This window comes from Cornus florida, unplaced genomic scaffold (assembly GCF_030987335.1).
Source record: "Cornus florida cultivar Cherokee Brave unplaced genomic scaffold, ASM3098733v1 CherokeeBrave_3.0.0_Hap2_Chr05, whole genome shotgun sequence".
Classification (NCBI taxonomy): domain Eukaryota; kingdom Viridiplantae; phylum Streptophyta; class Magnoliopsida; order Cornales; family Cornaceae; genus Cornus; species Cornus florida.
In genome coordinates, this window is record NW_026775575.1 from 3,913,946 (window position 1) to 3,986,034 (window position 72,089).

The 72,089-nt window shown below is 35.7% G+C and overlaps 2 protein-coding genes across 5 annotated transcripts; one reads left to right on the plus strand and one right to left on the minus strand.

The window, feature by feature from the left end:
* Positions 1-26,738: 26,738 nt before the first annotated feature.
* LOC132306075 (probable pre-mRNA-splicing factor ATP-dependent RNA helicase DEAH2) lies at positions 26,739-34,443 on the plus strand. 4 transcript variants are annotated; one of them, XM_059803278.1, is made up of 7 exons: positions 26,754-27,294; positions 30,678-30,880; positions 31,061-32,145; positions 32,687-32,812; positions 32,924-33,162; positions 33,284-33,402; positions 34,095-34,443. In XM_059803278.1, exons 1-7 carry the CDS (start codon positions 26,992-26,994, stop codon positions 34,219-34,221), a joined length of 2,202 nt encoding a protein of 733 aa, XP_059659261.1. In that variant the 5' UTR covers positions 26,754-26,991; the 3' UTR covers positions 34,222-34,443. The 4 variants fall into 4 exon arrangements, 1 of the variants encoding a protein (XP_059659261.1); XR_009481809.1 differs by lacking the exons at positions 33,284-33,402; positions 34,095-34,443 and having other exon boundaries at positions 26,739-27,294; positions 32,593-32,812; positions 32,924-32,947; XR_009481808.1 differs by lacking the exons at positions 33,284-33,402; positions 34,095-34,443 and having other exon boundaries at positions 26,739-27,294; positions 32,606-32,812; positions 32,924-32,947.
* Positions 34,444-48,462: 14,019 nt separating this feature from the next.
* LOC132306076 (pentatricopeptide repeat-containing protein At4g02750-like) lies at positions 48,463-50,679 on the minus strand. Its single transcript, XM_059803279.1, has one exon. The coding sequence runs from the start codon at positions 50,424-50,426 to the stop codon at positions 48,792-48,794; it is 1,635 nt and encodes a 544-aa protein (XP_059659262.1). The 5' UTR covers positions 50,427-50,679; the 3' UTR covers positions 48,463-48,791.
* Between the last annotated feature and the right edge of the window lie 21,410 nt (positions 50,680-72,089).

Here is a 72,089-nt window from a genome sequence, read left to right on the forward strand (position 1 = left end):
AGACTTATGGTGTTGATTATGATGAAATTTTTTCCCCTGTTGCAAAGATCTCTTCTATACGGGCCAATCGTAACTGGCCGTTGTTTCAATTAGATGTGAAAAATGCTTTCTTACATGGCGACTTAGTTGAAGAGGTTTATATGGAGCAACCACCTGGGTTTGTTGCTCAGGGGGAGTATCGTCATACCGTTTGTCGTCTTCGGAAGGCCTTGTATGGATTAAAGCAATCTCCAAGGGCTTGGTTTGGAAAGTTCTCTGTGATAACATTAGCATTTGGTCTTAAGAGATGTCAGACAGACCATTCGGTGTTTCACTAGCACACTAAAGCTGGTTTCATTTTCCTTGTAGTATATGTGGATGACATTGTGATCACAGGTGATGATTCTGAAGGTATTGTTAAATTGAAATTGTTTCTACAAAATCAGTTTCACACTAAAGACCTGGGTCAACTTAGATATTTCTTGGGTATTGAAGTTGCTAGATCCAAGGAAGGTATATGTTTATCTCAAAGGAAATATATGTTGGATTTATTAGAAGAAACAAGTATGTTAGGTGGTCGTCCTATTGATACTCCTATGGATCCAAATACAAAACTCTTGTCAGATGAGGGTGATCTATTTGATGATCCTGGCAGATATCGACGGCTTGTTGGGAAATTAATTTATCTCACTCTCACTCGACCGGATATCTCATATGCAGTTAGTGTTGTAAGTCAATTCATGGGATCTCCTAGGATGTCACATTGGAATGCAGTTCTTTGGATTATCAGATACCTCAAGCAAGCTCCTAGCTTTGGGTTGCTATATAAACCAAATGGACATCTTAGGGTAGAAGGTTTCACTGATGTAGACTGGGCTGGTTCTCCCTCAGATATGAGATCTACTATAGGCTACTGCACATTTGTTGGTGGAAATCTTGTTACATGGAAAAGTAAAAAGCAAACAGTGGTAGCACGGTCTAGCGCTGAAGCAGAGTACAGGGTGATGGCTTATACCTCTAGTGAGTTAATGTGGATACAACACTTTCTTGAGGAACTTGAGTTAATAGTCAAGACTCTTATTCCATTGTTCTGTGATAACCAAGCAGCTATTCATATTGCATCCTATCCAGTATTTCATGAAAGAACCAAGCATATTGAAGTTGACTGTCACTTCACCCGCGAAAAAATATTGAGCTGGAACATCTCTACACCATTTGTGAAGTCTGAAGATCAATTAGCTGATGTGTTTACTAAGGCTCTTAGTCATAATCGGTTAAAAGCAATTTGTTCCAAGCTAGGATTATATGATATATATTCTCCAGCTTGAGGGGGAGTGTTAGAATAGTTATATGTAAATAGGTATTTATGTTGGGATCATATTATAATTAGACATAGGATTTGTGGCTATTGTGTAAATAGGCCTTTCTTGTATTGTATATATATATGTTGTACTATGTGTAAGGGTTTGATATATATGAAAAAAAAAAAAGTGAGGGCTGCGCCTCTTTCATCCTCTCTCTCTCTCTCTCAGCCATCCCCTCTCTCTCTCTCTAATCTATAAAACTGACAAAGGCCACATGAATTAAATATTTACTCAAGAAAAATATTAAATAAAATCTTTATTACTTGTCCAAAAATTCTCAATTTAATATATGTCAATGACCATATCAAGGGGTAATATAATTCCATGCCACATGTTTAAACTAAGCTATAATCAACCGGGAAAATCAAATCCTTCACAAGAAAAATAAATAATAAAATCTCTAGATTTGTTACCAAAGCATGTACATAAGTTGCATAAACATCACTAGCATGCAATATAACAAGAATAATAACCTATAACACCCCCTACCTCAATTTGAGATGAAAACCTCAAATCCCCACCGAAAAAAAAGTATTCCGAATCTGCCGAAACTCCGAGGTTTTGTCGGGGACAACACGATCTACATGAATACCCAAGAAGCCCCATGAAAATCACAACTTGACCTCAAACCCAAACTCAAGAAATGGTCAGAAATGAATTCTAATAAGGGGGAATGGTAGAGCACGTCGAGGGGAATAAATGTAAAGGCCGAAGAATTTCTACTAAGGAAATCAAGTGGAGGAGAAAGAGAAAGGGTGGCAGTCAAGGAGCTCCTATGGCTGCCGGCCAAGAGAGTGGAGAAGATGAAGAAAATCTGAATTTTCTTCTTTAAGTCCCCTATTTATAGTAAGTCTTAAAAAGTGCCCCGAAAGGGCCTCGCCGGGTCCGGAAAAGTGGATTTTGAGCAAACGCGCTCAAACGGCAAAACTCCATGAATAAAAAAGATTCAAAATGAGAAAATATGAATAACAGAAGAAACAGCGTTGAAAACTGAGTTCCGAGCAGAAAGATATGCCCCGAACAAGTTCGGCGGTAACCGAGTCCAAAAACTCTGAAACTGGAGAAAAATGACCAGAAAGAAATTTCAAGAGTCAACGACTCACAAAAATGTGAAAATGAATCCCATATGAGGATCCAGGCTCTAGACAAGACATTTTGCAATAACTTTCGTTAATTGCACAATGGCCCCTACAAAAAAGGTTAACTACGAAATTGCCCCCAAAATGAAAAATGTCTTCCAAAAGATATTTTCTTAAATATCCCTGAAATAAAATATCTTCAAAAGATATTTATGAAAAACACCCCAAGAACAGAAAAAGATTCTGAGGAATTGTGCATCCATGCCCCTATGGACACCGGGAGCAACCAGAGTACTTTCTTGCAAAAGTAAAGATACGTATTTCGAGGAAACTACTCAAGATGAAGGCACGTGAAGTCAAAACTAACTCCTAGCATGAAAAGTGAGGTTTTTCCAGACAAGTGACAAACGGGGAAAAGACTAAATAGGGAAAAAAACGAAACAGGGAAAAGGACGAAAGGCGCATAGTGTCAAAAAACGAAAAATGCGAAAATGACTCGGTCCTCAAAGGAAGTTGTCAATCCACGGAAAAGAGTCTTGGAAACCAATTCTGAGCACTCGAGATGACACTAAGCGACAAGAAATAGAGCTCAGAAAGGAAAATTAAACGGAAAAAATTTATTCGCAAAAATTTCAAGAAAAAGGAAATGAAGGTAAATGACCGGGTCGTTACATGCCACCTAACGTCTAAGTCAAAGGTTAGTATCAGGGAGCATCCTAAGCTACTCATGCGATTGAAATGAGATACATGACATACATGCATACCGGTTACAAGTGTACTAAATGAAGATGAAAACATACGAGGTAAGTATACAAAAACACAGGTATACTAACAAGATTGGAAACACACAAGGCAAGTATACAAGACACGAGTATGCTAAATGGAATCTAGATACAAGAAGCAAGAGTACAGTTTCAAGTATACCGAATGAAGTCTAAATACATGAAGTGAGCATAATGTCTATGCAATTAAATAGGGTAGGAAATTCTCCGCATATCACGACAAGGTTTTTAGATCTTCAAGAGATAACACTTGAAATCTAAAGGTTTAGAGATTTTGCATGTTGATATAAATCATTAAATGTGATCCATGCCACCTAGAATCTAAGTCAAGTTACATGTATAGGATCATTCCAAAGTCACGATAGCATAATGTAACATGAAACGAGATAATTAGGAAATTTAACAAGGTTGAAACAATTCAATTAACACGACAAGTTTAATACATGAAATCAAGAATAAGGCATAATATCTATGCAAGTAAACAAGATTGAAACATTCCAATTAACACGGTAGGGATAATATATGAAATCAAGAACAAGGCATAATATTTATGCAAACAAACAAGGATGGAACATTCCATATAACACGAAGAGGTCTTAAATCTTCAAGGAACACAACACTTGAAATTTAAGGAGTGAAATCACGAATGAAGTATAAAATCTATGCAATGAAACAAGATCGGAGCATTTCACATAACACGACAAGTTTAAATCTTCAAGGAATAGCAACTTGAAATTTAAAGAGTGAAATCAACCAATGTGAAAACTCAGATATTGCCCGGATTAAAACCGTACTCTTAGTATCACTTTAGGGCTACTAACCCATGGGTACCTTCCCCTAGTGCGCACTATAATTGTAATGACCTGGATTTTTCAAATAAATTTTTTCCATTATCTTTTCCCTTCTGAGTTTCGTTTCTTGTCGATTAGTGTCGTCTCGAGTGCTCTGGAGTGATTTCCGAGACTCTTTTCTGTGGATTGACAACTTCCTTTGAGGACCGAGTCAATTCCGCATTTTTCGTTTTTTGACACTATTCACTTTTTGTCTTTTCCCTATTTCGTCTTTTCCTCATTTGTCACTCTGTTTGCGTAACCACACTTCTTGTATTCAGAGTTGGTTTCTGACTTCACATATCTTCATTCTCAATGATTTCTATGAGATACGTATCTTTACTTCGTGAGAAAGTACTTTGGTTGCTCCCGGTGCCCATAGGGGCATAAATGCAAAGTTCTTTGGAAACTTTTTCTTTTCTTGGGGTGTTTTTCATAAATATCTTTTGAAAATATTTTATTTTAGGGGTATCTAAGAAAATATCTTTTGGAAGATATTTTCATTCTGGGGCAGTTTCGCAGTTTTCACTTCCTGGAGAGGCCATTGTGCAATTAATGAAAGTTATTACTCAATACCTTGTTTTGAGCCTGGATCCTCGTACGGGATTCATTTTCATATTTCATTAAGTCATGGACTCTTAGAATTTCCTCCTGGTCGATATTTTCCAATTTCAGGGTTTCTGGCCCTAGTTTGCGCCAAACTTGTTTTGGGGATAACTTTCTACTCGAGACTTGGTTTTTGACTCCGTTTCTTCTGTTATTCATATTTTCTCATTTGGAATCTTTTTCATTCACAGAGTTTTGCTATTTGAGCGCGTCTGCTCGAATATCACTTTTTCAGACCTGGTGGGGCCCGTTCGGGGCACTTTTTGAGTTTTTCTATAAATATGAGGTCTTTAAGTGAAAAATCAGATTTCACTATCTCTCTCCCCTCTCTTGGCCGGATCTCATGGCAGCCATGGCTGCCATCTTCTCTCTCTTCTTTTGAGCTTCCTCCCCTCACTAAAAAGTGGTAATGCCTTTATGTTTATTGTTCCCCTCGGCGAGGCCTTCGATTCCAACCGATTGGAATCTTGTTTTGGCCATTTATTGAGTTTAGGTTTGAAGTCAAATTGTGTTTTTGATGGGGCTTTCTTGGGATTCATTTCGTGGTGTTGTCCCCGACAAAACCTAGGAGTTTTGTCGGATTCGGAGCCAATTTATGTTGGTGGGGATTTGAGATTTCATCTCAAATGGAGGTAGGGAATGTTTTAGGATTATTTGTGTGTTGTATTGTGTGTTTGCCATGATTATATAACATATATGTATGCCTTGTATCAAATCTAGAAAGTTAGTAATTTTTATTTCTTTGTATAAGATTTAAAATTCATGATGATGTGTAACTTGGATTTGAATTGTGGCATGCTAGAAAATCTTATTTTAATGTGTTGGTTAACATATATTAAAATTGAATTAATTAAATAAGAATTGCTCTTTTAAATTAATATTTATCTTTTGTGAAAGATTAAAATTCGTGGCCGTACCTTGCATGAAATTGAGTTGTATTATGCTTCTAAATTGAGTTTTGGCATGTTTGTTAACATACATTAATTTGAGAGCATCTGGTTGAGTTTGAAAATTTAGAGACTTTAATTAAGAGAATTAATTAAAATCTATTTTTGTGGTTTCATGGGCCTAATTAAGCTTTTGTGTGAATATATGTAATGACCATGATATATCTATTAGCATATATTAAATTGGGACCAATTGGAAATGATTTGAAATCTAGAGAGTTTAATTATTTTGATGTAATTAAATTATATCTTGTTTATCCATGGATCTAATCATGTTTTAGAAGTTGTTTCTATTTTAAGAGCATGGATTTAGACTTGTGATGTATTCACTTGATTGTGTTATATGCATTGAAGAGTATTGTTGTTAAATTTATATTCATGAGAGTATGTTTCTAATATGAATATATTGTTGGCTTGTGATTTCATAACATTATGGATATGAAATGCTTATTATGCACAATTGAGAGTTATATTGCTAACTTGTTACTATGTAGTAGTAATATGTATAAGTTATGAACTTATTTGGTTTATTTTGGAGTCTTGGGACATTGTTGTTACATGTGATATGGCTAAAGTTCGGCTTTAGTACGGGAGGTATGAGTTCTCCCCAATTGAGATAGTGCGCACTTAGGGTGGTTTTCCCTGCGGGTTAGTGCCCGGAACAACCATTTTGTTCTCGACGGAAATTCGAGACGTGATGTCCAAGTCTTCCACTATTTGTTTTCACATTCAATTCCAAGTTGACAATCATGTTTACCTTGTTGACTTGTGGTTTTGGCTATTGGCAATTTTGATGTTGTTAAGTACATCCTTACTAAATTGCTATATTTAGTTGATTACACACTTTTAGATTTCTAGTTGATAACCTAGAGAATCTATGTCTTGATGTGTGATATTAGATATTCTAATTATGCTAAATTGTTATATTTAGTTGATGTTGCATTTTAGACTTTAAGTTGATAACCTTGAGAATCTATATGTTGTTGCTTTGTGTAAGCATGCTCCTATGTTGATGCTTTGTGTAAGCATGCGCCTATGTTGTTGCTTTGTATAAGCATGCTCCTATGTTGTTACCTTGTGTAAGCATGCTCCTATGTTGTTGTTTTGTGTAAGCATAACCCTATGTTGTTAAAATTGCATGAATGAGGTGATTGATGCTAGAAATGATCTTAGGTAGCTAGGATGCTCCCTGAGTCTCACCTTTGACATAGACGTTAGGTGGAATGAACCACAATAATTAAATCATGCAAACTTCATGCTTATTTCCTACGAGTAGCTTTATGTTACTCACCCCTACGATACTGGGGCATATTTCAAGTACAAGAATTAAAGTTGAGACTCTCATTATGCTTGGATGACTTGTAGACTTGAAGACTTCCATTTTTGTGAAGGTTGACTCAGAATGCCAATTATAGTCTTATTTGTCAAATGTGTATATTTGATTCTAAACTTGTAATGTGTGCCTAAGCACACTTTTGATTCTCATTTTATGTATATGACATAAGGCCAAGGGCCAAACTTCTTTTAGAATCACATTTATGTCATGGATGTTGATTTTTGCCTTTAATGAGATTATATGAAATTCATGCGTTTTAGTATACTATTTTGCACCGGAGCGTGTATTGTTATGAAATTCGTTATCTAGAATTTATTTAACATGTATGAGGTGTGGCCAAAGGCCAAACGGTATTTTGAAGTCATTTCAAGATTTTAAATTTCATGTTTTCGTTCTAAACTTTGTTTTTGGCATTTTGGCCGTTAGGGGGTCATATTTTGTATCGGTCATATTTTTGAGCTAAGGACCATTGTAGCACATCTTATTAGGTAAGTCACGTTTGCATGCGTAATCGTTTTCAAGAAAAACCTCATCCTTGGTGATTTGAGCTTCCTTCGGACTCTGTTTGCATCTTTGTTGCATAATCTTGCTTAAGGGCATTTTGAAAATTTTATTTGGGAAATAAATTCTGGTCTCCACATAGTCACTTAAAAAATGTGATTTTAAGGGGGGTTTCTTCTTTGTGTTTTTCCATAAAATGCCATATTGGTATCAGAAATCAATCGCAAAGTTCAGCTTTTTGTTTTCCATTTAGCAGCTTTTTCGACCCTTTGGACCAGATTTCTTGGGAGGGCATTTTGGGCATTTTACAGTGAGTATTTTTCGATTTTTCACAAAAGTTATATACAAAACTCAATTTTGAGGGGGGTTTCTTCTTTGTTTTTTTCCAGAAAATGCCATCTAGAGCCTCAAAATCCCATTTTTTTCGGAAAAACCCCTACTGCCAAGTTTTTGCTGAGTTGTAGTATAAGTGTACGGGTCAAGTGTACGGGTGGTGAATCTGGTAACCAGTTAGATGAGCTTGGGCAGTGAGTTGGTCACTGATTTTTGGTCTTCTAATCGATTAGAAGGATCTCCTAATCGATTAGATGGTCTTGGGTTGACTTTTTAACCGTTTTGCCCCTTCTTTTTCCGTTAGCCATATCTTCTTCATCCGGACTCTGAATCAAGTGATTCTTGAGTCTAAATTCATTAATTTTTTGTTGTCTTTCCAATGGTGTGCTCGGTGGCACCCACTTTTAAGTTAGAAATGACATTTTTTCCCCTAGGTTCATTCTTGTTCGTTTTTGAAAACGTTACTTCCGCATTTGATTCCTTTGGGTTCCGTAACCTCGTTGAGGGTCATAATGGTGTCTTAGAGCTATGTTGTATCTCTAAAGACCATTATTTTGTCTTTTGCTTCTGCATTTCGGATCCCATATCGGGTCATCTTTCGGTTCATCACTGACGTACCGAGTTGAAAAACTTGGGCCGTCACAATAATGTAGGGAGCTCTCTATCTCCCATACTAGAATCAAGTCCTAGCCATGTCAATTCTTGATTGATATCCCAAGTTTCAAAATCAACAAGTTGTGCAAGTCAAGATAATATCAAGATACAAGAAATACATTAACCACGTTTCATACACAACCAAGATTTTGGAACACACAAGTCATGCCCTAAGTTTTCAACTATAATGGCATGTGAAATGTCAAGAAATCATAGAGTACATCTACATAGACCACAAACTAGGATTTAAAATACAAGAAATCCATTGATGTGAATATACCTCAAGTATAAGATAAATGATTTAATTATTTACTAGACAACACATGAATAATTAAATCATTCCAATGTAAGGGTGCAAGTTCATTAACTACATTAATGGAACTAAGTTGCAACAAGTCATGATACATGCTAAATAGGCAAAAGCCCCATGAAATAAATGTCCAAAACATTAGAACACTAAATAGAAATTAATTAACCTAATTAATTAATTTCTCTAAATATCAAAGTTTTCTAAAAATTCTCAAAATAACTTATGTGAATGTCCATTTTACGGTGATTGCAAATATCACATCAATTTCACAAAGTAAGCAAGATATCATCATGTATAATTTAATTAATTTAAAATTAATTAAATCTCTAGATTTCAAAGGTTATTCAAATGATCCCAAATTAATATATATTAAGGATTAAATCATGGTCATGCCATATATCAAGTCAAAAATGGAAAACAAGCATGGTACAATTAAGTAGAATTTAAATCAATTTCTAGATCTTGAACAAAAACAAGCATACAAGTTGTATAAGCATCAATAACATGCAAGATAACAAGAATATAAACTATAACACCCCCTACCTAACTTTGAGATGAAAATCTTAAATCCCCACCGAAATGAAACCGCTTCGAATTCGACGAAACTCCGGGGTTTTGTCGGGGACAACACGATGAACAAGAATCCTAAGGAAGCTCCATGAAAATCACAACTTGACATCAAACCCAAACTCAAAAAATGGTCAGAAATGGGTTCTAATAAGGGGGAAAAGTAGAACACGTCGAGGCCTACAATAAATGTTAAGCCCGAAGATTTTTCACCAAGGAAAAGTGGCTTAAAGGAGGAGAGAGAAGGTGGCAGCCCCATGGTCTTCCATGGTTGCCAGCCAAAGAGAGGAAGAAGAAGAGAAAAAGTGATTTTTCACTTTATGACTTTCTATTTATAGGAAAAACCTAAAAGTGCCTCGAAAGGGTCCCGCCGGGTCCGGAAAAGTGGAATTTGAGCTGACGCCCTCAAACGGTGAAACTCCATGAATGAAAAAGATTCAAAATGAGAAAATATGAACAACGGAAGAAGCGGCGTCAAAAACTGAGTCCCGAGCAGAGAGATATGCCCCGAACAAGTTTGGTGACAACTGGGGCCAAAAACTCTGAAACTAGAGAAAAACGACCAGAATAGAATTCTAAGAATACATGACTCGACGAAATGTGAAAATAAATCCCGTACGAGGATCTAGGCTCAAAACAAGGTACTTTTGCAGTAACTTTCGTTAATTGCACAATGGCTCCTCCAAAAAGGGTTAACTGCACTAATGGCCCAGAATGAAAATATCTTCTAAAAATATTTTCTTAAAAACCCCTGAAATAAAATATCTTCAAAAGATATTTATGAAAAATAATCCAAGAAAAGAAAAAGATTCTGAAGAACTGTACATCCATGCCCCTATAGACACCGGGAGCAACCAGAGTACTTTCTTACAAAAATAAAGATACGTATTTCGTATAAACCACTTAGAATGAAGATACGTGAAGTCAAAAACCAACTCCGAGCATGAAAGGTGAGGTTTTGCCAAAAAGTGACAAACAGAGATAAGACAGAATAAGGAAAAGGACGAAATAGTGCATAGTGTCCGAAAAGTGAAAATGTGGAAATGACTCGGTCCTCAAAGGAAGTTGTCAATCCAAATAAAAGAGTCTCAGAAACCATTTCCAAGCACTCAAGATGACACTAACTGACGAGAAATAGAGCTCAGAAAAGAAAATTAAATGGAAAAAATTTATTTGTAAAATTTCAGAAAAAGGAAAGGGAGGAAAATGACCGAGTCATTACACTCAATATTACAAAGTAACTCCAATAATTCTACAAATCAAATATGTCAAAGGTCATATCAAGACCTATTTTAATTTCATGATACAAGTTAATTCTACACTAGGCATTACTAGGTAAATTAAATTTCATACAAGAAAATAATTAAATAAAGTATTTAAGGCTCATTCAAATATTTTCAATTCAAGGTATGTTAATGAATATATCAAAGCTTAATTTAAAATCATATTACAAGTTAATTATACACTAGTTACAATTAGGTAAATTAAACTCAATTCCAAGAAAATAAATAAATAAATTTCTCAAAATTTATCCAAATATTCTCTATTTAATATATATGATAGAACATGTCAAGCTCATCGACAATATTAAGGTAAAAATATATTCAAGTGAATAGAACACTTAAAATAAAATTGATTAATCTAATTAATTAATTTTCTCTAGATTTTAAAACAACTCCAAATGTTCTCATATTAACATAGGTTAAAGAACATACCAAGGCCTATTTTAATATCACATTACAAGTTGATTTCATGCAAGTTACAACTATGTGAATTAAATTTTCATTCAAGAAAATAATTAAATAAAAGTTTCAATACTTGTTCAAATATTTTCAATTTAATATATATTAATAAACATGTCAATACCCAATTTAATAGCATGCCACAATTTAATTCCAATCTATATACAACCATGAGAATTAAATCTTATACAAAGAAAATAATTAAATTAAATTCTAGAATTAATACAAAGGCATGCTTACAAGTTGTATATGCTTAAAAAAAAAAAATCAATACAACACATATATAAACCTAAAATATCCCCTACCTTACTTTAAGATGATATCTCAAATCTCCACCGGAAGGAAAACGCTTCGAATTCGACGATACTTCTAGGTTATATCGGGGACTATGAGGGAAGCAACTTTAACCCTTGAGGCACCATGAAAATCCAAACTCGAACTCAAAACCCGTACTCAAAAATGGTTGAAAATAGTTTCTACTAAGGGAGAAAGGACCGCCTCGCCAAGGCCTACGATAAACACTAAGGTAGTACGGCATTCTATAAAAGGGAAGTGAGTTAATTTGAGAGAAGAAGGGTGGCAGCCATGGGAGAGCTATAAATCTGATTTGCAACAATGTAGAAGAAGGGGAAAATGAAATGTTTTAATTTTCCAAACCCCCTATTTATAGAAAATCCCAAAAAGTGCTCCGAATAGGTCCCGCCGGGTCCGAAAAAGTGGAATTTGCGTAAACGCACTCAAACGGAAAAACACCGTGAACGAAAAAGAACCAAAATGAAAAAAAAAAAAAAAAAAAAAAAAAAAAAAAAAAAAAAAAATGAACAACAGAAGAAACAGCATCGAAAGCCAAGTACAGAGAGATATACCCCGAACAAATTCGGCGGCAACTAGGGCCAGAAACCTGAAAACTGCAAGGAATAACCAGCAGCCAATCCTAAGAGTTCGTGACTTGACAAAATGTGAAAATGAATCTCGTACGAGGATCCAGGCTTAAAATGAGGCATTTTGCAATAAATTTCGTTAATTGCACAATAGCCCCTACAAAAAGGTATAATTGCAAAACTGCCCAGAATGAAAATATCTTCCAAAAGATATTTCTTAAGAACCCCTGATCAAAATATCTCCAAAAAATATTTACGAAAAACACCCCAAGAAACATCAATGTTTCTGAAGAATCATTTCATCCATGCACCTCCAGGAGAAAGAAATAACCGGCGAGCTATTCTCTAAAAGTAAAGCTATGCATTTCAACGGAATCAACTGGAATGAAAACTCATGAAGTCAAAACTCAACTCCGAACACGAAAAATGAGGTTGTGCCAACAAAGTGACAAACGGGGAAAATGACGAAAAGTGAATAGTGTCGAAAAAAACGAAAATGTAAAAATGACTCGGCCCTTTAAAGAAGTTGTTAATTCAAAGGAAAGAGTCTCAGAAACCATTTCTGAGCACTCAAGATGATACTAAGTGACGAGAAACCAAACTCAGAAATGAAAAGTCAACGGAAAAAATTTATCCGTAAAATCTGAGAAAAATGAAAAGAAGGAAAATGATTCGATAACACACCTCCTTTCCTTATTAAAGGTACGAGAGGACGACTACATCCTCCATATAGAAAGATGAGACAGTTAAATCTTCTTTCCTTTACTAAAGGAACGAGATAACTACCTCCCTTATTAAAATGGCGAGACAACCTTTTTCCTTAGTAAAGGGGTGAAAACCACCTCCCTAAGAGGGCTAGATAAATACTCCCCCTAACAAATGGTGGAGAGAATAGAGACAGATCAAATGCTCTTAAAAAAAGAATAGTGTTAAGCCCAACGTCAAGTCAGGTGCACTACCCGAATACTAATGCGACCCGAGCGTGTGCACAAAATAATGCACAACACTTTGGTTTTGGAAATAGTATCAAGTGGGCATCATAGTTTACATTTATAAACCGCTAAACACTTATACTATGTAGTATGAAATAAGAAGGGATCGTCCCAAGAGATTGAACACGTGTTGGAATTTAACTTGACTTTAAAGTTAATTAGATTGCACAAGAAAGAGAGAGAGAGAGAGAGAGAGAGAGAGAGTTTGAGAGAAAAAAAGTTTGGTGAAGTGATTAAGCTAGAGTTAAATTAAAAACATGAAAATGGAAATAACAATGCAAATAAATTTAACTAAATTAAACTAAGAATTAAAGAGATATGAAGAGAGTCTTAAGGTTAGGATTCACCACTAAGCCCATGCAATTAACCATATGCTTTCAATTAATGGGGAATTCATTAGTGTAATTATAGATGTGGTCACATTATCATCACAAATCACAATTGTAAGCATAGATTATCAATATCAAGAATGAATTGTCTACCTAATGACAATTAAACTAAAGTGTAGAACCCATTCAAGACTACGTCATAACCCACCATACACATTCACAAATGTATTCGATAAGAGCACACATCAATCAAGAGGATAATACTAATTGTAATTAGAAGTATGGATTAACATAATCAAGCACAAATTGTAGCGACCCGGATTTCTCAACCCGGTGCGTTAGTGATAAACCGGAAGTTGACCCGATAACGGACCCGAAATGCAGAAGCGAAAGAAGCCGAATGACCTCAAGAGATGTACGTCATCCCTAAGGCCCCAAAATGACTCTCCATGAAGCCACGGAACTCAAATGAGCCAAGCAAATGAAGCAAGAATGCCTAACCCGAAAAGAGATGAACTAAGGGCAAAATGGTCATTTCTCACTGAAAAGGGTGCCACCGTGCACACCATTGGAAGGACAACGAAAAATGAACAAAATTATACCCAAGAATCGTCTAATTCTGAGTCCGGGCAGAAAAGATATGAAATTCCAACACCCGATGCGAAAGTTATGAAGCAATGACTTAAAATTTTCTAATATTTTTATAATAAACTTTGAAAACAAAAGTGCATAGAAAACGAGATACACGTCATTGGCCTCCGGCATCATCTCATACATATTAAATACATTGAAAAGAGTGCACTTACGTACACTTTACATATACGAATCAACGAATACAAGTTTAAACAAATAGGGCTACAAAGAGGCATCTTATGCTAACACTTGCATAAAATAGAAACTTAGAAACTGTAAGCCATCCAAGGAGCAATGGAATCTTCAAATCCTGAGTCCTGTACCTGAAATATGCCCCAGTATCGTAGGGGTGAGTAACATAAAGCTACTCGTAGGAGATGAGCATGCATCGACCTAGCATTTTACAATTTTATCACCTTATGGTGAAACATGTTAAAAGGGCTCATGCCACCTAACGTCTATGTCAAGATGAGACCCAAGGAGCATCCTAAGCTACCTAGATCATTTATACCATAATCACATTGTTCATGCAATTCAAACAACATGGAAACATGTTATACAAGGCAACAAGATATAGATTCTCAAAGTCTTCAACTTGAAATCCAAAATACGAAAACAACAAGTGTGGGTCATGCCACCTAATGTCTATGTTCAAAATGAATCTATAAGGTCATTCCTAAACTACATTTGAACATCAAAACACAAATTATGATATCGATGTAATTTAACCAACAATAGAACTTCCACTACAACGCATGAAGCATGCTTTCACAAAGCTACATCTTAAGTTCAAAATAGGAAATCAAATAAGGAACAACAAGTTACGATATCATCTAGTTATCAACTTGAAATGAAATACGAAATCAAACAAAGTGGATACTCGGACGTCACGCCGGATTAAATCGACAACATAGTTACTTTAGGGTTACTAGCCCATGGGTAACCTCCCTATGTGTGCACTAGACTATATAGAGGGACAATCCCCCCTACTAGAACCAAGTCCTAGCCGTAGCCAAATAACGACATCCCCAAGTTTCTAAAATCAACAAATTGTGCAACAACGTATATATATCAACATGTATATACAAGATATCAACTATTTACCAAGCACAATCCAAATTTTGAAACTTGTACAATACATGCTCAAAATTCACAACTACTATGGCATGTAGGATGTCAAATACAAAGTGTGTAATTCCATACACATAGCAATAATATATTCAATAAGGAAAAACATATTCTTATGAATATAAAAGTAACAACTATGTTATCCAATGCTCAAAAGTAATCAAGTGAACATACATCAAATCCAAATCCATGATTTAAATATAGAAACAACTTACAAAATGCAATTAAATCCATGGAGTAATAAAGTAGAATTTAATTAAACATAAATAGTTAAATTCTTTAAATTCTAAGTTAATCCAAATAACTTCAATTTAATATATATTGAAAGACATGTCATGGTCATCATATATATAACATCAAATGAGAAGTTAAGTGATTAAAACACTTAAAACAAAATTAATCAAGCTAATTAATTAATTTCCTCTAGATTTTTAAACAATTCCAAATGCCCTCAATTTAATTTATGTTAGAGAACATGCCAAGGCCTATTTAAATACCACATTACAACTTGATTTAATGCTTGATACAACCACGTGAATTAAACTTTCACTAAAGATAAATATTAAATAAAAGTTGTAATTCTTAATAAAATGATCTAAATTTAATATATGTTAACCAACATATCTAAGCATAATTTCCTAGCATGTTACAATTCAAATCAAAGTTATACATCATCATAAATTTTAAATCTTATACAAAGAAATAAAAATTACTAACTTTCTAGATTTGATACAAGGCATACATATATATTGTATAATTATGGCAAACACACAATACAATACACAAATAATCCTAAAACATTCCCTACCTCAATTGCAATGAAAATCCCAATTACCACCGAAATGAAATCGCCCCAAATTTTCGGTTCGCAAAACAGATTTTTCAGCTTGCTACCTTTAACTTGTAAAATTCATAAAAAATTCAATTCTAACCCAAATTGAATGAATTCAAAGCCCAATGAAAGCTTAAACACTGTAATTTGATAATATCAATTTAGTTTAACAAAATATTTTCCTAATTGAAACAGTTTTGCCCCACAACTTTGAAACAAATTCTGCCTTGAAAACACATTTTCAGCCTGTAGCTTCCAACTTTGAAAATTCATGAAAAATTCATTTGACATCCAAATTGGGCAAACATAATTTATTTTGGAAGTAAACATATGAGAGTATAAAACTTGAAATTTAAGCCATGATCCAATGTCAAAAGGTTAGTGAAATAAATCATCTAAAAATATGTTTACTAGCTGCAATAAAAACATGGACAGTAGATAGTTTCGGATTTTTAAAAAAATTTAGAAATGCTCTAAAATTATGAAAAAAATCTGAGTAGTGTAAAACCCATGGGGGAAGTTCCAGTAAAAATTTCAAGACAATTGAAGCATCACAGCTCCATATAAAAATTCATTTCCAGACTGAAAAGGAAAAGCTTCAAATTTCCAGCAACTAGCTTGCAACTTCAAAAATTCATAACTAATTCATTTTATATCCAAATTACATGAAACCAAAACTAAATGAAAGCTAATTGAGTATATTTTCATATTCTATATTTAATTTGACAAGATTAATTTTAAGTTAAAATAGTTTAAGAGCAAAATACAAGTCCTTCTCTTCTATGCATGTAAAACACTCAATAATGACATAAAAATACTTTAAAATAATAGATCAATACCTCACTAGAGAAATGAATCTCTAGATACCAAAGCAAAACTAGAAGTTAGGCTAGATCCTTTAAGGGTTTTGAAGAGGAGGATGAGTGGAATAAAAAGTATTCCAAGCTTTATGGTCTAAAGTAAGTAGAAGGGCCTCAAAGATCAAGGTCAACGCCTAAGGCTTCAAGCTCCATCCATTGAGGCTAGGGTTTTCTTGTAAGGAAGAAAATGAAATAATGTGGTTAAGTGTGAGTGAAGGAAATAGAAATCCTCCACTCACTATGTGCTCTTACACCATGGTTAACACACACATCTATGGTCAATTGCACAAAAACCCTCCTTTAAAACCAAAATCCCAAAGTGGCCCAAAGATATTTGCAAGACTAAATTGTGAACCTACACTTATCATCAATTCATGGCTCCTTCCTAGGCTTAATCTCACACCTATACTTGTCAACCATTCAAGCCAACAAGTGCACCAATCCTAGGCCAACAAGTGGGTGATCTTCACCCTCTAAATGTCACCATCCAATGCATTAAAGTGTTTCCATACAAATGTCAATAAGTGGACCAATGAGAGTGGGACACTTGTCACACTTTTCAAAAATTGTAAAAAGGTCCTTTTTGAAAATATCTTCTAAATTTAATTACAAAATGGTCCACAAGATGAAAAATAATTACTTTATTTAATTACACTAAAACCTCACAAGTTAAGAATAATTACACTAAAGTATGCATTAATGCCCCTTTATGAAAGAAGTAAGCAATCAACATGCTTTTCTAGAAAAGTAAAAATACCACTATCATGGAAATCAAATATCATGAATGCATGCAAAACCAGAATCAAATCCGAGTACAAAAAGTGAGGTTGTGTAAGGAAAAAGGATAAACGAGAAAAAGACAAAATGTGAATGATGTTTGAAAAAATAAAATATGGAAATGACACAATCCCCAAAGGAAGTTGTCAATCCAAAGAAAAGAATCTCAAAAATCATTACAGAGCACTTGAGACGACATCAAGTGATGAAAAATCGAACCCAAAAAGGAAACGACTACGGAAAAAAAATATCCGTTAAAATCTGAGAAAAAGAAAAGGAAGAAAAATGACCGGGTCATTACACAAATTGCATACTTTACTACAATTACCTAATGACAATAATCTAATTTGTAGAACAACCCATCAAGATTAAGCCTTTATCCATCAAATTAATTGACAATTGTATAAACTAAGTCTCATGCTATGGCCATCACTAAACACAACTAAAAGAAGTATCTAGTGTAAAGTATAATTCTAAATCAATCACACATAGACATGCAATTTTCATATAGAATCAATGGAAGAATTAATTTTCAATCATCTAATGAAGAATAAAATTTCTAATTAATCATATATAGACATATAATCAACTTGGAGATTTCAATGGAAGAATTAATCAATATAAGCCCTAATTTGTCAAATCAAGCATGTATATATAAATAAATCACAAGGCCATATATTTAATTACAACATAATAATTCCCCAAGAAAAGAAAAACAAAGGTTTAGGTTACATGAAATTAGGGCTCATCAAAGCCCTAAGTGAAGAACTAGCTCATGGAGAAGATGATCATGGTGTCAACAAGCTCCATCTCCATCTTTTGGCTCATTCTTCTTCTTCTTCCTTCAATTGTAGACAAAGCTTCTGTAAAATATTCTTCAAACCCCTAGCTTTTCCTTTTTCCTAAAGAGAACGTGATCTCACGGTACAGAAAAAAATAAAACTTAAAAATCTAATAAATTAAAAACTCCCTTAAATAAAATAATACTAACCCTAAACTAATGGCTCACTGGGCCTTAAGTAACAAACGCTATTAAAGCCCATAAATTACAAAAATAAGCCCAAAATAAGAAAATCCTGTAATGTTGCCAAGTCTTGGGGGATCAATCCCCCATCCTGGGGATCGATACCCCAAGAGTTGGAAATTTTCTTTAAGCCTTATTTAGCTCCATTTTGGCCCAGGCTCGTTGGTTTGCTTCTTCATCTTTGAGAACATCATTAAAGGCCCAAGATTGACCGCTTTTGAAGAATAAACACACTATACGAGCAATGGGCTGTGACCACTTTTTGCCATTTTTTTGAACTTTTTGTAAATGTCTCTGCTTGACTCCAAAGAGGCTTTAATGGACCATTCTTAGCTCATTTTAACTTTATTGCCCTGAAATACACATAAACATAAATTAGGACTAAAACATGAAATTAAGATAGATGCAAAGACTGAAATACCCTAACTTAGGTACTGAAATATGCAACATTTAAGTACTTATCAAATACCGCACACTTGTCGGGGGAAAAATATGATACTCAAAACATCATTCAATTAGAAAAGGAGAGCGAAAATGACTTAATGTTCCATAAGTTTGACAAGCAAACTCAAGAATGGGGGGCAACTGATTCAGAATATTTGACTAGATATGAAGTTCAAGCAAAACAGAAACCCAAAGAGTATGGATAAACTCAAAGAGGTAAAGATAACTACTACCACCCCCCCATGACTCTTCTAATTTGTGATGGATAAGGAAAATGAATTGGTTTCATGACAAAACACTACCACCATTAAAACTATTATAAAGATCGGTCAACCTAGAGAGGTACGTCATAAATCTCATATTTGATTATTTCTAAAATATTCAATTGTCAAGTACTAACTTGATTATCAGAGGGCACATGATCAGCACCACGTCGGTCATCACTTTCTTTTGTCTTGTGACGACCCTGATTTTTAGGCCAGAGTGTCCTGTGATGAACCGAAGGTTAACTCGATAACGGATCCGAATGCGAAAGCGAAAATAGAAAACAAGACTCTAAGAAGTCAAAGTGACCTTCTATGAGGTCGTGGAACTCAATAAGAACTAATGCGGGAACGAATGATCAGAAAAAAACCGAACAGGCCCCCAAGGGCAAAATGGTCATTTCTGAAAATATAAAATCGGGTGCTACTGAGCACACCACTAGAAAGACAACAAAAATTTAATCAAATTAGACTCAAGAATCACTTGATTCAGAGTCCGGATGAAGAAGATATGAAACTCCAAAGTTTCATAAAAAATCACATTTTTGGGTTTGAAATCAATGTACTTCGCAAGGGGTAAAAAGGTCTTTTCAGACAAAATTGGATACAACTGAGCATACCGTTAGATAGACCAGGAAAAATTAATGAATCTAGACTCAAGAATCACTTGATTCGGAATTCGGACGAAGAAGATATGAAACGTCAAAGTTTCATAAAAACCAACTTTTGGGTTTAAAATCAGTGCGGCAAGGGTACTTTACAAGGGGTAAAATGGTCTTTTTAGATATAATTTGATGCAACCGTGCATACTGTTATATAGACCAGCAAAAACTAATAAACTTAGACTCAAAAATCACTTGATTTGGAGTCCGGATGATGAAGATATGAAGCCTCAAAGTTTCAAAAAATTAGACTTTCTGGGTTTCAAGTATGAGCAGGGCCTGCACACGTTTTCCGAATTCAAATGGGATTTTGAGGGCTTAAATGACATTTTTTGGCAAAAAGTTGTGAACAAACCCCCTACTCCCCCCCCCCCCCCCCAAAATCATGTTTTCTACATGACCATGTCAAGAGAAGATTTTATTTTACAAGTGAAATACCCGAAATGCCCCTTAGATCAGCACTTTTTCGGGAAAAACCTGGAACGACCAGATTTTCCAAATCTGCGAGTTGTTTTCGGCATCAAGATGATTTTTTTTGTAAAAACACGAAGAAGAAACCCCCCCTAAAATCACGTTTTCTACCCGGGCCATGGATGAAAATGAAAAAGAAACACTATGAAGTACCCAGAATACCCCTAGATCAGGAAAGGGCAAGAAGTTAAAAAAAAAAAAAAGCTGCTATAGCATAGCAAAAAAACCGAACTTTGCACGGGATTTCCAGTACCAAGACGACATTTTCTGGAAAAATACGAAGAAGAAACCCCCCTCCCCCCCCCCCCCCCCCCTAAAATCACGTTTTCTAAGTGACCTAATTAAGAACGGAATTTATTTCCTGAAGGAAAACCCTAAAGTGCCATAAAATCAGATTATGCAACAAAACTTCAAAATGAGTTCATAGAAAGCTCAAAACACAAACAATAAGGTTTTGCCCGGAAACAACCATGCACGCAAATGTAACTTACCTATTTGGACGTGCTACAATGATCCACGACTTAAAAATACCACCGATGCAAAATCCGACCCCCCAACGGGCAAAAAGGCAAAAATGGAACTTGGAATGAAAACTCGGAATCCAAAAATACAAAACAGGGTCAAATGACCATTTGGCCCTTGGCCACACTTCAAACATGATTTATAAGACCCTATGAAAGAATGAAAACGGAATTCCCACACCCGATGCAACTATGGTGAAGCAATGACTTGTGATTTTTCAAGATTTTCACAATATTTCATGAAGTTAAAAAGTACATAGAACACAATATAATGGTCATTGGCCTCCGGCCTCATCTCATACCATCAAATACAGTGTACTTAAGTACACATTACATACATGGAATCAAATATACATATTTTGACATATAAGTCTATAAAATGAGATTTCATGCTAACATTTGCAAGAAATGGAAACTTAAAAGCTACACGACATCCAAGGAATGCTAAGCGTCGCGAACCAAGTCTTCGTACCTGAAATATGCCCCAGTATCGTAGGGGTGAGTAACATAAAGCTACTCGTAGGAGATGAGCATGCATCGACCTAGCATTTTACAAATTTATCACCTTAAGGTGAAACATGTTAAAGTGGCTCATGCTACCTAACGTCTATGTCCAAGTGAGACTCGGGAAGCATCCTAAGCTACCTTAGAGTCTAAGCAACAAGAATCATGATATACATACGTGTATGAAACGAATCATGGTTGGGATAATCCAAAGAACACGACAAGAAGAATGCTCGAACATAGATTAACATGAATTACATTTTCAATACAATTGAACTAGGCTAGAGTAATCTATACAACATGACAAAAACATATTTGAATACAAGTTAACAAGAATCACATTATCCATGCAATTCAACAACAAAAGAGTATGTTATACAATGCAATAAGGTATAAGTTCTCACAGCCATCAACTTAGAATCTAAAGCACAAAATAACAGTGGTGGTTCATGCCACCTAACGTCTAAGTTCTAAATGAATCTATAGGATCAATCCTAAGCTATGTTAGAACGTCAAAACACAATTTTCAATATCGATGTAATTTAACCAACATTGGGACTTCCAATACAACACATAAAGCACAATTTCGCAAAGTTAACATCATGTAACTTAAAATGGAATGACAAATAAGGAACAACAAGTTACAACATCATCTAGTTATCAACTTGAAAATGAAATGCGAAGTCAAACAAAGTGGATACTCGAACGTCACGCCAGATCAAACAGACAACATAGTTATTTTAGGGTTACTAGCCCATGGGTAACCTCCCTATGTACGCACTAGACTATATAGAGGGACTATCCCCCGTACTAGAACCACGTCCTAGCTATAGCCAAACAACGACATCCCCAAGTTTCCAAAATCAACAAGTTGTGCAACAACGCATATATCAACGGGAATATGCAAGATAATCAACTATCTACCAAGCACAACCAAATTTGGAAACCTATACAATACATACTCTAAGTCCACAACTAATATGATGTGATGAATGTCGAATCTTCAGTGTGCGATTCGTTACACGCTATGCATGAATGATGTTAAATACGAAATGTGCAAATCATTACACAAGGCAACAATATATTCAATAAGGAAAATATATTCTCATAAGTACAAACATAGCAACTATGTTATCTAATACTCAAAACATAACCAAATGAATATACAACCAGTCCATGTCCAGGATTTTGATATAGAAACGACTTTCAAACACAATTAAATCCATGGCTCAATTCTATAGAATTTAATTAAATAAAAATCATTAAATTCCCCTAGATTCTAATTCAATTCCAAATAACCTCAAATTAATACATATTAAAGAACATGGCATGGTCATCACCTATATCCATTCTAAAACTCAATTAGGTTATTGGAATAACAAAGTTGAACTCTAATTAAATCATGCTAATTTAATTACCAAGGTTCTAAAGCAACTTCAAATGGTCCACAATTAATATATACTAGTAAACAAGTCATAGCCAATACAACTATCAAGTTAAAATCTTAATTAAGCTAATGAGACCACAAAATAGATTTTAATTAATTCTTTTAATTAAAATCTTTAGATTTTCAAACTTAACCAAATGCTCTCAAATTAACCTATGTTGGAAAACATGCCAAGGACTAATGTAATATCACATTACAAGTTTATTTCATTCAATTTAAGACCATGTGACTTAACATTTTCACTAAAGTTAAATATAAATTAAAAATTGCAATTCCCATGCAATTAATCCCAATTTAATATATGTGAACAACTATACCTAAGCTTAATTTTCTAGCATGGCACAATACAATTCCAAGTTGTATATCACCATGAGGATTAAATCTTAAACATGGAATTTAATTAAATAAAAGGTTTCAAAACCTAACCGAATATTCTAAATCAAATATATGTGAAGCTATATGGCATGTAGATCAAGAATATTAAGTCAGAATTCAAATGGAGTGAATAGTGCAATCAGGGCAAATTAATTAATCAAATTAATTAATAATTACTAATTTTCAAAACACCTCCAATTACTGTCAAATTCAACTATGTTGAAGAGCATGCCAAGGCCTAATATAATATGCTAACACATATTAATTTCAAGCTAGTTAAGGCCATGTGAATTAATCTTTCACCTAAGATAAATATTAAATAAAATCTTTAATACTTATTCAAATGTTCTAATTTTAATACACGATAATGAGCATATCAAGGGGCAATATAAAATCATGCTACATGTTTAAACCAAGTCATGAGCAACCGGGAAAATTAGATCCCATACAAGAAAAATAAATAATAAAATCTCTAAATTTTATATTTAATCATGCAAACAAGTAGTATAAGCATCACAAGCATGCTATATAACAAGAATTTAAACCTAGAATATCTCCTACCTCAATTTGAGATGAAAATCCCAAAGGCCCACCAAAATAAAAGTGCTCCGAATTTGACGATATCGAGAGGTTTTGTCGGGGACAACACCGTGAAGAAGAATCCGCAAGAAGCCCCATGAAAATCTCAACTTGACTCCAAACCCGAACTCAAAAAATCGTCCGAAATGGATTCTAATAAGGGCAAAAGGTAGAGCACATCGAGGCAAGCAATAAATGCTAAGGCCGAAGGATTTCTACCAATGAAAAGTGGACCAAAGGAGGAGAGAGAAAGTGGCAGCCATGGCTGCTAGGAGATCTAGCCAAGAGAGGTGGCGAAGATGACCAAAATCTGATTTTCCACTTTAGGGCATCCTATTTATAGTAAGTTTCAAAAATTGCCCCGAAAAGGTCCCGCCGGGTCCGAAAAAGTGAATTTTGAGCAAACGCACTCAAACGGCAAAACTCCGTGAACAAAAAAGATTCAACATGAGAAAATATGAATAACGGAAGAAATGGAGTTGAAAACTGAGTCCCGAACAGAAAGTTATGCCCCGAACAAGTTCGGCGGCAACCGGGTCCAGAAACTCTGAAACTGGAGAAAATGACCAGAAGGAAATTTTATGAATTTACGAGTCAATGAAAAGTAAAAATGAATCCCATACGAGAATCCAGGCGCCAGACAAGACATTTTTGCAATAACTTTCGTTAATTGCACAATGGCCCCTACAAAAAGGGTTAACTGCGAAATTGCCCCAGAATGAAAATATCTTCCAAAAGATATTTTCTTAGATGCCCCTGAAATAAAATATCTTCAGAAGATATTTACGAAAAATACCCCAAAAAATTAAAAAGATTTTGAAGAATTGTGCATCTATGCCCCTGTGGACACCAGGAGCAACCAGAGTACTTTCTTGCAAAAGTAAAGATACGTATTTCGAGGAAATCACTCAAGATGAAGGCACGTGAAGTCAAAAACTAACTCCGAGCATGAGAAGTGAGGTCGTGCCAAAAACTAACAAACGGAGATAAGACAAAATAGGGAAAATGACAGAATAGGGAAAAGACGAAATAGCGCATAGTGTCTGAAAAACGAAAAATGCGAAAATGACTCGGTCCTCAAAGGGAATTGTTAATTCACATGAAAGAGTCTCAGGAACCAATTCCGAGCACTCGAGATGACACTAAGCGACACGAAACAGAGCTCAGAAAAGAAAATTAAACGAAAAAAATTCATTCGTAAAATTTTAAGAAAAAGGAAAAGAAGGCAAATGACTGGGTCGTTACATGTCTTGCAAGAATTGCCACCGGCTTTGGAGAGTGCAAATTTTTACATCAACAATAATGATAAAGGGTTTGGTGGGTTCCTGTGTATTTGGGATTGTGGCTTGATTATTTTCGTTGGCCATGGTTTGTGCCAAAGGAGGAGGTGCGGCGGAGACTGGTGTTTTGGGTGGTAAGAGAATTGGATTTTGCAGTTCCAGGAGGAGAGAGCTTTGATACCATAAAAGGTTTAAAAGAATGAGAAAATTATGGCACAACATTTCCATTGAGTAAATTAGATATTTATAGCGTAAAACTGAAATCCTATTCTAAGTAATTCAAATTTTACAAGAAGGAAACTAAATAACAATTAGGAAACTATCTAGATAAGTATAAGAAATTCAAACTAAGAAATCCTAACAATCCGAGATTATCCTATTCTAGGAAAGTCAAATTTTACAATAAGGAAACTAAATAACAATCAGGAAACTACCTATATAAGTATAAGAAATTCAAACTAAGAAATCCTAAGAATCCGAGATTATTGAGTTTCTCTATCAAGTAAAACGTCTAACTCCCCAAACGAGTATGCTTGTGTTTTAAGTTTTCTACCCCTAGTTTGCCAAAAAAATAAAAATAAAAATAAGAGTCTCATAGAGAGAGAGAAAGAAAGACATATAACAGGCTAATTTGAATAATTTTAAGGAGTAAAATTATAAAATTACAACAAAACTAACGGAATTGAATAGTTAAGAGGTGGTCTTTAGCCGGTTTTGAAAAGTTAAAAGAGCTATTTGGTACTCCAAAAAAAAAAAAAAAAAAAAACAATAGTTCAGAGAGATTAGTTTAATACGTCTCCAGTATTTTCTTTCTTTCTATTTTTATTGTACCAAACTACCCTTAATGTAATTTGTTCTATAAGGCTGCAACTTGGGCGCGTTAGAGGTACAATTTAAGCCGAACCCGAAATATGATTGTTCAACCCTAATCCAACTTAAATTTAAGCCCAACCTGAAATATGATGTTCAACCCTAATCCAACCTACTCCAATTTGCAACTCATATTGAGATTATGGGTTATTCGGTGTTACTCTTAAACAAATAAAATTTTAAAAACTTAATAAAAAATTATAATAAATTATTACAAAATTTATTTTTTTAAAGTAATATAATAAATTAAAATTTAAGCAAAAAAAAAAAGTTGAAAAGAAAAAAATTAATTATAATTTGATTGTTATAATTAGTTAAATTAGACCATACGATGGCAATGGGGCAGTTTTGGGCCCCGCCCAAAATCGCCTAAACGGGGGACCTTTCCATCCTATCCCCGCCCCGTTTAACTTTTTTATCTCGTGGACACCCACCACACCCCGTTTAGTTCCAGAATTTCTCTTCTTAATTTTTTTCCTACAAATACAATTATATAAGATTGAAAAAATTTATAAAAAAATAGAAACAAGTGAATCTGACATAGAATTTGTAAAGCTAACTATATATACTAATAAAATAAGACTAATTTAATAATTTATCTGCCTAAACGATAAGGCATTGCAGGGTGACTTCTCTGTTCCCGCCCGAACCCCGCCTAGATATTTAGTAATAAAAATATATTCTCGCCCAAATAAATTAAACAATCACCTAAAATCGCTTTAATCGGGACAGAGTGCCCGTTAGCTCGGGCCAAATTGCCATCCTAATTAGACCTGTTGGCAAAAAAAAACACACTGTCTGGCCCATAAAAAATTGACCACACGATAGCAGTACTACTTTCAATCGAAAAAGGTTTCTTCTCCTCTTAACGCCGCCTCTTTCGTGTGTGTGTGTATATAAACCTTCTATACCCATTTTCTCTTCAGATTCAGATACTGTTGTGTTTTTAGGGTTTCGATCGATATTGAGGTCGAGACCACTACTATTAAACAATCCCAAGAGATATTTTCAATTCGAAAAAAGGAAAAGAAGGATTTGTGGGTTTTGGATTTTCGTGTGATTTGGTTGAAGATTAGGGTTTAAATTTAGATGGGTGAGAGGAAGAGAAAGGTGAGTTTGTTCGATGTTGTCGATGAGAGCTCAGCCTCTGCCAAATTGACGAGAACAAACGGCTTTGGTATAGTAGTTCACGGAAGCAACAACCCAACGACGTCGTCTATGTCTATGGTGAACAGGTGGAATGGGCGGGTCTACTCGCAGAGGTATTACGAGATACTGGAGAAGAGGAAGACTCTGCCCGTTTGGCACCAGAAAGAAGAGTTCCTCCAAGCTTTGAGAGCCAATCAAACACTAGTCTTGGTTGGTGAAACGGGTAGTGGTAAAACCACCCAGGTCAGTTTTTAATAATACCCAATTGTGATTCAATTTGATTTTCTTTTCTTTTTTTTTTTTGTTTTTGAACCATTGTGACTCCTAACTTTTGACTGATTATACTTCCATTGAGTTTTCATGGAAGCCAAACTGAGAATTTTATTTATATATTTATTTATTATTATTATTTTAAATTTTTTTGGAATTCTTTATTTGGTTGTGCGTGTAATTTTTCACATTACTGTTTTATGATTTTAAGATGGCTATTTTGTTTAATGATCTTTAATCATGTGAATGTTAAAGAATTGTTAGTTCTGAATTCTGATGTGAATGTTGAGGAATTGTTAGTTCCGAATCTTACACTAGGATGCTCTAGTGTCATGTATTCAGTGTGTTCATCGTCTTTTTATATAGGACATACAACTCTTAAATATTTTTTCTATGTCATTAGAAAATAAATAAATAAATAGACGTTTGTATTACTGATAATTTTTACACACGTATGAATTTGTAAATATGTTGATTGCCACATCCTTAGCAAAGGAAGGTTGGGTAGTTATAGCTCAGAAAGTTTTTGATCTTCATTTAGGAATCTACACATTAACTACAGCATCTTCTCCTACACTGTCACCTTCTGCATTTGTACCCATATGTGTTTTAACAACTGCTTGACTTTGATTTGGCTTATTCACCCCTTGCAGTTGTTAAAACTTTAGAAGCACCAAATTTAACCCTTCTAGAAGTGTCTCACGAGACGACAGCAGAGATCCAATCCTCTTAAAAACAGATATATGGAAGGAGAAATTCAATGCAATATTGATGCACGAGATATGAGAGAGATTCAAGGCAATATTGGTGCACCTACATAATGAGTCAGAATTATACAAAAGGAAAGGTGATATGGTAGCAATATTTAGAAGCGGAAATCAAGATGAAGATTGATTGTGTTGCATTGAATTTCTCCTTCCATATCTCTGTTTTTAAGAGGATTGGATCTCCACTGTCGTGAGTCGTGAGACTCCTCTAGAAGGGTTAAATTTGGTTCTTCTATAAAAACATATGGGTACACATTACCTTCATAAAATCTCACTATGTGGAGAAACTAACATAAGTTTACACACTGTGTAGTTAGGTTCTAATTAGGGATAAAATTGGTAGTGGGTATGGGATAGGACACCTCATCTGACCATGCCTTGCAGGATCTGACCTCGCCCTAACCCCCTGGTTTTGTCATGCACCTGAGATAGGTTTGTATTTTCTCTATACCCCCAACCTCCATTAAAAACCCACTTTAGGTCTTGTATTTTCTATATATCCCCAACCTCAATAAAAAAAAAAATCCTGCTTTAGGTTTTGTATTTTCTCCATATCCCTGCCTCAGTTAGAAGTCCTGCTTTATTCTGTTCTGTTAACACATCATCAACTATGGTGCTGTTTGATAAACCAATTCAACACTTAAAACTGAACATATTAAGTGATTTTGGATTTAAGTTTGTTTGATAACCCAATTGAGTCATTTAAAAATATAAATTCCAATTAAAAAGAGTCAAAGTGAAGGAACAAATACACCCTTAAAATAAATCAGAAATCATACAGTATGTAAAATTTCACTTAAAATTCTCAGCACTTAATTAGTTAATTTACAGTTCTATTAAAAAACCTAACAGGGGTGTTTTTTTTTTTTTTTTTTTTCCCAACGTCTTTTCTGCCATTTCTTGGCAATTGAACAACCCCATGATGGGGAAAAAAAAAATACGAAGTCAACCAAGCTTTCAAAAGTTGATGTATTTGGGTAGATATTTCTCTTCCCCTGAGGAAATAATTGATTTCCTTTCTTCTCTGGGGCCTTAGGGCACCTTGTTTTTTTTTTTTTTCTTGTTGTATTTGGGATGCGATCCCCTTTTGAATGCCTTTTAAAAAAAAAATTGATGTGTGTGTGTAGAAACACACACACACACATAAAATGCATGACAAATTGAAGAGACCAACAAATCTTGTTGATACCCCTAATTTCTTCATGTATCAAAGAAAACACAAACAATAAACAACCTAACATCTAGAAGTGACCAGGAGACTGAGCATGTCATGTGATGGCCACAACATAGTATCTAGTTTATGAACAGACATTTGCAACATCTTTAGAACTAGAAAGGGCACAGAGATTCTGAGAGAGAAAGGGAAGGGGATGAGATCATGACAAGCTGAGAGAATAAGGGGTGGGAAATGGGTGGGCCTAACCCGAGAAACCCAAGTCCTGCTCAAAATTTTTTACAAGTGCTGTTAAGTTATTTGAGTTCTTGGGATTGGGTGGGTTCAAACTAGAGCCCGAATTATTTTTGTATGGAATTTTGGCTAAGGTTTTATTAACACAAGCAACCCATTTAACCTGAAACATAACAAAAGCTTATTGTTTTTTATATTTCTAAGGATAAATGTTACTTATATTAAATACGATTAAGATTGAATGATTTATTAACAAATATTATTGGTAGTCACTTTCCTAACTTGTGACATAGTTGCGTGTAAAGTTTGAAGTAAAATTTTAATACTGATATTAGTTGAATTTAGATTCAAAATAATAAAGAATAGAAGCTTTTGAGTTCTTTTGAAATTCTAATACGAAAGAAAGTTATTGAATCCCACAAAATTTTTGTGATTTTATTTCATGTTAAGTATATATAATTTCAGTATTGAATGATTTATATATATATATATATATATATATATATATATATTATTAGCATGCTATTAATTTATTGAACCCCCCGAGAATCTGAAAAACCCATAGAGTATGGTGCTGGTTGAGAACTTGAGGTATAATGAGTTACTCAGGACTTTGGGTGGCACAGGCTGAGGCATTACTTCCTGTCCAAGTCCCACCCTACTGGGAATAGGATGAAATCTTAAATGAGATTAGGACCGCTAGGTACAGAAAAATATTTAGGGTTTTAGGAATTACAAGGGATATTTTAGTGAAGCAGTTATGCAACTGGAGTAGGGTGGGATGGGCCTCCAACCAATCCCTGACCTGAACACAAGTTGGGTTTGTGCCTTCTCTGCCAGTGTCTCTCCTATCTGTTTAAGCCCTTTGCCATCATTGAAGGGCTGGAAAGGGTCACCTAATATTTAGGGTATATTGTCAACCTCATTCTACTGCAATTGGATAAGGTTTTCAAGTGATGTCTAGCTGGAACATACTTTTTAGGTGTTCATCAGGAAATTGTTTTTAGATGTCATGGATAATCCTTAGATCTTTTGATAGGTGTTCTTGTTATCATATTAGGCATGCATGTATTTGATTTGAATGTGTTAGTTCACATTTATTTAGAAATAATTTGGAGGTTTTGGAACTAAAACTTGCTCTATGAACATATTTTAACAAAGGCAGTATTTCTGTAGTACAGATTCCTCAGTTTGTTTTGGAAGCCATTGAAATAGAGACCACGGATAAGCGCAGGAAGTTCATGGTTGGTTGCACCCAACCTCGAAGGGTTGCTGCTATGTCTGTTTCTCGTCGAGTTGCTGAAGAGATGGATGTAACTATTGGAGAGGAAGTTGGCTATAGCATTCGTTTTGAAGACTGCAGCAGTGCAAGAACAGTTTTGAAGTAAGTTAATTCTTCTGCAGAGGAATGCTGTTCTATTAGCTTCTGAATTCTTCCTTTTAATGTTATCATTTAATTGGACTTGTAAGGCTTCATGGTGTACATGTGGTGATTTATTTCCCCCCTTTTTTTCTCTTGCTAAATTTGCATTAAAATTTATTTATAATTTCTTTTGCACGGCAGGTATCTAACAGATGGTATGCTTTTAAGAGAAGCCATGACCGATCCACTTTTGGAACGGTACAAAGTGATAATCCTTGATGAAGCTCATGAAAGAACTTTGGCAACTGACGTTTTATTTGGACTTCTGAAGGAAGTGCTGAAAAACAGACCCGACCTAAAACTAGTTGTAATGAGTGCTACTCTTGAGGCAGAAAAGTTTCAGGGATATTTCAATGGGGCACCTCTTATGAAAGTTCCTGGTAGACTTCATCCGGTGGAGATTTTCTACACCCAGGAACCTGAGAGGGACTACCTAGAAGCAGCAATTCGTACGGTTGTGCAAATACACTTGTGTGAGTCCCCTGGTGATATACTTGTTTTTCTTACTGGGGAGGAAGAAATAGAAGATGCATGTCGCAAAATATCAAAAGAAATTGCAAATTTGGGAGATCAGGTGGGGCCTGTGAAAGCAGTTCCTCTGTATTCTACGCTTCCTCCTGCTATGCAGCAGAAGATCTTTGATCCTGCTCCCCCTCCATTATCAGATGGTGGTCCTCCTGGAAGGAAGATTGTTGTATCAACAAACATTGCGGAAACTTCGTTGACCATAGATGGTATTGTTTACGTCATAGATCCCGGGTTCTCTAAACAAAAAGTTTATAATCCACGAGTGCGCGTTGAATCTTTGTTGGTCTCTCCAATATCGAAGGCAAGTGCACACCAGAGGTCAGGACGTGCTGGAAGAACACAACCGGGTAAATGTTTCAGACTCTACACTGAGAGAAGTTTCAATGACGATCTTCAGCCACAGACCTATCCAGAAATACTGCGATCAAACCTTGCAAATACGGTCCTTACCTTGAAGAAACTGGGGATAGATGACCTGGTCCATTTTGATTTTATGGATCCTCCTGCCCCAGAGACGTTGATGCGAGCATTAGAGGTTTTGAATTACTTGGGAGCACTGGATGATGATGGAAACTTGACCAAACTGGGTGAAATTATGAGTGAACTCCCCTTAGATCCACAGATGTCAAAGATGCTTGTTGTCAGTCCAGAATTCAACTGTTCAAATGAAATTCTGTCAATATCTGCCATGCTTTCAGGTATTGTAGTTTGTTATCTAGCTTTCCTAATGTCGATCTTGAGTCTCATATTAGTTTTGGGAATGCATGCCCATTCTTTAAAGCATGTGCATGGACATGTCTCTATGCATATGACGTTTTTACGTTTAACTACATACACATGCACACTCACAGGGGTGGACCCAGGAATTTCTTTTTTTTTTTCCTTTTCCAACCATTAGTAAATCAATCATATTTAACCAATGAAATATCAATTTTGTTTATTTATTTTTAAAATTAAATTTTCATATACATATGCATTAAGGTTTCACAAAAAATTGGTGGTTTTCCCCTGTGCATAGAAGTGCATTTGCATGTGGTTAAATGTATGTGTCTGCTTAGGTTGTCATCAGCAACTGTCTTGTCTGTGTTCCATGCCTCCGCTTGGCATGCACCATAGAATTTCTAAGTAAGTGCTGATGCAGATAGTTCTCTCATGAAGCAAATGGTGTTGTTCCGCCTCTATGCATCTGCTGACTGACCTACCGTGGGCCTCCTCTGTGATAACCAATTTTTTCTTTAGTACCCAATTGCTTTGTCCGGCCTAGGGAGGCTCAGAAAGCTGCAGATGAAGCAAAAGCTCGGTTTGGGCACATTGATGGGGATCACCTCACGCTCTTGAATGTCTACCATGCTTACAAGCAAAATAGTGAGTACTTATTCCCTTCTCTCTGTCTTCCCTTTTACTTTAATAATCATGAAAGCCATTATCATTGCCATTTGGTGTTCTCAATTTTGTTAATCTGTGAATGAAATTCAGATGAGGATCAAGCTTGGTGTTACGAAAATTTTATCAATCATAGGACACTGAAAGCAGCTGATAATGTGAGACAGCAGTTAGCTCGGATCATGGCCAGGTTCAACCTCAAGCTATGCAGCACAGATTTTAACAGCCGTGACTACTACATCAACATTAGGAAGGCTATGCTAGCTGGATATTTCATGCAGGTGGCTCATCTGGAGCGCGCTCGACACTATCTGACTGTTAAAGACAATCAGGTATGTAGGATGATTTGTTAAATTGTTTTAAGCTCAAGAGAATTGTGAATTTGTCTTATAGGAGACAAGCATTATAGCTAACTTCTGAATGCTAAATTAGCCAATTTCTGATGATCTGCAGATGGTTCATTTGCATCCTTCTAATTGCCTGGATCACAAGCCAGATTGGGTAATTTATAACGAGTATGTCTTAACAAGCAGGAATTTCATCCGTACAGTAACAGATATTCGTGGTGAATGGTTAGTTTCTCTTTCCTTATACGTGATCGTAAATCTATGATTTTTGTTTATTGCTATTACTGGACCCACTAGTGAGGGGTAGTTGGGAAATAATGATAAAAAGAAATAGTTGTAAAGAAAATATATAAAGTAATAAGTTTTGGGTTTGGAAGAAATAGAATTTGAAAATAAACACATACTTTATTGAGCAAGATGATAGAAGTAAAAATAAATAAAGTAATGAAATTTGAAATTATATTATTAGCAGAAAATAGTAATTTTATGGAAGTAAAATAGAAAAATTTGAAATAAAATAAAATACCAAAAATGTAAAAAATTAAGTTAAACAAAGATACAATAAGTATCATTAATCTTAAAGTAGATTGAGAAATTTTTTTGAAGTATGAAAAGGTAACAGAATTATCATTACTTAATTTATGAGGAATTTAGTTGACATGTTCATGGTAGGTTTTAGATTGTCCAATTTTTAGGATTTAGGTAGGTTTTAGAGTCCTTTATTGATTTGTTCCTCCAAAATAAATATTATTTTGAAATTTATGGTAGTATGTACACTTCTTTTTAAAAGAAAAAGTACCTAAGTAATTCGAGCTGTTGAAATATAACTTGGGGTCTTGACACACACACATATATCTTGTCCTTTTCTAATGTTCTTTTGGGGCTTGTTTTTGGCCTTGTGTTTTTGGTTGGTTCAGGTTAGTTGATATAGCACCACACTACTTTGATCTTGAAAACTTCCCCCAATGTGAGGCGAAGCGTGTCCTTGAGAAGCTTTACAAGAAACGGGAGGCAGACAGAGAGGAGAGCAGGAACAGAAAGTAAATGTCTATTTGCCGAATTTTGATTTTTTTTTTCTCTTCGATGTTCTGATGGTTGGTTAGGAGGCTGGAATTCCAGAGCATGGGAAAGTTATTTTGTAACACTTTGTAGTTAAGAGTTCAAACTGTACGAACTTCACATAATTAGGCTTGAATGTGGTTTCTTTTATATTTATAATTTAGGTGGTTCCAACTTTGCGATGGGAATGCAACTGATTTGGTTTAAGATTATTGCATAAAACTTAGAAAATGGTTCTCGATGGTGGTTGGTTTACACCGAGGATGGGCTAATTATGGATTTAGCACTCAAATTGGAGGGCATGTATTAGAAGTTATACTTGCCTTGTTTAAATGGGCCAAAGGTTGATAATTAGGTTCGGTTGGTTTGTTTGGATGGAAAAATATTTTTTTTTAAATTATAATATTTTTATTTTTTATTTTTTGGTGTTTGGTGAAAAAAAATATTAAAATTTAACAAAAACAACTTACCTATCAATCATCAGATGCTGTCTCTGCAGGCGTTGATGGTTCCACTCGTTTAGATTTTAAATTTGTGCTCTCAGGATAAGACTAGAAATAATGCTCACTTGTCAAATAGAAAAAGCCCACTAAGCGGCTTAAACACGCAGTGCACAACACCAACTTTATATCCGAAAACAAGTGGTTTTTATTTTTTATTTTTTTATTTATAACACTTTATCCTTATACACACAAATTTTGTTATATGCAAATAAAGACAAAATAAATATTGGCAAAATAATAATTTATTAAATTAGAAATATTTGGAGTACAAGTAATATCTTTTACAAAAAGAATGGTTCTCTCATTCGATCTCCTTTTTTTTGTTGGTTGGATCCAAGGGTTGCACGAGTTTGTTCTTGAATCACCGTGGAATTTGATGAAGAACGGCACGTCATTGGATGTCGTTGGATGTGTTTGTTGTTAATCACCGTGGAATTTGATGAAGAACGGTACGTCGTTGGATGTGCTTGATATTCTTCGCTTTTGGGTTTGATTTCTGAGTCTCTGGATTTCTGAGTTTCTGGACTTCTGAATTCTGAATCTCTATACCTTCAATTTTTTTTTGTACCACTTTCTTCTTCCTCCCGACCTCAATTTATAGGCTTTTTAGATTAATAGGATGATGACACGTGTCATCTCATGATAAGGAAAAAAAAAAATCATAACTGGACCGGGCCGGTTATATTATGATAATTATCCTTAAAATTAATTATTCCAAATATATTTTATTAGGAATAATTATCTTTTCATTTAATCATCTGGGCTGGGCTAATTAAACAATTTAAGTGGACCAAGCCTGGACCAATTAAATAACTTAATTAAACATTAGGCCCATATTTAATGGGTCCATTTGTTAAAACCAAAGCCCACTAAATTTTAGTGTCTACTCACTTTCTTATCTAACTTTGGATTGTAAGATTTTCTCTTTTGCTTTCTTATCCAACTTTGGATTGAAATTTTACTTTCCTATTTGAACAGAATTATCCAAATCCCAATGTAATTTAGAGGTATTTTGTTACCTATATATACCCGCAATATTGTAGGGTTTGACATCAATTCCAATAATCTCTGAAGACTTGTCAGATCACAACTTCTAAAGACTGTGTTGGATTGCGGCCTCTGCTCGAATACAATTAATTAGTATGACTGTTTTTTTTATTATTATTTTCTTCTTCTTCTTTTTCTTTTTCTTTTTTTTTTTTTTTTTTTTTTTTTTTTTTTTTTTTTTTTTTTTTTTTTTGTCTTGGCTCCACGCCTGGAACAAATTTTATTTATTTATTTTCTTCACGTTTGCTGGAACAAATTTATTTATTTATTTTTTTCTCTCCACGCTTGCTAGAACAAATTTTTTTTTTTTCCTCCACGCTTGCTGGAAGAATTAAAATTTTTTTTTCCTCTCCACGCTTGTTGGAAGAATTATTATTATTATTATTATTATTATTATTTCTCTCCACGCTTGCTGGAAGAAATTTTTTTTTTTTCTTTTTTTTTTCATGCTTTTAGTCCCTCTGGGACCCATTGTTCCGTTGGAACCCATTTAGTCTGTAAGTACCCGTTGTTCCTTCGGAACGCAACTAGTCCATAAGGACCTATTGTTCCTTCGGAATGCAACTAGTCCGTAAAGACCCATTGTTCCTTTGGAAATCAACTAGTCCGTAAGGACCTATTGTTCCTTCGGAATGCATATAGTCCGTAAGGACCCATTGTTCCTTCGAAACGCATCTAGTTCGTAAGGACCCATCGTTCCTTTGGAACCAAAATCTTTCATGCATGTCAATCCACACTTTTGATTTTTTTTATTTTATTTTATTTTTATTTTTATTTTTGATTTTGATTTTTTTTTTTTAATTTTTTTTCCCAAGTGCTAACCCTTTTTTTTTTTTTTTTCAGGGGGTGCTAGTCAACCATGGTGTTTTTCAAAAGTTTCAAACCCTATACTATCACCATTTTGAAGCAAGAGAACGACACCATAGAGAAATGAACTACTTTGGATGTCAGAACTTCTCTTGTTGACCACTTTACACTGAAACCGTTTCACTCTGATTCTCTGTACCATCATTTGCCAGAGTGGTCCCGCATATCATCCTGTGAGCTCTCCAACCTTGGCTAAATCAGAATAATGAGATAAGCTCGATTTCAAATATTCTGATTTTACGCTCTGCACTTCACGAGCCAATAAAGGCGCCAGAACATTTTTCACTTTTGGGTCATAGGATGCGTGCTAAAGAAACTAAATTGGGTAATTCCTTCAAGATTCCTAATTTATCCTATACTAATGGCTATTAGGAATGGTCAGAGGACATCCTGGGTCGCCATGCTAAATTCCTTAAAGAAAAAAAGACTATATGGTGCAATATTTGCTTCTTTATTCACATACGATCACCCTGGGCCTGTTCTTAAAGCTTTCCTTGAATCTTGGTGCTCTTCTACCAACACCCTCCATTATTCAATAGGCGAATTGTCAATTTCTCTTCGTGACTTGTATGTGATAGGAGGTCTTCCTTTTTCTAGCAAATAATACGAAGAAGTTATCCCTTCTGTGAAAGAGTTATTAGATTCAGACAAAGACGGTAAACCTTTCCTTCCTCCTTACTGTCGGTACTTATTTTCTGCCTTCTACCATATTTGTAAACAGCATACAACGGAGCAGACTATGAAGATTTCTGATTGGGTAAAGTTTTGGTTTAAAGGCCCAATAAAGTATGAAAAATCTAAAAGAAAAGCGTCAAAGAACAAAACCCAACGTCCCAAACAAACTCATAAGCATCCTTCTGGAGTGATCACCACCGTTCATACTTGGACTTTGTAGGCGGATGAAGTATTCACCAGCCTTGGAATAGAACAGGGGATGAAAAGGAAAACTTATTTAGTTGCCTTTGTAGCTTGTTGGTTATGCAAATTCGTTCTGCCTTCTAGCCCTGAAAATATGATTCGCCCTGGAGTTTTCAAAGTTGCTAGCATGATTGCGGATGGTGATGGGTTTTGTCTTTCTGTTCCAGTCCTAGCCAGCATTTACAAGGGCTTGAACGATATTGTATCTTCCTCTACCCCATGGAATTCAGTAGTGCCATTTTCCATTCATTATGTGTATGGATGGCTAGCCAAATATTTCAACACCCACTTTATTTCTCCAGAGCACAACTATGTTCCTCAAATGATACAGTTCGAAGGGGAAGGGTTAGCGAAGCACTTCGATGAATCAGAAGCCCAAAATTTGTTCAGATTTTATGAAGGTGTCAAATTATCACATTTGTCTAAAATATTCAAGCCAGAGCGACTATTTGTGGATGATAACCAGCAAAATTTCTCAATTTTTGAATATTTTGCCTCCCTTCGGTCAAGTTATTTGACATTGTGCCAAGGTAACCATTTCATTATTGAGCCTTACAGTCCGCATAGGTTTAGCAGACAATTTCACTTTCCTCAAGATGTCCCAGGGAGGTTGAAGAGGGACATTCGTACTAGTAAATTAGAAGAAGTTATGAAACTATGGAGATTGTCTACCTGTTTCCATTCTGGGTGTAAGGTATTGCTTCCTTCGAGCTCCAATCTTTAGAAATTCGGGGTCACGAAAGCATATGCTGAATGGTAGGCCAAAGTTTATGTTGATCCATTTACATAGGAAACTACCTCAAAGCAACCTAAACGCATGATTTCCCCACCAGAGAAACCAACTAAAATCAGGAAGGTTTTAATTAAGGGGTTGGAGTCAAGCCTCCCATCTAAGCCAATGCCAAAGGCAACCATCAAATCTTATAATAACTGTGATGTTGTTGGAGGGTCTAGTAGTCATCACCAGATAGCAAAAGAGGTCCCACCACTAATCAATAACCGTCGCGATCATCAGTTAGCAATGGATTCAGATGAGGATGTGAGAGCTTGTGATAAGGATCATAATTGGAAGCATGTCACTGATAAGGTGAGACTTGATCCAGTACAGGAATGTGTTGCCACTTCTCTTGATCGATTTTTGATGAGGTACCTAGCAGTTCACAACCTATACAGGTATTATTATTATTATTATTATTTTTTATTTTTTATTTTTACTTTTTTATTTATTTTTTTCTCTCGCGATTTACCATCACTTTTTTTTCTTCTTCTAATAGACAGAAGGCAACGAGGGATTTCTCAGGGAAGATGTCGTCTTTGTTGCTAACCTAACATGTAGTGAAGAATCTATTTATGGACTGTTTGCCTTAGCGTTGGCAACTGCGATAGGAAAAGGTACAGAGGTTTCACTACAAAGAAGCAGAGCTATTTAACATTCGGATGTTTTGGGGGTTGCTGAAGTGACTAGTCAAATTATGGAGGCGGTTGAAAAGGTTGATATGGCTATCCCTTACATGCCTATAAGAGAATAGGGTCCACCCTTGCATCATATTGCCCCCTCTGAAATGTCAATTTTTAATGCTGAAGAGATCGTTCTTGATGTTCATCGCCGTGCTGCTTTATTCTTTATTGATTTCATAAAATGTATTATCCGCGATACTCCTACCGACAAAATATTGTCTCAAGCACCTAAACTTCAAACACTTTATGAGGGACTCGCAAAACTCCCTGGAGACCATTCAGCTTTGAAGAGGTGAATTGACTCGTATACGGATAATGCGGCCAATTATGTTGCTACATCTTCTTCCTATGCTTGTATGATGACTTCAGACTCTCAATCCTAACGATTGGCCAGTATTGATACACAGCTCACCAACGCTAGGTCTATAGAAGATGATGATGCCAAGCGTATACAATCACTTCGGTATACTTTGAGTGAAGCCGAAGTTAAAGAAGCCAAGTTAGTAAAGGAGTTGCAACAAGTCAGGGAAGAGACTTAGGGGCTTAAAGTCCTCATATTGATGGCGGATGTACATTTATCTCAGAAGAAGGAAGTTGTCACAAAACTTTGGGAAGATCGAAAATCAGTGGAAGAAGCTAACATCATCTCTACTAATGATCTTGAAGTAGTGAAGCAACTAGAAGAGATATTATGGCAAGAACATGACAAAATCATAGCTATGGAATTTTAATATTGATCATCATCCTTTTTTTTTTTTCTTTTTTTTTTTTTTTTTCCAAAACCCCAAAAGTTGTAACTTTGAATCTCAGCAATAAAACAAATGATTTATTATCTCTATTTGTTAACAAAGATGTTGTCATTGTTTATTAGTTTCGCCTTTCATAGTTTATACTCTTGCGGGCCAGAAGTACGCAAAATTTATTTATTTATTTATTTTGGATGACTGAACTTGGAACAAACCTCCAAGCTGCCTACGTACCCTTACAGGGATCAAGCCAATAACGTAGTTTGATTAAAAATAACTTCTCTCTTTTTTTTTTTTCTTTTTTTTTTTTTCCTTCTATTATTGGGGCTGTATACAATTTTAGCTCATGCGGGCTAGGAGCATAGTGCAGTTTAAGCTCATACGATCAGGAGCATAGCTTTCATGGGTAGTAGCGTTTTAGGAATTTGCCATTAATGAGCCCCACTCTTACTCCATCTTCATCAATAATGAGATATGCGCCGTTAGTATAAACTTTGCGAATAACATATTGTCCATCCCATTTGGATACAAATTTATTTCCCTTGCGATTCATGACAATTGGTCTACGAACAGCTAATACTAAGTCTCGAACTTGAAATGACTGAGATCAAACTTTCTTACACTCTACCTATTTTTGAGCTTCTAATCTCTTCCCATATAATGCTTCCAGTTCTTAAAGACGTAAGATAGCATTTTCTTCACTTGTAAGACCTTCTTGTATGGCTATCCTTAACGAAGGGATCTGTTGTTCCAATGGAAAAATTGCTTCCACGCTATACACAAGAGAATACGGAGTTGCTTAAGTAGGTGTACGATGCGTAGTGCGGTATGCCCACAATGCTTCTTCCATTTGCTCGTGCCAATCTCTCTTTGTCTGGTTGACTACTTTCTTCAATAACTCACTAAGAGTTTTATTGAATGCTTCCGCAAGACTATTTGCAGGGGCATTATACATGGAGGATTTACGTTGTTTGAAACCAAACTTCTCACAAAGGTCAGTTACCTAACTATGTTTGAAATTTGTCCCATTATCAGTGATGATGTCTCGAGGGACACCATATCGATAAATAATGTTGGACTTGATGAAATCAACCACTGTTTCCTTTTTCACATGTTTATATGATGCAGCTTCCTCCCATTTAGAAAAATAATCAGTGGTAGCCAAGATATACAAGTGGCTTTTTGAAGACTTGTCTAGAGGACCAACTACATCTAATCCCCATGCATCGAATGGCCATGATGTCACAGTAGGGTGCAACGGTTCCGGTGGTTGGTGTATGAAGTTAGCATAGAATTGACAGGCTTGACACCTCTTCGCATACTCCATGCAGTCCTTGACCATGGTGGGCCAATAATAACCCATTCTTTTGACACGAAAGTGAAGCTTTGGACCAGATTGATGGGCTCCACAAATCCCAGAATGTGCTTCCTTCATTACATGGGTTGCTTTGTCATTTTTAAGGCAGCGAAGGAAAAGACCCTCATATGAACGTTTATACAACGTATCGTTGTAATAGATGAAACGAGGTGCTCGTCTTCTTATTTTAGTCTTGTGGCGTAGGTCTTCGGGAAGCTTTCCATGTTCCAGATAATTAATGATTGGGAGCCTCCAGTCTTCTTCCTCTTGTGTCCAGCAAGAAACCAAATTACTTTCTTCAAAGTTATCTTCCAGGACTTGTGGCAAGACCCATCATTGACATAAAGGAACATCAACCAGGTCCTCATCAGTTAACGCTAATGTTGTAGCTAAATTTGCCAAAGCATCCGCTATCCGATTTTCTTTCCTCGGAATGTGTTCTAGCATGACGCTATCAAACCATTCCAACAAATGAGAGGCATAACGATGGTATGGCACTAGATCATCTTTCTTAACCTCATATTCTTTAAGAAGTTGGTTAATCACCAACTTAGAGTCTCCATATATTTTGAGATCCGTGATCTTCATCTCATTTGCCATTTAAAGGCCGATAATCAGGGCTTGATACTACATTATTTGAGTAGTTTTCAGTGAGTGCAAAAGAGTATGGAATAACATGTCTTTTTGGAGAGACAAACACTACTCTTGCTCTGGCCCCGTCTGTTTGTGCTGCCCCATCGAAAAACATCGTCCATGGAGGGAAGATATCCACAAGGAAGACTTCTTCATCAGGAAAATCTTCAAAAATTTCCCAATTGGTTAGAATAGGATGGTTAGCTATGAAATTTGCCAGGACTTGTCCTTTTACTGCTTTTCGTAGCACATAAACAATTTCAAATTCGTTGAACAAAATTGAACACCTCGCCAAGCGTCCGGAAAAGACCGGTTTAGACATGACATATTTGAGAGGATCAACTCTTGCAATAAGATGTATCGTATGAGCCAAGAAATAATGCCTCAATTTCTTAGAGGCGAAGACAAGTGCGAGGCATGTTTTTTCAATTGGAGGATAATTTCGCTCTGTCGGGGTAAGTCTGTGACTTAAGTAATACAATGCCTTCTCTTTATGTTCTTTATTAGTCTGAGCAAGTAAGGCACCCAACGACTCTTCTTGCGCAACAATGTAAAGTATGAGCGATTTTCCAGGTACAGGTGCTCCCAATACCGGAGAATTGAGAAGGTACTTTTTGATGCTATTAAAAACATTTTGGCAAGATTGGTCCTAGATGAATGGGGCGTCTTTCTTCATGAGTCAGTTAAAAGGCTGACAACGGCCAGCCAAATTTGAGATGAACCTATGAATGAACGCAAGTTGACCTTGTAAACTTCAAAGCTCATGTAAATTCTTTGGTGGCGGCATCTTTTGAATGGCCTCCACTTTATTAGGATCAATCTTTATACCACGATGACGTACAACATATCCCAGGAATTTTCCTGAAGTCACACCAAATGCACATTTAAGAGGATTCATCTTGAGTTGAAATTTTCGGAGGCGATTAAAAACTGTACGTAGATCCTGTAAATGATTCCTTCATTCTTTCGTCTTAACCACCAAGTCATCAACATAACATTCAACAATCTTGTGGAGTATGTCATCAAAGATCCTTTGCATGGTGCACTAGTATGTTGCTCCCACATTTTTGAGTCCGAAGGGCATAACTTTGTAGCAATATATGCCTTTAGGAGTGCGAAAGGCAGTTAGTTCCTCATCTTTCGGAGTCATTCTTATCTGATTATACCCGAAGTAACAATCCATGAACGAGAGAGCTTCATGCCCCGTGGTTGCATCTATAGTGAGTTCGGGGATGGGAAGAGGAAAATCATCTTTTGGGCATGCCTCATTCAAATCACGAAAGTCCACACAAATTCGAATTTGTCCATTTTTCTTCTTCACTGGAACAATGCTCGAAATCCATGTTGGATATTTGACCTCATGAATGAACCCTACTTTAATTAATTTGTTGAGTTCTTCCTCTATCCTCGGAACTAGCTCTGGACGGAAGAAACGTTGAGACTGCTTAATCGGACGTGTCCCATGTTTGACAGCAAGATTGTGCACTGCAATTTTAGGATCAAGACCGGGCATCTCTTTGTATGCCTAAGCAAAGACATCCTTGTACTTAGACAATAATTGAAAGTAATCATTTTCTTCTGAGGGGCTTAGGAATATACTAATGAAAACTGGTCTGGGTTGATCATCAATCCCTAAGTTGATTTCTTTGAGTTGATCAACGGTAGCCTGCCCCCCGTCTTCTAGTGTTGGTAGAGCTTTCTCAATGTCATCTGGTTGTTCAGAGTCAAGTTCCTCTTCAACAGTGATATGGTATGAAGTAACACAAGATGATTCGCCAATGTCTTTTATTTTATCCACTTCTTTTGCTTGATTAGTGAATATAACGGTTCGCCTTCGAGCTTTTAATGTAACATCATTGGTGACATCTACCTCTGTCTTACGTTTCATTCGCGAGGGCACTAGGCTCCAAACTCCAGTATTGTTCACCACGTCGATGTTAGTTTTCTCTGACTTTCCACTCTTGCTGCTTCTTAGTGGTGCATCATTAATAGTACCAATTCGATTAAATACTGACTTTCGAGATTGAGGTTATGGAGATTTTCTTCCTTGGTCATGAAAGCTCATTCTGTTAAAAACAGAGGTACGAGGAAAACTGTTGACATGAGAACTTAAGACATTTGACTTTTGGCTTGACAACCTGTTGAATACAGATGCTCGACCACATGGAGCTCCTATACGGTCAAAGACTGATTTTTGATGCATAGTCTGTTGGTCTTGTTCATCTTTGACTTCTTCAAACCCAATGTAAAAAGTGTTTGACTTCTTATCCTTTTTTGTGATGTGAATTTGAAGTGACTCAGAAGGTACAAAACCAATACCAGACTTGGGTGGAATAATTTTATGCCCTTGATCTTTTAACTTCTTCTATGTCTCATTGAGGCCATTCACTTTCTCACCGTGACCTTTGAATTCAGTTTTTCAAGGTTTGCAAGATTTGTAAAATCATACCCCAACTTCGCCATGAGTTGGTATGCTTTAGGATCGAATCCTTCACCAGTCCTTTGTTTTGGAAGTGATCCATGATTGACCATAGATTGAGAAGGCCGCATGAACCCTTTTAATGAAGGCTTGGAAGGCGAAGACTTTTGAATCTTGGTGAGAGGAAGAGTTAACTCTCCTTTCAGCTTTTGTACATCTTTTTTTTCTTTGGTTTGTGACATCTTCAATTTAAATTCCTTGGTTTCAAGTATCTCATTGACAGGTGACTGCCCTTCTTGTCGTTGAGATTTTGGAACATACTTTGAAATAGGTTTCATCCGATGTGCTTTTATTGAGACCACTCTCGTTTTAGCTACCTTTACAATGTCTGTCACTGAAACATCTAATGGATCACTTAACGCTTCTTTTATTTTTGTAGATTGAACCTCTTGTGTAGATGGATGGCTTGGGATGGGCACTTTTGAAGGTGTATCATGATCGATATAGAACTTAGCATCGACAAAATGAGATTCTGCTTCTGAAAATGGTTTATGGTCTGCCACAACCATTTGTACGCCATTCTTGTATAATTTGAAGCACTGATGAAAAGTCGATGGAATGACGCCATTACTATGTATCCAAGGCCTTCCCAACAATAGATTGTTGGACATCTTTGCATCAATAACATGGAATAAGGTTTCAGCTTAGAGCTCGCCAATAGTTAGCTTCGCCCGAATCATGCCAATAGCTATTTGTCCTCCTTGGTTAAAACCTTGAATAATAAGACGGCTACGAGATAACTCGTCGACTGTGATGCCGAGATTTTTCATTGTAAATTTTGGCATGAGATTCACTGCTGATCTACCATCAACAAGAATTCGAGTAACTTTTTGTTCTTTTATGTAACCGGAAACGAAGAGAGGACAATTATGCTGCTTTGAACCCAACTGAAGATCCTCGTCAGTGAAAACAATTGGTGCATAACATGAATCAAGCGTACTTCTGGCTACTTCATTATCATCAGACTTTTTAATGATGGTTGCATCCCTTACATGGTTCTCTATAGTCTGGGCTTCATCTTAATCCTCGCTATTCTCATCATTAAGGCATGTTTTCTCAGTTGAAACCATGTAAGCTGTCATAACTTCGTCATCTAGATATCCTTTTGGAAAGAAATCTTGCAAAGTAATGGGCTTCTGGATCCCTTTGCTTATAGAGGTATGTTTGGATGATTGTGTCTTCTTGACCCATTTTCTATTATGGCCATACTATCTATGGCGGTATTGAGGTTTCTTCTTCCTTTGCCCCCTGTCAGAATAACTAGTCTGAAAAATGTCAGCTCGTTGCTCCGTGGTTTCTTTCTTGTCACCAGAGTCTATCCTTCTTCATCATCCTGAGGAAGGATTCTTCGAAATGTTGAAACGTCAAATACACTTCCTTGGCCAAGATAGATAGGGATTGGTTTGAATGAGCCAAATTGGATGGTTGTGCAATATACCTCAAAAATTGAAGGTTGAGAACGAACACTCCCCACAACAAAGGTTGTTAAAGTAGCGGTAGTATGATTTGAAGTTACAACTTCGTCTGTGTCCAACAAGATTTTTCCTTGTTTTGCCAGATTCATCACCACCTCTTTGAAGATGAAACACTTCTCAACTAGATGACTGACAATACAATGATATTTACAGTATTTTGGGTCGTTAACACGTCCCATCTCTTGAGGGCGTTTGCATTCAGGAAGTTCTATAACTTTACTTTCGAGTAAACATTCCAATATGCCAGGGACATCGGAATTGGGGAATGGGTATTCCTTCTTCTCTAACTCCTTTAGCATAGGACGCTGTCTTTCCCTCTCTTGAAACTGACGAGGCTTTTTATCATCCTTCTTCTCATCTTTAACAGATATCTTGATTGGGGTGGTTGAGATAGCCATGGAATTTTTAGCAGCAGTCTTTGACGACTTGTCGCCCTTCTTCCAGTCCTTCTTGTCTTTCCGTGGTTCTATGGCCACTGGACTTTTGTCGTCATGAGATTTTATACTGATCTCCATGTTATGGGCACGCATAGCCAATTCTTCAAATGTGCGAGGTTTTATACCTTGAAGAATGTAAAGAATGCCCCATTGCATTCCCTGCATACACATCTCCACAGTAGAGACTTCTGATAATCGATCCTTGTAGTCAAGACTAAGTGCTCGCCACCGATTAATGTAGTCGATTACAGGCTCATCCTTCCATTGTTTCGTGTTAGTCAATTCTATCATACTAACAGTACGGCGAGTGCTATAGAATCTGTTCAAGAATCCTCGTTCCATTTGGTCCCAACTATCAATTGATTCTGACTTCAGGTTAGTGTACCACTCGAACGCGTTTTTCTTTAAGGGGGCGGACAAACTGTTTAACTAGTAAGTCCCCATCGGTTCCGGTATTATTGCAAGTTTTGACAAAATGGGCAATGTGTTGCTTGGGGTGGCCTTTTCTTTCAAATTGCTGAATTTTCAGAGGTTGGTATCCTACGTGCATCCTCATACAGTCGATTCTCCTAGTATAGGGCTTTGAGTACATGAGAGTACTCTGTGAGACACCTCTGTATTGGGCTCAGATTGTATTCATTATCATATCTTGCAATTGTTCGACAGATAATGAAGAGACTGAAGAAGCATGACTGGTTTAACTAGTCGCCTGTTCTGTCACCAGTGTCTGTTTGGGGTCTTCCGTGCGAGTACCTTGTGTGGTAGAATTAGGATTCTCAGTCGGCATTGCTGTGGAAGATGTAGGATTCCCAAACAATGGCGGTGTGAAAGTTGCACGATTCCCAGATGGCGGTGCTGTGGAAGCTGTAGGATGCCTAGATTGTATTGGTGATTCACCAAAGGTCTGAACTTATAATTTGTTCATCAGTGTAGCGATTTGCAAGTCCTTCTCTTTAACAGTCTTTGTGAGGTTCTGAATGGCACGAGACATAGTTGCTAGTTGTTCCTCCACCATGGCAGCTCCAGTCATCATAGCAGTGACCACATCTGAGTATGATAGGCCTTGAGAGTTAACGTTCCTTGAAGTGATTGATTGCTCCGAAGTCTGACGTGGTGACTCTGGGGGAGAACCGACACTAGAGTGAGCATCATAGACGGAATGAGATAAATCTGGTGGTGGAATCTCCTCTGGAACAACGTCAGGGTTTTTGATATGTTGGGTTTTCACGTTTGCCGGTTGTGCAGGAGTGGTTTTCACCAAGTCTTGCTGATTTTTGGATGACGCCATCGCTTGGGACTTGCTACGTGTCACAGGGCCCGCCAAGGTACTTCCATCACTTGCTTTGGCCTTCGTGCCACTTTCTATGGTGGCTTTAGCGTCGGCCTTTGCAGCAGTGATGTTCTTTAGGGCTTTCTTGTCTGTCTGAGCCTTAGGGGGAGCCATAGAATCTGACAGAGACGAAACTTGATGGTGGGAGAAAGAGATGAGAGGCAAAGGAGGTCCCACCAGGTCTGCCAGAAATTTGTACCCACAAATTTTGTTCTCTGCAAATAAAGACAAAATATGGGCAAAATAATAATTTATTAAATTAGAAATATTTGGAATACAATCCTTTGTAATATCTTTTACAAAAAGAATGGTCCTCTAATTCGATCTCCTTTTTGTTGTTAGTTGTATCCAAGGGCTGCACGAGCTTTTTCTTGAATCACCGTGGAATTTGATGCCGTCATTGGATGTGCTTGTTGTTAATCACCGTGGAATTTGATGAAGAACGGTATGTTGTTGGATGTGCTTGATGTTCTTCGCTTTTGGGTTTGGATACTGAATTTGTGTCTCTGACTTCTTAGTCTCTGGATTTCTGAGTCTCTGTACTTCTGAATTCTGAATCTCTGTACCTTCAATTGTTTTTTGTACCCCTTTCTTCTTCCTCTAGGCCTCTATTTATAGGCTTCTTGGATTAATAGGATGATGACACGTGTCATCTCATGATAAGGAAAAAAGAAATCATAACTGGGCCGGGCCGGTTATATTATGATAATTATCCTTAAAATTAATTATTTCAAATATATTTTATTAGGAATAATTATCTTTTCATTTAATCATCTGGGCTGGGTTAATTAAATAATTTAAGTGGACCAAACCTGGACCAATTAAATAGCTTAATTAAACATTATGCCAATATTTAATGGGTCCATTTGTTAAAACCAAAGCCCACTAAATTTTAGTGTCTACAACCCTTATTATTATTATTTAAAAATATAAGCAAACTTACAATTATAGTATTATTATATGGACTTGGAAATCTGGACCTCCCTTTGAGATAGTAGTAATCATGCCATATATGTTATGTCTCCCCATCAAGGCTGGCTAAAAAAATTCTCCTTATATTTCGATTCTGCTTGCAGGTTCTTAGGTTTCTCATGTATGGATACAAACCATTTATCTAATTATAAACATGTTTGATGTGTATAGAAAGTTAAGTGCTACTGCAGTTTTGACATTTTAACTTTGCCAACCAAAAAAGAATGCCTTAAAAGTATGCTACTCTGTTTCATTATACACCAAAAAAGACAACTAGAGCTTGTGAGGGGGACTCGAACGCAGGCATACTTGTGAGGGGAGTTAGGCGCTCTGCTAACTAGGCCAATAGGTAGTGCCCAATGATGTCTTTCCATCATTCACAAAAGTAGACTCAATCCAACTACCAGCTTTCTGCTTCTTAGCACGCATTTCTTTCACCATATTTTTCAACTCAATTACACTGCCCCACGCTCCCTTTTCACCGTGTATCTTTGACAGCATGGTATACACGGCCGGATGACTTTTTTCCAGATTGTAAATTCCTTCTGCTGCAAACTCACCAATTTCCAAACTCGAATGCAAGACGCAGGCCCCAAGCAATGCACCCCACACAACTACATCAGGTTCAAAAGGCATCCCTTTGATCAGTTTCTCTGCTTTCTCTAACTGTCCTGCTCTCCCATATAAATCCACCATGCAAGCGTAATGCTCCATCCCTGCTTCGATCCCATACTTCGTTCCCATAGAATTGAAGTACCTCTCACCATCCTCAACCAGTCCTCCACGCCCACATGCCGATAAAACATTAACAAATGTAATTTGATCCGGTCTAGTTCCACCCTTTGTCATCCTCTCGAACTCCTCCAATGCTCTTGTTGCAAGGCCATGCCTCGCGTAACCACCAATGATCGAATTCCAAGACACCAAGTTCTTCTTCGGTATGGAATCAAAAATGCAGAAAGCCGCCTCAATGTCCCCGCACTTGGCATACATATCGACCAGGGAGGTTGACAAGATCACGTCAAGAGGCATACCGGACTTCAGGATGGTCGAGTGAACTTGAATGCCCACGAGAAGAGAAGAGCAACCCGCACAAGCATCTAGCACACTTGAAAACGTAAAATGATTAGGCCGAGACCCTGATTTGAGCATCGAAAAGTATACTCCCAAACCATCCTTGAACTTCTCATTTTGCACATAACCACTTATCATGGCAGTCCACAAAACCACATTCCTTTCACTCATTTTGTTAAAAAGGGACCAAGCTTTATAAATCTTCTTTTTGGTAATATACCCATGAACCAAGGTAGTCCAAGAAACAATATTCTTCTCAGGCATCTTATCAAACGCTTTCTGAGCCTCAACAGTTAAACCCAACTCCATATAACCCAAAATCAATGCATTCCATGAAGTCACATCTTTTGCTAAAATCTCATCAAACACTTGACACAAACCTTGGCGATCTCTCAAATCAGTGTAACCTCTAATCAATGCCGACCCAACAAACACGCTTGAATTTAGCGCCAAACAAAATATAAGACCATGAAACTGTGGAATCAAAGCGTTAAATGCAGTGTGCAAAACTGCACTAATAACAACAGGAAAGGTGAATTCGTTGGGTGTCAAACCATCCCTTCTCATTTGTAGGAAACAATGATAGACTCCTTTGGTGTCCCTGATCTTTAGCAAACCCGACAATACCGTGTTCCATGAAACGGCATCTCTCACGGGCATTTGATCGAACAGGTCTCGAGCATCTTTCATTTGGTCATGTTTTATGTATCCTGCGACCATGGAATTCCACGAGACGACGTTTTGGGATGTGGAATTGTGATCGAACAGTTGGCGAGCATATTTTAGATTTCCATTATGAATGTGAGAGTTAATGTTGAAATTCAGATGAGCCGTTGAAAGAGTAGAAATATAGCGGGAGGTTGTGAGTAGCACCACACTGAATGGTGTGCGCATGGCGCATAAATATAAGGGCGAGTCGTTTCCTTGCACAAACTAAGCTCAACTAGAGACAACATACTCATTTGCAAATACAGTTTGCTTCCCACTTTTGAGTGCAAAGTTGGGCTTACCAGCCATTTGTTTGATGAGTTAAATTAAGAGAATTAGGGGGGAACTCATTCAGGAGATTTGAAAAATCATCCAATGGCGGATTCTTGCGAATTTTACCAGTAAAGCGCGAATTTACTTCATAGGTGGTAAAAGCGCGTAAATTTGAGTCTTAAAAGGGTCACTTTGCGAAATATCAATTTTCTAAAAATATTAAATGTTAAGTACCGACAAGCGACCAGATCACGACAATATGGTAATTTTTTATAAAAATATGACACTCGAATTCAACAATAAAATAATATATATCACCGCTCTTGACTTTTTTGCAATAAATTTTCATTTACTAAATTTTTGTCCAAAAAAAAAAAAAAAACCCTCAACTAAATGAGGGGGTAGCTTTTAAAATTTTTGCCTAAAATACCCCTACTAACCAAGTTAAGGGGGGATTTAGTTTAATTTGCCCAATTGGTGAATTTAGCTAAAAGTGTTATTTTTTTTTTTTTTTTTTTTTTTTTTTTTTCGAGAATAATATTTCAACTTATATTTTGTGTTACATGTAATCACCATATTTTTAATTAAAGAAAAGTATCGAAAAAAATTTTAAAAGTAAAATTTATATTTATATGCAATTACATATAAGTTTAAATGTTTTATGTTTACTCATATTATATATTATTATACCATTATTATATTATTTATACTATGTTTTTTATTTTATATAATTTGTACATATATATAAAGTATATGAGATGGACATTTTATCAAAGAATTAGATTGACAAAAATAAATTTTAATTACAAAAAAATAATTGAATGTCATAAAATAATAGGCTTTTCTCTCTTTTATTTTTTATTTTTTATTTATTTTTTATTTTTATTTTTTGAATAAAAAAAGAAAAGAAAAATATTATATAATTTAACTATGCTAGAGATATACTAAAGAAATAGTATGTAGTTGCACTCATAACTATGAATTTTAATTTTTAATTTTCTTTTTTTAACTATTTTTCTGTAATTAAAAGTATGGTAATATATGTAATGAAAAATCATTTTGTCAAGAATGATGACTTCTCAAAGCCTACTAGCTCAAATGGAATATAACCAAAATAATGATAATCTAAGCATGTACCTCACAATTTAAATGCTAGTGTACACCTGTGCAAGTGTAGTACTCTAGAATCAATTCTTAAAGCATTTTTAATAAGTAAGACAATGTGGACCACAAAAGTAAGCATGATATCAAAATTTTCATCCAAAAGCATATAAGAAGTATTAGACTCTCAAAACATGCAATTCAATAAGTTAGCTATAGATGTGTAGTTTTTTCAGGTCTCTGTTTGGGTTATCATAGAAAGAACTTGTTTGTGGGCCTGACCCACTATTTATTTTACAAGTCTATAGGTTTATCAGGTGCAAATATTATTCGTGCAGAGTAGAGACTAGTTATCATCATTCTTCTAGGCATCTAGTGTAATACCCATAATTTTAAAAAGATAGTCTCGGTATTTTAATTCATGGTTTTATTTCATTTTTATTTGATTAATTGGCTTATTTGCTTAATTGTTTAATTGTTTAATTATTTAATTAATTTAAGTGGTTATTTATGTAATTGTTTTGTTTAAATTATTTAAATGCTTTATTTAGTTATTATTTTTATTTATTATTATATGCTGATGTGGAAATTCATGCAATTGTTTGTTTTGCTTAAATGTTTTAAATTGTGTTTTTAGTTTTATGGTTTCTCGTAGGTTAGGGTAGCTGACTTAGAATTAGGTTTTAATTAAAGCTTATATATATATATATATATATATATATATATATATATATATATATCATTATAATCAGACTTAGGGTTTAGACGCCTATATATATATTCTTGTATACGTCTGTATAGGGTTACAAACAAACCATATTCACGAATAGAGAGTTTTGAGAGGAAAAACAGAGAGAAAGAGTTGGGGGTTTTGCCACAAACAAAGACTGAACCAAGGAGGGATAATTGATGCTTGCTCGTGGGTTGAACCAGGAGCAACAAAGGTAGGTGAAAGCAATTAAGGTCGCCGGAGTTACTAGAGCAGACGGTTTAAGGTTTCAAAAACTGAAACCGAAGGCAAGTTCCTATTCTAACTCCTTCCCTTAAACCTGTTTCTATGCATGCCTAGGTAGACTCCACGGTTTAAATTAATGTTAAAACATATCTTTTAAGCATCTTTGAACTGTAATTAATTGTGTTGAATTAAACTGGTTAGGGGTTGTTTGAAGTTTCTAATTAAATCTTGCTGCCATTGGTTTTAAGCTTGGTTTAATTCATGTCGTTGATGCATAATAATGTCTTATAATTAATCTGGGACTGAGATTGAACCCTAAGAATATAAATATAAACAGTACAGAGGGTTTGCACATCGCCGGAGGCGAAGAAGATGAATAGAATGGGTAAAACGGCTCGTAGGGAGAGAGAGATGGCTCCCTGAATGGGGGAGCCAGCTCCCTCAATGACAGAGCCGGCTCCCAGGAGTATGAAGCCAGTTCCTAGGCCTTTAGAGCCGGCTCTCACATGTGGGGAGCTGGCTCCCATGTGTTTAGAGCTGGCTCTCAACTTTTGAGAGCCTGCTCTCGCCTTAAAATGCACAGGAATTGGTTAAAAGGCTTTGTTTGGGCTGTATGAGGTATTCTTATGTTGTTTAAATTGCACTAAATAATTTACATAACTGCTATGGACCTATAAAAATACTGGGAAACATTATTACATTAATGTATTAAGGAGTGGAGCAACATGAAGCTAAAGAAAAGCCTACATGTTGAATACTGTTTTGTTAATTTATTTGCTTACTGAAACTTAGCAAATCTTTTGTATATGATTTAATAATGTTTAATCATATTTCAATAGTGTTATAAGTGTAGTGGATTATCTGGAAATAGCTATATTTGGATTTGATTAAATTGATGTTTTAATTTGTTGTAAACTGCATTAATTTATAGACTATTTGGAGGATTTAAATACTTAGACTTATTTTAGCAATTTAAAGGATTGGAACGTGATTTTTAGGTCTTATAATGCATGCCTAATATGGTCATATATGTAAACTTTATTTATGCATGTCTTGGAGTGTGGTTGGTGAGTATTTATTATTGATTTATCAATTTTACTACTTGGAGGATTGTATGCACCGGTATGGGATGGTGGCATACTAGGGATGGATTAATTTAAACACTAAGTCATACCTATTCTGGATTGGGGTATGGATTAACCATAAAGGTTAAGTCCTACTCATATTGGTGTCAGGTCAATAAACAATTGAATGACATACTTTGGTTTTTGGATGGATTTTTATACATATGTCAGGCTACTGTATCAGATGGATCATATTTTGTATTAGGCTTTTACGGACTTTATATATATATCATTATGGTGCCGTGATATGAGCTTGAGTCTCATGATCATGGTTAGGGTGCGTATATCACCTGAGATGGATAACTGGACCTAGTGATGTTCCCTGGTAGGTCTAGGTATACATGACTATGTTATGTGCGATTTGTATGTTACCTTCTATTCAGGCTGAGACAGAATCGTGGGCTAGTGAGCGTCCTATAGTGTGTATTTATACATATATGGACTACTTTAGTTATTGTTGAGCTATCTAGGATGTATTTACGTATTGGGTTTCTGTATGAATTGTGATAGGATAGAACTTACATGTGGGCCTGACCCACTCTTGTATTTTTTCAGGTGTTCGTTAGTTACAAGCTTAGAACTTGATCGTGCTGAGCAGATACAGTCACTCATTCCTCCAACTATATGGGACTGCTTTCCATGTTTAGCTTTGGATTTTGTTTCTGTTGTTTCCTTTTCAGTTTGGGATTTTAATAAGGGTCCGCTAGATGGATTCCCGAGTTGTTTAAGTAATGGAGGTTTTAGATTATTGGATTTTAATTATATTATTTTGAGAATTTTTAATTTAGAATTCTTTCAGTATTATTATTTATTTCTTTAATTCATTTTTGTATTTTGTGTTCAATTACATATTAATTGTTTGGTATCCCTCGGATCTGTGCTCAGACGTGATCACTCGTGGCTCTAGAATCAAGGGGTATCACAGTTGGTATCAGAGCACTCTAGGTTTAATGTCTATAGGGTTAATTCGTATTAAGACTTTCGCGTAACATATTCTCTTGTTTAGAGCTTTAAGATTAGGATTCGTTGTATTCTTTTACGGTCTGTTTAAATCGTATTGATGTCTAGCTTTTGTGTTAATAGAATGGCTAATGGTAGAACCAAAAGGAACAATCAGCGGTGAAGGGAAGTGGTGTGACGACCCAAGTCTTGTAAACCCGGTGCGTTAGTGATGACAAAAAGGTGACCCAATAACATATCCGAAATGTGGAAACGAAATGTGATAAATGGCCTTTAGAGACGTACGTTATCCCTAAGGCACCAAATTGACTCCCCATAAAGCTATGAAACTTGACTAAGCCATGCAAATGAGGCAAGAATGCCAAACCAAAAAGAAATGAACCAAGGGTAAAATGGTCATTTCAAACTGAAATGGATGCCACCTCGCATACCATTGGAAACGCAAAAATAAATAAATGAGGTTGGACTCAAGAATCACCTGATTCGGAGTCCGAACGGAAAAGATATGAAAAGAACAAAACGACATTCTCCGTTTAAGAGATACCATGAACCTATCTCACTCGAACATAAATAACTCTCACTATAGGTGGAGTTTTGAGGTGTAGTTGGTACCATTAGAAAGCCAACTTCAAGCTCTTGAACTTAGACTTAACAACGACCCAATTTGGTTTAAGAATGAAAGAGTTGTGACCCTCTGAAGTTAATTGATCGGTTGGTCAATTAACATCAACCTTCGCAATAGCACGAATCATTGTAAAATAGGGCTATTGGTCGGGTAAGTCGAACCACTGGGACTGCGCTAGTCTTAAGGCAACCTAAGTGTCTAAAGTCATTTTAGAGTGATAAGGGGTGTTCATAGAGGGTTTGTTTTATGGTCACTAAACTAGGAATTCAAAGTGCATAAAATAATAGTGTTAGTAAATGAGAGTTAGAGATAATAAAAGGGGAAACTAGAGAAGTAAATCCACCTACGCCCTAAATACATGCTAAATCAAGACTAAATTGGGGATAAACACTATATAAGCAATGATCAAGAATTATGTAGCAACACATAGTTGCTTCATAACCAATAAGAAGTTCATGAGATTAAAACAAGAATGGTCTATCAAAAGACAACACATTTGGACTACCTAGACTAGGGTGTAGTATCAAATACATTAACTTAAGCAAAAGACCATCAAGCATTCAATCAAATGATGAAGCACATGAAGGTAAGAATCAAGCATAATCCATCAAAGGAGGTACCTAAGCAATGGAATATCAAGTTTCAAAATCAACATGCCTTGAAAACCATTCATAGTTAATATCTTCATTGTCACTATGAAAATAAAAGCAATAAGACTAATGTAAGAATCATCAAGACAAGCTAAATAACTCACATCAATCATTTAAACATGAATATTCATTACAAGAAGTAATAAGCTCTTAAACTATGAAAAGACCAAAGTTTATACATTATAATCCCCAAAATAGAACCTAATCTAGAACATGAACAAAAGGGGAGGCTTCATCACCTCCCTAGATGAGGTTTAGTTACCCATGAGTGAGCTAGAAGAAGGAAGAAGCTTGCCCTTTTCCTCCATTTTCGAGCTCCCTTCCTTTTGCTCCAAGAACCCTCTTCTTCTTGCTCTCTTCTCTCTCCTCTATCTTGTAGAATATATGATAATGATATGTGTGGCCTTCCTTGCCTTATCTCCTTCAACAAAGCTCTCTCTCTCCTCCAAAAAAAACATCCCCAACCACCTCATAAAGAAGTAAGTAGAAAATGAGGAAACCAATGCACAAGTGGCTGCCAAAATGAGAATTCCCGAAGGCAATTCTGCCCCAAATTCGAGCACTCTAAGTAAGGCCTCGAGTGCTCGAATTTAGTGTAAAAATGCCCATGCTTCACTTGCTCCGCCCAGACCTACTTTGGTTAAACAGCCATAACTTTGCACTCCGAACTCCGAATGACAAACCGTTTAAATATTTGGAGAGCTGATTCAGAGCTTTAAAAACTTCATGTTTTGATGAAGACCCAAATCTCAAGTCTGGTTGGTCGAAAATGGGGAGAAAGGCAGTACTTCAGTGCTGCCAGGCAGTTCTGCGTACCTCTGGTAACAAGGCCATAACTCTCTGCTCCGAGCTCCGAATGATGAACCGTTTGAAGATTTAGAAAGCTAATTCAGAGTTCTAAATCTTTCATGTTATGATGGAAGTCTAGTTCTCGAGCTTTCTGGGTCAAAATGGCGAGCAAAGTCCTAACTCCACTGCTGATCTCGTGAAGCAATCTGCCCTAATTTCGAGCACTCGAAATTAGGCCTCGAGCACTCGAAAATTGGCCAGAATGCCCTATGCTTGGTTTGCTCATCCCGGACCTACTTTGGTAAAACGGCCATAACTTTGTGCTCTAAACTCCAAATGATGAACCGTTTGAAGATTTGGAAAGCTAATTCAGAGCTCTAAAAACTTCATGTTTTGATGGAGATCCAATTCTCAAGGATGATTGGTAGAAAATGAAGATCAAGGCAGAATTTCATTGCTGCCAGGCAGTTCTGCGCACCTCTGGTAACAAGGCCATAACTCTCTGGTCCGAGCTCCGAATGACGAACTTCTTGAAGATTTGGAAAGCTGATTCAGAGCTCTAAATATTCCATTTTATAATGGAAGTCCAGTTCTCGAGTTTGCAAGGTCAAAATGGTGAGCAAAGTCCTGACTCCACTGCTGCCAGAAATTCAGAATTGTGCCTTTTGATGGCCAAAACTCCACAAAGCCTTGATTTTGCTCCTTTTTTGGCAAATGGACCTGAAAATGCATAAAAACATAGAAATGAAGATAATCTACATAAATTAACATACAACGGACTTTACTAATGCAATTTAGGGCGATTGAATATATAATATTCGGCGCTTATCATTAATGCAAGGAAACCGTCCAAGGAAAATGAAGTGAGAAGGTCCCAGGGAGGATCGGTCGACCGAAAGGCAACCATCAGCTGGCCGAAACTCAAACATTGGTCGACCGAACCCCAATCATCAGCCGGCCGAAATGATGAAAATCCTAAAATGGCTACTGGAATGCTCCTTGAGTATGTGGCAACCGGCTGATGAACTTCATCAACCGATCGACACCTCTGCTGCTGCAATTAAAAAGCTATTGCAGAGAATAAAAAGCTAACCTCGGTCCAACCTTGATGCATGTATGCATTCCAATTGATTCTAAATGAGTTTGAAAATGTTTTCTAGCCTTAACCAAGCGTGATCAACATGTTAAACCAAAGAAAGACATAAAACTTACTCTCATGCAAGAGTTTTTGCATAAAATCCATAAATCATTCCATAAATGGTTCAAAAGTTGCAATTTAAGAGTTTTATGAAATGTAAGCATGCCCACAAACGCAAAATGATGTTTTGGACTCGCTACAATGGCTTACGGCCTCATTTCAATCCATTTACAAAAAATGACCTTTCAAACCTCCATTTTCACAATTAGGCTATAAAGGAAAAACTTGTTTTTTAAAAGCATACACATAACTTGAAGTTTAATGGCCCTCGGCCTCAGGTTATATGTCGTGACCCGAGTTTTTTAACCCGGTACATCAGCGATGACCCGAAAGTTGAACCGATAACGGATCCAAAATGCGGAAGCAAAATGTAAACCAAGGCCTCTAGAGATATAAATCATCCCTAGGACACTAATGTGACATTTCATGAGGTCACGGAACTCAAAGAGAACAAAAGAGCAAACGAGCAAAAATTGTCAATAATGGGCAAAATGGTCAATTCATAAATAAAAGGAGAAAATTGACTCTAAACAACAAGGTGAATACAACCTAATCTAACCATTTCATAACCTTCTAAGCGGTTCTAAGAACTTCGGACAAGAATCCCACAAAATGCACTCTCCCGGTTTAAGTAAAAACTGACACTACCTCACTAAAATATGAATAACTCCTAGTGTGATTGAAATCTAAGAATGGCATTGGTACCATTAGAAAGCTAACTCAAAATCCATGAATTTAGGCTCAAGAATCACCCCATTTGGATTAGGAATGAAGGAGATATGACTATTTGAAATCGGAACAATAGTGCTGAAACAAAACTGAAGAAGCTGGAGTGTGGAAGCAATTTTGGTCGACTGAAATGACCGGAAATTTTCCAGAAATCCTAAAAGTGAAGAAAAATCACTTAGGTCGACCGAAATGAACCTGAAACTGGATTTTGGCTACTGGAATGCATGTTTTACTGTGCAAATGAAGTCTAAAAGGCTTCGGTCGACCAAAGTAACATTTTGGTCGGCCGAAATGGCTCGAGAAAGTGCAAAATTTCCTGTTATGCACTAGAAATGAATAAAATTCCCTAAGCTTCATTTAAATCACCCATGGCATGATCAATTCACATTATATGCTAATGTGTGATGATGTGAACATACACGCAAGTGTAATATGATATTTTAAATATGCTACAATGGCCTACGGCCTCATTACATTTCATTTACAAGATTTTACATGCCAACCCTCAAAGTTAGAAAAGGTACATTTCAAAGGTAAAACTTTGATACCAAATGAATACAAGTACAAAAGCAAACATGCTTGGCCCTTGGCCTCATGTCATACATATCAAATAGGTCCCAAATAATGTATCCAAGTACACTTTACATGTTATAAGACAAAAATGACATAATTGAGCCTAACTAAGTATTACATCTTTATAAGCAAAACTTAAACATGCTAACACTTGCATGTGAACAAGAATACTTTAAAAGAAACTTCAAATCTACAAATCACCCAAGGCAAGTGCAAATCTCCAATCTTGAATCCTCTACTTGAACAAATCCCCCACTTTGGGGTGAGTAAACAAGTTTACTTGTAGAGAATGAGCATGCATCGACTCGATTTCTTTATAGATTTTTATAACCAAATGAAACAATTCAAAAAGGTCATGCCACCTAATGTCTATGTCAAAGGTGAGACTCAAGGAGCATCCTAAGCTACCTTAAATCATTTCTAGTATAAAACACATCATTTATGCAATTTCAATAACATAGGTGCATGCTATACTAAGCATCAAGACATAGATTCTCAAAGTTACCATCTTGAAATCTAAAATGCAATAACAACTAAATATAACAATTTAGTACAATTAGAATTTCTAAAACCACACACCAAGATATAAATTGTTTAAGTTATCAACTTGAAATCTAAAAATGTGAAAACAACTAAATATAACAATTTAGTATGGATGTACTTAACAACATCAAATCGCCAATAGCCAAAACCACAAGTCACAATTAAACATGATTGTCAACTTGGTATTGAATGCGAAATCAAATAGTGGAAGACTTGGACATCAAATCTCGGATTTCCGTCGAAAACTAAATGGTTATTCCGGCCATTAACCAGCTGGGAAGACCACCCTAGTGCATACTATCTCAATTGGGGAGAACTCATACCTCCCGTACTAGAGCCAAACTTTATCCATGTCACTTGTAATAACAATGTCCTAAGACTCCAAAACAATCCAAATAAGTTCACAACTTATACATAATTTATATAATGCATGAAATCACCTTCCATGCACAAGTAGGTTGAAACCACACAATCCATGTCTTAGAGTTTAAATTCTAAAATGACATATATAATGTCAATTACGAAGTGTGCAATTCATTACACAAGGCAACAATATATTTCATAAAGAAAACAAGTTCTCATGAATATAAATATAACAAAAATGTTATCAAATGCTCAAAACACAACTATGTGAGTACACAAAAGTCCAAATCTATGATTTATACATAGAAACAACTTCTACCAAAAAATTAAATCCATAGAACAACAAGATAGAATTTAATTAAATAAAAATAATTAAATTTTTTAGATTTCAAATCATTTCCAAATGGCCTCAATTTAATATATGCTAAAGGATATAGCATGGTTATTACATATATTTATTCAAAATCCTAATTAGACCAATAGAACCATAAAAATAGATTTTAATTAATTCTCTTAATTAAAGTCTCTAGATTTTCAAACTCATCCAAATGCTCTCAATTAAAGTATGTTAAAGAACATGCCAAAACTTAATTTAATAGCATATCACAAGTTAATTTCATGCAAGGCACGTCCATGAGAATTAAACTTTCACGAAGATAATTATTAAATAAAAAGTGCAATTCTTATTCAAATTATCCTAATTAAATATATGTTAACAAACACATCAAAACTTAATTTTATAGCATTCCACAATTTAATTCTAAGTTGAATACCATCATGAGAATGAAATCTTAACCATAGAAAATAATTAAATTAAATTCTAAATTGTTAATAAAAGCATGCATACAAGTTGTATAAGTATCAAAAACATGCAAGACAACAAAAATATGAAATTATAACACCCTCTACCTCAATTTGAGATGAAATCCCAAATCCCCACCAAAATGAAACCGCTCCGAATCCGACAAAACGTCTAGGTTTTGTCAGGGACAACACGATGGATAAGAATCCCAAGGAAGCCCCATTAAACTCACAACTTGATCTCAAACCCGAACTCAAGAAATGGCCAAAAATGAATTCTAATAAGGGGGAAAGGTAGAGCACGGCAAGACGAACATAAAACATTAAGGCACTACACCTTTTTACCTAAGGGAAGTGGCCAGAAAAGAAGAGAGAAGGGTGGCAGTCCCTTGGCTATCATGGCTGCCGACCAAGAGAGAGGAGAGAGAGAAAAATCTGACTTTTTCTCTTAAGACCTCATATTTATAGAAAAACCCTAAAAGTGACCCGAACGGGCCCCGCCGGATCCGGAAAAGTGGAATTTGAGCAGACGCGTTCAAACGACAAAACTCCATGAATAAAAAGGAAGCAAAATGAGAAAATATGAACAATGGAAGAAACGGCGTCGAAAACCGAGTCCCGAGCAGAAAGATATGTGATGAGCGCTGAAAAGTGCGTATTTAAACCCCTTAAACGAGGGTATTTTAGTCCATTCATCGATCTTTACTTACTCGTTTTAGTATTTATTTGTGTTTTTATCTATTTCAGGTCAATAAAGTTAAAACGAGCTAAAAATGGTGTCTTAAGGCCTTTTTGGAGTCAAACTAAGTCTTCGTGAGGATTTGGAGCAAAAAAAAGCTGATTTGGAGCAAAATGAGGCTAATGCTGAAAAATTGCCAAGTTGGATTGATCCAACTTTTCTGAGATTGATCGAAGTTAGATCAATCGAACTTTTCTCAGATCGGTCGAAGAAAAGTTGGATCGATTGAAAAAGTGCTTGCAGTGAGCTGTCTTATTCCTGCGCGCCCAAAACTCACCTACCACATAGTACAGGATTAGATATTTTTGGGGCTATATTTCTGACTTAATGGCTAAGAAAAGGACCTTCTATATAAAGGGAAGTGACCCATTTTGTAAAGGAGCTTTTTCATCATTTTATTTTTACATTGTAATTTTAATTTCTCTCTCTCGAAAAGTTAGAGATTAGGGTTAGAAGAAAAGAGGGAAGTGGAGGCACATCTCAAGAACCCATCTCTAGATCCACTCTCTCTCTCTTTCTATAGAGCTTTAAAGAAGAAGAAGAAGAAGATGGAGCCATGTTTGGAGCTCACCCTTGAGGGTTTCATGACTATATCTACCTCCTCCATGATTGGCTAGATCTACACTTAGGGCTTGGATGAGCCCTAAGTCTTGTGTAATCTAAACCCTTATATTTCTATTTTTGGGGATTTATATATATTGTTGTGATTGGTGTTTTAGCCTTGTCAATTTAATAAATCTTTGTATATTTCTATGATTTCTATGGTTTAATTCTTCCTATTAATTCTTTAGTTTATTTACATGTCTATGTGTGATTAAATTATGAATTATTTCTTACATAATTCAAATGAATTAATTCTTTCTATTGATTCTCTTTGTGATTACATGTTGTCTTATGTGTGATTATTTGGGAATTGATCTCTACACTAGTTTCTCTATGTTGGTTGCATGTCTATGTGTAATTACTTAAGGATCTAGTGATCGCTAAACATGGGTTTTCATTGAATGGGTTTGTCAATTAATTTGATGGGTTATACTTATGCTTGATGGGTTGTTCTATAATTTAATTCATGCTTGTAGGTAGGTAGACAATGTATACTTGATTTGATATTCCATGGCTTATTATTGCAAATTCCATGATTCTCTAGATTAATGTGTGCTACAATTGTGACTAGTTTGATGGGTCATGCTTAGATTTGATGGGTTGTTCTACACTTAGTTTATTTGTTGGTTAGGTAGACAATTCATACATGAATTTGATGGTCCATGCTTAATATTGCAATTGGTAGTTGTATTTTGTTCACAATAATGTATTCCCCATTAATGGAAAGCAAGTGGTTAATTACGTAAACTTAGTGGTGATTCCAACACCCTAAGACCTCTCTTCATATCTCTTAAATCCCTATCTCGACTTAGTTTTATTTTAATTGCATTTTCATTAATTGAAGTAGTTTAATCATCTCATCAAATCTCTTTGCAATCTTGTGATACATTAAAGTCAAAGTTAAATTTCAACACGTATAATCCCTTGGGACGATCCCTACTCACTCTTGCTACGTTAGTAGTAGTGGTTTCTATAAATTTAAACTTGACCTAAAAGGCTTTTCTTGAACCGCACATTCACTACATTGTTTTGGCATATACAAGCGGCTTCGTCAAATTTTGGCACCGTTACCAGGGATTAACGGTTTTGTTGGAATTAGACTAGACAATAGTGTTCATTCGATTGCTTCTATTTTTATTTTATTTTGTATTGTATATTCTTTTTTCTTGTTCTCATTATTATTTGTTCAATTAGGTACTTGACTACAAGAAAGGCAAACTTTGAAACTTGAAGCAATTATTGGAGCTTAAAGCTAACATTAAAATTTGAAGTTGCTTAAGGACCACTGTGAGCAATTCTTGTATTTCAATTGTGCACTTGTTTGCATGCTTGTGATAGCCCTTGTTGAGGCTTATTTCATTGCTTTATTTTAAGTCCAAGCATAGGCCCTTGTTGAGGCCAATATTTTCTTGCATTTGGATTTTAATTATGAATGGAGGAATTATTTGATCCAAGTTTGGGGAGAAATTATATCCCTTCACCTTATGATCCTCCATCATATTTTAATCCTTATGAGATTGAGTCCAATTCATTTCATGCATCATCTTATTATGGACTTGATCACTTATTTAATCCTTCTTATGACTATTACCCTCCCCCACCATTTTATGATGAACGAACTCCACCACCTTTTAGGTACTCACCCGGATTTGAAGATAAAGTATTAGCTTTACTTGATGTGCATATTTCACAAACTCCACTTATTAATTCACATTCTCAAAATTTAGCCAAGCTTGAAGCTCAAGTTGAGCAAATTACAAGTACTCTTTCTCGTCAAGAGGAAGAGGAGGAGGCAAATGAAAAAATGGCAAGAACTTCAATGTATATAGATGAGGATGATGAGAGTGAAGAGGAGGATGAAACAAGTGAGCTAATGCCTAGCACTCTATCTTTTATAGAGGAGGAAGTGACAAGTGAGTTAGTGGCTAATCCAATAGAGCATAAAATGATTAATGAGGACTTTCCTTGTTTTGATTATGATTTTATCTCGGGCATTGCTACTTTAGAGAGTGAGGAGATGTTAACCACTATAGAGGTAGGAGTGGAGGAGGAGGAACTTGTTGAAGAGGGCCTTCCTTCTATTATCTCCAATGATCCTCTTGAGACATGCCTTTTTGAAATCTAAAAAAATTGTGGTTTTGACCTTGAAAGCTCCAAAAATGAAATAAACTCTCTAATGGACTCCTTAGCTAACTTGGAAGGTGAGGAGATGGTGATTTTTGAGAAAGAGAAGAGGGATGAAGAGAGGGTGTTTCTTGATATTCCAAATGAGTCTTTGAAAGACAATGCCTCACCAATAATCACAGTAGATGAGCATTTAAATGTGTTTCAAGAACACAACAAAGAGGCAAGCCTAACCATAATTGATTTTATTTTCATGACTGTGGATGAAAGGCACAATATCCTCTCTTTCATTTCTTTTCACGTCATTCTTTTGGAGGATGATTTCATTGTTATAAGTGGGACATTAAATGAGAAAAGTGAAAAAAGGGTCAATAAGGATGTCTCATATTCGGTTTTTGATTCTTTTGATTAGTGAGTTGACCCAACGTCTTGCTAGAGACATTAAACACCAGTATTCGTAGAGTTTTTAACTATATTCCTCTCCCATTTCTTTTTATCTTTCATTTCTTGTGACGTCTAGATATTTGTTTTAGGTTCATACATACTGCAAGGAACTGTGATTTAGGACTACATGCACTTTCCTGTTGAAAATGGGCATTTTGTGTCTGTTCGATCGATCTCAAAAGAGGTTCGATCGATCGATCTTCATTCCTACATCCAAATCACCTCTCTGTCCAATCGTGCGAAGGAAACCTGCATATTTCAGCTCTCTGTCCCATCGTGCAAACTCATTCCTAGATTAATTTTAAGTTCCTCGATCGATCCAACTTATTCTTGGATTGATCTGCATTTCTAACACTTAGAAAATTTTTGAACCCTCTGAAAAAGGCGTCTCTGTTGCATCGTTCGAACTTGTATGCAGGTTTTTGTATGTTCGATCGATCTGAGCCTCTTCTAGATCGATCTGGGATTGATCGATCTCTGTTTTTTGGTTGATTTTTACTTGGACTTTATTTTGAATCTTAAATTTCAAAAAAAAAATTTATTGGATCGATTGAACTTTTGTTGGATCGATCGAACTTATGTTGGATCAATCAAAAGTTCTGAAAATTTCAGAAACACAAAATGTATGCTCTCGGTCCCATTGTTCGAATTTTTCTATAATCGATCCAACATTCCCCTGATCGATCCAAGTTTTCTATGATCGATCCAACTTAAAAAAAAAAAAAAAAAAAAATTTTGCATTTTTTATTTCCTTACATTTTTACTTTTTGCATTTTTATTTACTTGACTTTTTATTCTTGTTTGTGTACATATTTGTTATATCTAAAAAATTTAAAAATAAATAAATAAAAAAAAAAATTCAAAGTAGTATTCCGTCTTGCTAGAGACGTTAAATTTAGCACGCACATGACACATTGTGTCTTTTATCTCTAGTATTATACATATTCATGTTCATTCCTATTTCTTTATTTTTCTTGCATTTTGTTTCATTGCACATACTTTAAAAAAAAAAAAAAAAAAAATTGCATTCTTTATTTCATTGCATTTTCATTTATTGCATTTTTTATTATTTTGTTCTTGGATCTTTTCTTACTTTTTATTTTTCGTTTGTTGCATTGTTCATATTCTTTCTTTGCATTTTATTTTCTTTCTTTTTCTTTTTCTTTTATTTTGGTCATGCATTTTGTTCTTTATTTTTCTTGCATTTTGTATATACTTGCTTTCATAAAAAGAAAAATATAAAAACTTTTCACCATTGTGCCCTTATGTGTAGTCATGCATACCTTATGCTTTAGTTAGGGCTTGATCTCATATCTCTATTTCACCTTGTGCTATATTGCCTTAGAATGCATGATTTGATTATTCTTATCCCATTTGATATTTGATGTGAGTTTGCTAGTGTGGTTATTCAAATAGGTTATTGATTCCAAGTTCGGGAGAGACCTTTTTCATATTGGATCATTGCCGGGCTTCATACTTTCACCACCACGGTATACTCTTCCCATTTTTTTTCCTTTGTTCTCATTGCACATTAAGGACAATGTGCGGTTTAAGTTTGGGGGTAAGGTATCTTGTTGCATTCTACTTAAAGTTGAGTTTTAATTGCATGATTGAGATTTGAGATTGATGTTAGCTATGATTTTGATCTTTTGAGGACTATATTGCTTAAAATTTAAAAATTGCTTGACTTGAAAGTCCAATACTCCTTGTATGCCTTGTGAACACCATTTAGGAGTAAATTTTTCAAAAGATTGATATCTTGCTTGCACTTGTGGTCCACATCATCCTAATTTTGTGATTGTTTTGAGATTCACTCTAGGATTCTACACTAGCACAGGCGCACACTAGCATTCATTTATGGGGTACATGCTTTGTTGACTATTGAATTGGTTATATCCCAATTGAGCTTGTAGTGCATTGGAAGCTTTCATTCTTGATAAAGGTGGATAACAAACCCTTTTCATTGAGTAGTCAGGATTCTAGCCTCATCAAGCACTGAACTTCTCGCATCGAAAGGTGGAGGGCCCAAACTCTAGGTTAATAAATGAATGAAAAAAAAAATAAAAAAAATAAGAAAAGAAAGAAAAAGAAAAGAAAAGTTGCAAATGCAATAAAAAAAGTGAGGACTTCTCCCAAAAGGTGAGAAGTGGGAAATGATTAGATGGAGGTTGTCTTGATTTGTAACCTGGTTGATTTGAGCTTATAAGTCATTAGGGGTGCTTGAACGCCTAATGCCCTAAAGCTGTCCGGTTTGGGAGTCATTGACCTAACGCTCGACCTCATGGATTGTTAAAAAGCTTAATAGATCAACACATTGCACTATGCTTCCATCTTTGATCCTTACGATTAGCAAAAAAAAAAAAAAAAATTGAGTGAAAAGAATAAGCGCACCTAGATGAATAAAACTTTAATAAAACGTCCATTCTTTGTCTTGATAATCAGTACTAGATTTGTGTGCTAGTTTGAGGGTAAGGATATGATCATTTCTTTAGTTGGCTAAGATGGCAACATATTTGATGCCGGTCCACTCAAAAATGATTCTAGAGTTGTTTTGATTTACATTATCATTTTCTTGATGTGTAGAGGACCATACTTGTTTGCTTGGTGTTGAAATTTTGGGAGATTGCTTGGAAAGGGTTGAAAAATTGCATACTTGAGGTAGTTTTCTCCTAATACTTGTTTGCAATATTGGTGCCTCTTTTGTGAGAATGAGCTTAATGTTTGTGGGTATCATTTCTGGAAACCTTCACGAGACTCCACTTGTCCACTAGGGGTAACCTAGGGGTTTAAAAGGCTTGTTGCATGCGCTAAATGCAATCGTGTTCCCTACAAAAGTGGCGTTATCCATTTATTGCTTTCTAGTTATAGTTGTTTAGTCGTTCATTTCATTCCTTTAGCTCGTAGTTCATTGCTAGGGACTAGCAATATTTAAGTTTGGGGGTGTGATGAGTGCTGAAAAGTGCGCATTTAAACCCCCTAACCGAGGGTATTTTAGTCCATTTATCTATCTTTATTTACCCATTTTAGTACTTATTTATGTTTTTGTCTATTTCAGGTCAATAATGTTAAAACGAGCTAAAAATGGTTTCTTAAGGCCTTTTTGGAGTCAAACTAAGTCTTTGTGAGAATTTGGAGCAAAAGGAGGCTGATGCTGAAGAACTGCCAAGTTGGATAGATCTGAGAAAAGTCTGATAGATCTGAGAAAAATGAGATCGATCAGAGTTGGATCAATCGAACCTAGATCGATCAAAAGTTGGATCGATCGAACAAACTCTGATCGATCGGAAAAAAAGTCTGACCGATAGAAAATGTGCTGGCAGTGAGCTATCTAATTTCTGAGCGTGCCGATTTATACCTACCATATAGTTGCGGGATTAGATATTTTTGGGGCTATATTTCTGACTTAACGACTAAGAAAAAGACCTTCTATTTAAAGGGAAGTGACCCATTTTGTAAAGGAGCTTTTTATCATTTTATTTTTACATTGTAATTTTTATTTTCTCTCAAGAAAAGTTAGAGATTAATGTTAGAAGAAAAGAGGGAAGTGGAGGCTCATCTCAAGAACACATCTCAAGATCCACATACTCTCTCTCTCTAAAGCTTCAAAGAAGAAGAAGAAGAAGATGGAGCCATGTTTGTAGCTTGCCCTTGAGGGTTTCATGACCACATCTACCTCCTCTATGATTGGCTAGATCTACACTTAGGGCTTGGATAAGCCCTAAGTCTTGTGTAATCTAAACCCTTGTATTTCTATTTTTGGGGATTTATATATATTGTTGTGATTAGTATTCTAACCTTGTGAATTTAATGAATGTTGGTATATTTATATGATTTCTATGGTTTAATTCTTCCTATTAATTCTCTAGTTTATTTGCATGTCTATGTGTGATTAAATTAGAAATTATTTCTTATATGATTCATATGGATTAATTCTTTCTATTGATTTTCTTTGTGATTACATGTTGTCTTATGTGTGATTATTTAGGAATTGATCTTCACACTAGTTTCTCTATGTTGGTTACATGTCTATGTATAAGTACTTAAGGATCTAATGATGGCTAAGCATGGGTTTTCATTGAATGGGTTTGTTAATTAATTTGATGGATTATACTTATGCTTGATGGGTTGTTCTACAATTTAATTCATGCTTATAGGTAGGTAGACAATCTATACTTGATTTGGTATTCCATGGCTTATTATTGCAAATTCCATGATTCTCTAGATTGATGTGTGCTTCAATTGTGACTAGTTTGATGGGTCATGCTTAAATTTGATGGGTTGTTCTACACTTAGTTTGTTTGTTGGTTAGATAGACAATTCATACATGAATTTGATGGTCCATGCTTAATATTGCAATTGGTAGTCGCATTTTGTTCACAACAATGTATTCTCCATTAATGGAAAGCAAGTGGTTAATTACATGAACTTAGTGGTGATTCCAACACCCTAAGACCTCTCTTCATATCTCTTATATCCCTATCTCGACTTAGTTTTATTTTAAATGCATTTTCATTAATTGAAGTAGTTTAATCATCTCATCAAATCTCTTTGCAATCTTGCGATACATTACAATCAAAGTTAAATTCCAACATGTATAATCCCTTGGGACGATCCCTACTCACTCTTGCTACGTTAGTAGTAGTGGTGGTAGTGGTTTTTATAAATTTAAGCTTGACCTAAAAGGCTTTTCTTGAACCGCACATTCACTACAATATTTTGGCGGATACAAACGGCCTCGTCATGTAATGAGCGCTGAAAAGTGTGCTTTTAAACCCCTTAGGCTTGAATATTCTAGGACCTTTATCTATCTTATTTTCTCGTTTTAGACTAATTTCGTGTTATTTCCCTTTATAGGTCAATAAAGTTAAAACGAGCTAAAAATGGTGTCTTAAGGCCTTTTTGGAGTCAAACTAAGTCTTCGTGAGGATTTGGAGCAAAAGGAGGCTAATGCTGAAAAACTGCCAAGTTGGATAGATCCAACTTTTTTGAGATCGATCGAAGTTGGATCGATCCAACTTTTGTGAGATTAATCGAAGTTGGATTGATCGAACTTTTCTCAGATCGATCAAAGAATAGTTGGATCGATCGAAGAAAAGTTGGATCGATCGAAAATGTGCTGGCAGCGAGCTGTCTTACTCTGCACGCGCCCAAAACTTTACTTACCACATAGTACGGGGTTAGATATTTTTAGGGCTATATTTCTGACTTAGTGGCTAAGAAAAAGACCTTCTATATAAAGGGAAGTGACCCATTTCGTAAAGGAGCTTTTTTATTTTATTTCTACATTGTAATTTTTATTTTCTCTCTAGAAAAGTTAGAGATTAGGGTTAGAAGAAAAGAGGGAAGTGGAGGCTCATCTCAAGAACACATCTCTAGATCCACAAACTCTTTCTCTTTAAAGCTTCAAAGATGAAGAAGAAGAAGATGGAGCCATGTTTAGAGCTTGCCCTTGAGGGTTTCATGGCCACATCTACGTCCTCCATGATTGGCTAGATCTACACTTAGGGCTTGGATGAGCCCTATGTCTTGTGTAATCTAAACCCTTGTATTTCTATTTTTGGGGATTTATATTTATTGTTGTGATTAGTGTTCTAGCCTTGTGAATTTAATGAATCTTGATATATTTCTATGATTTCTATGGTTTAATTCTTCCTATTAATTCTCTCGTTTATTTATATGTCCATGTGTGATTAAATTAGGAATTATTTCTTACATGATTCATATGGATTAATTCTTTCTATTGATTCTCTTTGTGATTATATGCTGTCTTATGTGTGATTATTTGGGAATTGATCTCTACACTAGTTTCTCTTTGTTAGTTGCATGTCTATGTGTAATTACTTAAGGATCTTGTGATGGCTAAGCATGGGTTTTCATGGAATGGGTTTAACAATTAATTTGATAGATTATACTTATGCTTGATGGGTTGTTCTATAATTTAATTCATGCTTGTAGGTAGGTAGACAATCTATAATTGATTTGATATTCCATGGCTTATTATTGCAAATGTCATGTTTTTCTAGATTTATGTGTGCTACAATTGTGACTAGTTTGATGGGTCATGCTTAGATTTGATGGGTTATTCTTTACTTAGTTTATTTATTGGTTAGGTAGACAATTTATACATGAATTTGATGGTCCATGCTTAATATTGCAATTGGTAGTCGTATTTTGTTCACAACAATGTATTCCCCATTAATGGAAAGTAAGTGGTTAATTACATGAACTTAGTGGTGATTCCAACACCCTAAGACCTCTCTTCATATCTCTTATATCCCTATCTCGACTTAGTTTTATTTTAAATGCATTTTCATTAATTAAAGTAGTTTAATCATCTCATCAAATCTCTTTGCAATCTTGCGATACATTAGAATCAAAGTTAAATTCCAACATGTATAATCCCTTGGGACGATCCCTATTCACTCTTGCTACATTAGTAGTAGTGGTGGTAGTGGTTTTTATAAATTTAAGCTTGACCTAAAAGGCTTTTCTTGAACCGCACATTCACTACAATATTTTGGCGGATACAAACGGCCTCGTCATGTAATGAGCGCTGAAAAGTGTGCTTTTAAACCCCTTAGGCTTGAATATTCTAGGACCTTTATCTATCTTATTTTCTCGTTTTAGACTGATTTCGTGTTATTTCCCTTTATAGGTCAATAAAGTTAAAACGAGCTAAAAATGGTGTCTTAAGGCCTTTTTGGAGTCAAACTAAGTCTTCGTGAGGATTTGGAGCAAAAGGAGGCTAATGCTGAAAAACTGCCAAGTTGGATAGATCCAACTTTTTTGAGATCGATCGAAGTTGGATCGATCCAACTTTTGTGAGATTAATCGAAGTTGGATTGATCGAACTTTTCTCAGATCGATCAAAGAAAAGTTGGATCGATCGAAGAAAAGTTGGATCGATCGAAAATGTGCTGGCAGCGAGCTGTCTTACTCTGCACGCGCCCAAAACTTTACTTACCACATAGTACGGGGTTAGATATTTTTAGGGCTATATTTCTGACTTAGTGGCTAAGAAAAAGACCTTCTATATAAAGGGAAGTGACCCATTTCGTAAAGGAGCTTTTTTATTTTATTTCTACATTGTAATTTTTATTTTCTCTCTAGAAAAGTTAGAGATTAGGGTTAGAAGAAAAGAGGGAAGTGGAGGCTCATCTCAAGAACACATCTCTAGATCCACAAACTCTTTCTCTTTAAAGCTTCAAAGATGAAGAAGAAGAAGATGGAGCCATGTTTAGAGCTTGCCCTTGAG

Coding starts and splice junctions, on each gene's coding strand:
- LOC132306075 (XM_059803278.1), top strand. CDS start 26,992: ATGGGTGAGAGGAAGAGAAAGGTGAGTTTGTTCGATGTTGTCGATGAG. Junction 27,295..30,677: donor GTAGTGGTAAAACCACCCAG/GTCAGTTTTTAA, acceptor TCTGTAGTACAG/ATTCCTCAGTTTGTTTTGGA. Junction 32,146..32,686: donor AATATCTGCCATGCTTTCAG/GTATTGTAGTTT, acceptor TTTTTTCTTTAG/TACCCAATTGCTTTGTCCGG.
- LOC132306076 (XM_059803279.1), bottom strand. CDS start 50,426: ATGCGCACACCATTCAGTGTGGTGCTACTCACAACCTCCCGCTATATT.